This window comes from Centropristis striata, chromosome 1 (assembly GCF_030273125.1).
Source record: "Centropristis striata isolate RG_2023a ecotype Rhode Island chromosome 1, C.striata_1.0, whole genome shotgun sequence".
In the NCBI taxonomy this organism is placed as follows: Eukaryota; Metazoa; Chordata; class Actinopteri; order Perciformes; family Serranidae; genus Centropristis; species Centropristis striata.
Window position 1 is genome coordinate 27,898,796 of NC_081517.1, and position 70,688 is coordinate 27,969,483.

Here is a 70,688-nt window from a genome sequence, read left to right on the forward strand (position 1 = left end):
GAGCCACTATGGGTGTGGCATGGGAGAGAGGATCCACCCAAGATCCGTCCAATTTTACCGGTTAGCGGCTCAGGTAGCGGCTGAGAAAGTACCTGTCTCAGGTAGGTACTTTTCTGAGCTGCTACTAACTAGTCGATGCTGATTGGATATGGTTGAAGCGCCGTCTTCGTGCACGTGTGACTCATTTGCAAATTGGACACTGAGGGGTTGACATCTCCTGCTCTGCTGACTGCAGCTTGGAGAGACCGCTGTGGCGAGACTGGGCCACTTGTGACTGCTTTGGGATGGCACCTGGTACTCGTTAAGAAGTAACAACAAAAAAAAGTCGCTAGATTTGTTTCTTTTTTGAAAAAGAGTCGATAGAGGGGTCTGAACAGTTGCTGAATATATCGACAGTCGCTAAGTTGGCAACACTGCTTGCCATATCAGTCTGTTGTCACATTCGAACTCCATTGGTTAGACGCTACAAAAGTACCTGTATGGGAACAGAGGCCGAGGGGAAGTAACTAGTGGGCGTAGCCAAAACACTCAAGACTCAGAAAGTACTCAGTGGAAAACACATCTAATTACTACGTCCATCTAGCCTGGCTAACACCAGACTAATCACAAATGAGATTAGTCTGGAAACCAGCCGTTCATTTCTCCGTAGAGGAGGCGTGGTTTACGATCCTCCAGAGCCGTTTATTGGGCGCTTAGAATGTCTATCAAAAGCGTCTGTAGGTAGCTCTTAGCCAATCAGATCAGTTATACCAGATGACGTAGTAGAGCGACAGAAATTGATGTTTGTTGTGTGTGTGTGAGAGAGAGTGTTGCTGCTGCTTTGCTTCTCCAGTTCTCGCTTTCTGCAAGATTATTTATTTTCACGCTTTATTCCCCCTCATGTCATTCAGCCACACACATCCACTGATTTTATGGGCAAAAGACGAGCTGCTGCGGGTCTCTGGGGGCTCCGCTGTCCCCCGGCTCGTAGCAAGATCACCGGCGTTACGGTAGCGGGGCTAATAGCTAATAGCCCCGCTACCATGACACCGGTGATCTCGCTACGAGCCGGGGGACAGCGGAGCCGCCGAGAGACCTTTCGCCTTTCAACTTTCACTCTAAACTATTTAAAACACCATCTACAGCTAAAGAGAGTTTCGCGTTTGCTGCAGCCATGTTGGATCCGTAAGAAAACTACAAGCCTCCGTCTGCCAAGTAGTACGCGTCATCGTCTTGCCGTCCCTCCCCGCTCTGTGATTGGATCCCTAAAACAGGGCTAAGAAACCTCTCTGGTTGCCAGACTGGATGGAGGTTCGAAATTAAATTCGAGCGCGCAAAGCAGTATGGGTATACCCAGGCTAACGTCCATCCAGTAAAGGGCAACTTTCAATGGGCATATGCTGACCTACTGATCTACCTGCAGGTGGTGCAGGCCGCTACTCCCCCATATTTATAGGCTTATTAATCGTTGATAAATGTCCAATCAACAGTCTGACTACAGTCAAATCGGGTGATCATCTTGCCTTGTCACCACAAGCCCATCTCTTTCTGCTGTCTCTCTCTGTCCTGTCTTCCTTTCATCCTTGTTCATATCAGCTCAGGCAAATCCGCTAAAAATATACTAAAAATATCCATCTTCATGCTTCATCCAGTCATCCTCAGCTGCTGTTAACTTGCTGATATCTCTTTTATACACACCTCCTTTGCTCTGTAATGTGATGGCTCATTTTTATCCATCCAGCACTGCATCGTCCACATTATCTTCATCCCTCCTCCTTGCTTCCTTTCACTAAAACTAAAATCCTTCCTTAAATCATCATGCACCTCTCTATCCGTCTCTCTCAGTCCATATACCATTACAGTTTAGGCCAAAACACAACTCCCCTTGTTCCAGTCATGATGATAATTGCCTACATCTCTTCTGGCCATAACTCTCTTGTGTGTGACTGGCCTTGACTTTGACTATAACTTTCTAGGACAGAATTTTTTTTTCCCATTCCTGCTTCATCCACCAGAGCTAATTCAACGAAATATCTTCCTCAGGAAAAAAATAAATCAATTTAGAGAATTTGAAGACTTTTACAGTCCTGGCTGGACTTCAGCCACACCTCACAATTTCATCTGTCAATACAGGTAGTAGGCACTTATCTGGTGAGGCAGAAAGTAAGGATGTCACACAGGAGTTAGCATCGCGTCGTGGATCTTTAATTAATCCTCTAATGAAAGCTGACACCTAACTTTAACCATTTATTTAGTTATTGTCCATAACCTCAACCATTCCCTATGCCTTAGCATACATGTAGTTGCCGTGTGAAGATATTGCTGAAAGCGAGGATTGTAAATGCACACTGGAATATTTGCTTGGAAGAATTTACCTAACCTTTCTTAAATTACTCCAGTCATTCAGTGTAAATTATGCCATATCTGGAATGTATCCGTCCTCAACTTACCTTTTTTTCTTTTTTTAAAATCCATATTTCATTGCTTTATCTTGCAATCAGACAGCCTCCAATTCCCACAGAAGTTTCCTCTCTGTCTCTTTCAGCAATTCAGTCTCCCCTCTGCAAAAGTTCTTCTTCTGCATACTCTGGTTCATAAAGGTATCCTCTTATCTCCACAGTGAACGGTATTTCATCGTTCCTGTCATAATCCCTCATTTTCATTTTCTGATATTTGTTGTCTCCCCCATAAATCGCAGCCTGATCCAAACAGCTCATCCGTGGAGTACACCAGTGTGCGGCACTGTTGTGCTTATGCATAGGAAAACAGAATTCTATGTTTGAAAAAAAAGTGCCAAAGAAAAGGGCTGTCGGACAGCAAGGTAAAACAGTGCAAATATTCTAGATCTGGCACACACATCAACTGAAATTGATTTTTTTTTTTTTTTGGTGGGCCTTTCTTTTAGGTTGCTAAAAATGTTTTGCTTCCATCCACAGAAGTAAAAAGCTTAACTTCTGCACTCTTTGTGCTTCTCTTAACTAGGGACACTGTAGGTAATATACTGACAGGTATTTCATAATACCCACTTCAAATCTAAGTTATCTTTTTAACTGCTGGTCTTCTGTCCCATCTTTCTTCTTTTCTGTCATCCCTGTCTCCTACCTCAGTATTCTTTTCCCCTTACTTTCCTCATTCCTACCTGATTTCTTTCCCATGACCTTTCTTAATGTTTTCCTTCCTCTCTCCCCACTTTGGTTTTCATTGTTTCCCATTTCCTATACCCTGATTTATCCTTCCTTCCTCTCTTCACTCTGTCCTCTGCAGTCTCCTTCCTACTCTCTTACTTTCTTCATTTTTCTCAAACTATCACTCACACTTAACACTTTTCCATAATGTGTCACCATCCATCCCTGCCTTACCAATTCTCTAATTCCTTATGTTCCTTCTCCTTTTTTTCTCACTCACATCTTTAATTTTCCTACTTTTTTTCTTAACCACCTCTCTCTCTGTCTCTCTCTCTGCTAGAGCTGTATCAGTAATACAGTATGCATTCTGACTCTCCAGTCCATTCCTCACCATCCATACTAACCCTCCCTTCTGTATTTTTTAGTTGCATTCATTTCTTTCATTTTTTCTCAGCTGGGAATGCTGAAGATAATTCACTGAACAATGCACCCTCTCTACCCACACAAATACACGACTCTTACCTGGCTGTCTGTGCTTTGTCGAGGGCTCATCGTCTGCTGGGTCTATTCTTATTTACCTTTCCTTCTTTGCTGTATTACCAAGCCTCTCCCTCACTCTCCCAGGTATGCCACAGCTAAACCAAATATCTACTCTCCACCAATCCCTTCCATCCTCTTGTTAGTTCACATTCCCTGTTTGCTTGCACTCATACTTCACTCTTTGCTCCTGTCTTCTCACAATCTCTATACCTGGCTCAGCCTGTCTTTTCCTTGTCTCTCTGCTGGGCCTACAGTGTAACAGAAGACTGATGCCAACCTTTCTCAATTTTTTTTTATCCTCTCTTCCTGAAAAACCAACCCACCCTTGCCCCCGTCTTTGGCTTTTATCGACTCTCAGAGCATCATGTATCTCCTCTCCCTCCCTGTTTCTGCAATCCATTCGTTCCTCCCTGCTCTCCTCTCCATATCTCTCCCCTCCCGTAACCCCTTCTCACTATGTTGCCTCGACTGGGGATTAAATTGAAAAATAATCAAAATGCACAAGAGGTGAGGCATACCCACACATGCCTGGCACACACATGCATACACACACAAACACAAGCTCACGAACAGAAGCACAGGGTTGAAGACAGCTAGGGCAACTTAATGAACAGAGGACGAAGAGTTGGACAATGCTGCCATCTGCTGGAAATGTATTAAAACCTCACACCTTTACATAGGCCTTTAACACAGAAGACCTTTCCATGACATAAGCCCAGGTGTAAAAACTTAAGAGAAATGATTGCTGGATTATTTTCAGCTGCTTTAGTTTCAGGGTCCTTGGATTGCTATCCTTGAATAAATCTATAATCCTAATGTATTCTGTGGTTTAAATTAATTATTTGTAGATTAAAACATTGGCTCAGCATATGGCTGCTGTATTGTGTCTATAGGGAGTTCAATGGCAAAATAATAAATTAACATATCAAATGAGAATACTAAAATAGTTGGGTGTCACTGGAAAATATATCAACACATCAACACAATCATTTATGACAACCACCAAACTTGATACATTCTTTTTAGCTGACCAAAAAGAGAAATAGCCTCTATTTATTGTAAAACTGTCGTAAGTGTTGTTATTATGAGCAATATGTTCACACCTATACACACACACACACACACACAACCAGTGGGGGAGGTTTAATTTCAGGCCTGGTATGAACCGCTGGAAAACTGGGCCCTTTATGATGATGATTTGACACAGATCTCACACTGGCCAGCTCAGGTAAGTAAGTTTGATAAATTAACAAACAAAAATGTCAAGAGCTTTAACATATAATGTCATGCATTGCTTGTATATTGCTTCAGCGTTGACTGAAGTGTTATGTGTCTAAACAATACACCAGATTATTTAAGGGCTGAGTGAATTATAACTTGCAAATTGTAAAAATGTATAACACTGATAGTTATTAAAAAATGAAATCATCCTTAAATTCAATCCTTTATTTCTGAACCCTTAAAACAGAAACTTGTCAAAATGATTGCATTATTGCCTGTTTGTAAGTGTTGTTATAATGAGCAATATGTTCACACCTGCACACACACACACACACACACACACACAAACACGTACACCGCTGACCTATCTTTCCTTTCTGTGTATGAGTCAGCATGGGTGTTAAATGAACCACCAGAGACTGAAATAGTACGTCATGTCTCTCTCCAATGTTTGCAGTGGTGGAAGAAGTTTTCAGATCCAATACTTAAGTAAAAAAAAAAAAACATAGTACCACATTATAAAATTACTCTACAAGTAAAATTCCTGCAAGTATCAGCATCAACAAGTAAATGTACTCCTTATGGAGAATGGAGCCACTCAAATACTTATATTGTTTTACTGTTTAATCCAAATATATTGTATTATTATTTTTGATCCATTATGTATGTACATTTTACTGTTATCCAGGTAGGGCTTATTTTAATTACTAATATACTGGTATGTGGTTTCATTTATAAGACTTCACCTGAAAAATAACTAGTTGCCAGGTGTTCCAGCTAAATTGGGTATAAGAGCAACAATCTCCAAATAAAATGATAATTAAGTTGCTTGCACAGACAAAATAGAAGTAGCAAATGAAAACACAAAGATTGTCTTTCATTGATGCAAGGTGCAGGCTGGATGGCAAAACATTTCCAAAAAAAATAATTAATTTCCTCTGATTCCATGTTTTCGTCCCAGAATGCACCACAAGCTGGTTATTGTAAAATTAGGACATGAAAGGATGCAGCAAATGTACTGACATTTGCGCCAGTGAGTTTAAATTTGAGTTTATTTCTTCAACAAACAAACAGTTTGTTGTTTGGCACAGTGTGGGACAAGACTGTCAAATTATATCTACATTGGCCCCATTATCACACTGCGGTCAAGTGAGCCATCATTCGCTTCTCTATAGTCAAACCAGCTGCATCTATATAATGTAGTACACCCGTATACTGTGTTATATGGTAAATTCATTGAAACTGCTCAGAGCGAGCTGACACGAAGGATAAACACTTTACTGTCATTCTTTCTCACTTTTTTCAGTATAAAACTCTTACCTGCAGAGAGGAGATGACGTCTAAACTTTACATGAACACACCACGTAAAATAATCAAATATACACACACGCACACACATATATGTGTGTGTTCTTGTGCTTTAGAATCTCTACATCCCCCATTCCTGTGTGCCTTATGATCATTCCTGCAATCATACTGAACAAAGCAGATATTTTGGGGCTAACAAATATATTTTGTATATAGAATATTTTGCAGATACATTCAGTATGAACATTTTGTCTTTAGATAAAATCAATAAGAATTTTTACTCGTTAAATTGATTTTTTAAAAGCTGGGGTCATCACATACATCTATGCACAACCACATTTGCAATACTGTGCCAGTTCACTTGTTCACACGTAGGTTTTGCTGCATGTGGCCTCTAACAGGAAATTAAGGTTAACAAGACAAAAGACACACAGAGTGTGTTAGCTACAGGGTCTGTTTCTCAAACTCAGCTTTTAACAATTGCTATAGTATACACTTTTATTGTGGAGCCCATTATGGGGCTCAAAATTGCCCCACCATTTGACAATAACTTGATAAATATTTGCATAATAATCCATGACACAAAATGGCTGGTAGAACTACCATCATGGTCCTTTAAGTATTTTAAGAGAATTGTTTGCATATTAGTTCAGAATCTTTAAGATGTAAGAGTTTGCATCTTATATCACTAGAACAATAGTGACTGGTCAAATTTATGTGGACTATCATAAATATTCTTCCTATTTTCCATAGATGTCCAATAGTTTTACTTGTGCAGAAGAACTTTCTGATCCCTCTCCTGTGTTTCCATGTTTCATTTGTGTATTAAACAGAATAACTAAACATAGGATGACTTTAGAAGAAATTGGAAATTAAAAATAAATTAAAAGCCCTCACATTATAACAAATAACTCTAAAAAGTAAAGGTAATGGTTAGCTTCTGGTTTGATCACATTCTCGCAAAGTAAACCACATTTCCTTTAAGAGAACTCAGCATGCAAAAACCACTATCTTAAGCACATACACACAAGCTTGTGTGAACACCAATGTTACAGACATGAATAGGTGTGAGTGTGTGTGAATTTGGTATTTGGTGACTTCTGTGGGATCAGGCAAGCTATATATAAGAGGAAATTCACTGACGAGTCATTGTCTGGTCCAAACCCATGATCTGAGTTGTGCTCAACACATTCTCCTCTGAACAAACGGTCAGTCATTATTTTTTTTTAAATTTAAATTTCAAATTATTGTGCGCTTTTTCAAAATGATCATTATTGATGTCTTTTGTTTATGCATTATGTTTTGTACATTCAGAAGCTGTCTGTATACCTGCAGTGATGAAGGGTGACATCCTGATTTTTGCTCCTCTGTGTTTGCTCCTTTCCTGGATGCTGCCAGTAGACTCAAAGACGGTAAGTGGTACTCCCATGAAAATATTAATATCTGAAAGATATATTATTTAATGGCTTTCCCATCTATTAGTGTTGTTTTCACTGGTTTATTAGATACATTATTCACTTAAAAATGTGAAAAACTCATTGAACAAAGACTGACTAGGATTTCACCATTAATGCATGAAAGTGTTAATGCACAGTGATACAAACTGCTTCTTCCCTCCACTTTTAGGCCACTTTTATCATCAGTCTACCAAAAGCAAACCCGGGCATTCGAATGAGCATGGTTGCAGATGCTGTTGATGACATGTACTTTGGCTGCCATGACAAAATGAAGAAAATGGTCATGGACAAATACTTTAAAAGCGAGAGCAAGGCAGAATTTGGAGAAGCCTGGAAAGCGGCAGAAGCTTGTCGTAACAACCATAAAGACAAAAAGGATAAGGCTTTAACTAAGGATCACCTGCAAGCAATCTGTGTTTATACATCTGATGAACCTGAATTGTATCAGAAATTCAATCATGCAGTACGCACCAATAGAACAGACTATGGCACCTCTTTCTCTTTTCACTCCTTGCATTTCTGGCTGACATCTGCTTTACAGATCCTCAATAATAATAGGAAATGTCACATCACTTACCGTAGAACCAATATGGTGTTTACTGGCGATGTCAACCAAATCATACGGTTTGGTTTCTTTGCCTCCAGCTCTTACAAACCAAATCTGACCGAGTTTGGCACGACCACCTGCTTTATAATCAAGACCTGTTCAGGTGCTTACCTGAAAAAATATTCACATTTTAAGGATGAAGAGCAAGAGGTGCTCATCCCTCCCTATGAGAAGTTCAGGATAACTAAGAAAATGGAGAATAATTTTGTGGCAGGACTGAAGGACTGCAAATATGTTTTTTCCTTAGAGAGCGCAGGAGTTGACAGCAATCTAAACTGCAAAGCTGCAGGCTTATGAGAGCCCAGTGGTTCTTCTTCAACTGGTGGATCAAAGTGAAAAGTCAAGAATTCACTCATGTTCAATAAACTATTTCCACATAATCCTTATAAAACCCAGCTCATTACAATATATCTATGCATTCACTTCTTAGTTCATGCTTGGGGGCTCTTTAATTGCAGGCTTAAGTTCCCATACTTCCTTACAAATTGTACAACATGTGATAATTTCCAAAAGGCAATTGTAATGTGTTTTTGCATATTTTAGCATGTCTATGTGCAACAAAAAAAGGTATAACGTTTCTGAATGACAACAATAAATATTTGAAAAGCAACATTTGTTTTGTTTTCCTTGATGCACAGTAGTAGATTATCTCGCAACAAATTAACAGGGGGTCACTTATAGTGGACGATTCTGCAAAACAACAGATATGTGGATGACATTATTGATAGGGAACAGGCAATAATGCAATCATTTTGACAAGTTTCTGTTTTAAGTCTACAGAAATAAAGGATTGAACTTAAGAATTAAGGATGATTTTATTTTTAATAACTATCAGTGTTATAAAAAACATAAATAAAGCTCTTTCATTACAAAATAATTGGTAACGGTTTATATTAAGGTCCTTGTAATAACCATTAATTAACAAGTCCTTACAAGATGCTTATTAACATTATTGTGTGTTTATAAGCTTATATTAGTATTAATAATGGCATTGCAAACACCCATGACCCACCCATTATGTCTTTCCCATGCCTTTATTAATCTTATTTTGTTTGCTTATTGATATTAAAATATATTTTATTGCTCATCTATTATAAGTTAACTATAAGTTTACTATGCTTTTTGCAACTACCGGATCTAAAGCGAGAACAATGCCTTATTACTTGTTAATTAATGGTTATTAAGGACCTTATTATAAAGCGTTACCAAATAATTTATTGATATTTACAAATAAGCAACATTTTTACAATTTGCAAGTTATAATACACTCAGCCCTTAATTAATCTGGTGTATTGTTTAGACACATAACACTTCAGTCAACGATGAAGTAATATATACAAGCAACGCATGACATTATATGTTAAAGCTCTTGACATTTTTGTTTGTTAATTTATCAAACTTTCTTATCTGAGCTGGCCAGTGTGAGATTTGTGTCAAACCATCATCTTAAAGGTCCGGTTTTCCAGTGGTTCATACCAGGCCTGAAATGAAACCTCCCACATTGGTTGTGTGTATGTGTGTGTGTATGTGTGTGTGTGTGTGTGTGTGTGTGTGTGGTGTGTCTTACCACAAAACAGAGGATTCCTCACGTAGCTTCTCGCAGGAAATGTGGTTTTACTTTGCAAGACGGAGAAAATATGAGAGAATATGTTTCACTCACACATTCTCAGACTGATTTACCATTGATTGTATTAGTCCATGAAAGGCCTATTGCAAGGTATAAAATCATCATTATAAAAACTCTATCCCCATATCACTTATGCATGTATGTAATTGTAAACCAATTTATACATTTTCTTCATAACGTTATGGAGGAAATGTTTTATTGTCTGTAAAGGAAAACACAAAAAAAAAAAGCACCGGGTCACAATACAAGGTATAAGAAATAATGGAACATAATACTTAAGGTTCTCGGGCATTCTGTATTGCTCTTAAGTATATCTCCTGTGTTTACAATGTGCACCTGAATGCACCATGAAGTCTGTCAGTGTCCACTGGACACTGTGAAAACACTGGACGCCGCTGCAAAATGTATAAAGGTGAAATACTGACAGCTTGATCGGAATTACGTCTGACGGTAGCAAATGTGGTTATGGACTAAAAACGGTCAGTTGTTCTGTTATCACACAACTTACACTCTGAAGTACTCCAGAATGGACTACAGGACTAGGTTTCATTTGAACAACACTCTTAGCCAGTATCCTACTGTGAGCAAAGCTTTTCATTTTAAAAACTTCACTTACTCAGTGGATAACACTAACTTGATGTACGCCATACTAGACAGCTTTGCAGCTAACGTGCCGTTCTAAACTTCATGGTCAAAACGGCCCAAGCAGGCCAGCAGTCTGCGTTGTGTGTCAAAACGGCTCGCAATCCAAGCAAACACTCTGCTTAGTGTGTGATTGCAAAACACCCTGCCTTTATTGGTTTCCAATCCGTTAGTAGACTCCTGGTTTGCTTGGATTTCGCTTGAAACTAACAAAACACAATATTTTTAAACTTTTCAGCTGTTGCATGTCTACCACAACATACTTTTCTGTCAGTCTGAGATCTTCCTGGCTTACATACTGTGGAGCAGGCTTGGGTAAAAGGCGTCTTTAGCGACTACCTTCATGGTCAGCTGTTAGCATCTTTAGTAACTAGCTTTGTGGTTAGCATTAGCATCAGGGTCTTTAACGACTAGCTTCATGGTGGCGTGTTGTCTTGCAAGGTGCTTCTGAAGATGAGCATTGCTAACCTTTGATGTGGATAAAGTGTTTGCACCTTTATATAGACGACATCTCACCACTGTATTCTTGATCTTGAAGAGGGAAAATAATGTCCTCATAATGTTTGCATCTATTTCGGAAAGCAGCTCACATCGCTGTCAGCCATCATGTCGACCAATGTTAGTTGAATGCTGTTTAAACTCAAGTTATTGTAAAGATGTTACTGAATATCAGAAGGTTATCAACTACATGACTCATTACATCCAAAATGAATCACTTAGTAACACAGGTCTTACTTAGTAACTGCAGTTATTCCCACCACTGTTCATTTCTGACCTGAAACCTTTGTTGCATGTCATCTCCCCCTTTTCCTGTATGTCTCTGCTGCTAAATGAAGGCAAAAAAAACTTTATTTATGGGCACATCTAATAAACCATAGAAGTTAAAAATGTGCTACAGTTACATCCTGTAGTTTGACATGTGCTACAGTATCTCCATGTAAACTGTGCTACAGTTACTCCCTGTAGTTTAACCTGTGTTCTTGTGCTGTAGAGTCTCTACATCCCCCATTCCCGTGTGCCTTATGATCATTACTGCAATCATACTGAACAAAGCAGATATTTTGGGGCTAACAAATGCTGACACAGAATATTTTGCAGATACATTCAGTATGAACATTTTGTCTTTAGATAAAATCAATAAGAATTTTTACTTGTTAAATTGATTTTTTAAAAGCTGGGGTCATCACATACATCTATGCACAACCACATTTGCAATACTGTGCGAGTTCACTTGTTCACACGTAGGTTTTGCTGCATGTGGCCAAAGACACACAGAGTGTGTTAGCTACAGGGTCTGTTTCTCACACTCAGGTTTTAACAATTGTTATAGTATAAACTTTTATTGTTATATTATTCTGATCCCTCTCCTGTGTTTCTATGTTTCATTTGTGTATTACACAGAATAACTAAACATAGGATGTCTTTAGAAGAAATTGGACATTAAAAATAAATTAAAAGCCCTAAATATCCAAAAGAGCAAGAGGTGCTCATCCCTCCCTATGAGACGTTCAAGATAACTAAGAAAATGGAGAATAATTTTGAGCCAGGACTGGAGGACTGCGATGTTGTCTTTTCCTTAGAGAGCGCAGGAGTTGTCAGCAATCTAAACTGCAAAGCTGCAGGCTTATGAGAGCCCAGTGGTTCTTCTTCAACTGGTGGATCAAAGTGAAAAGTTACGAGTTCAGTCGTGTTCAACAAACTATGTCCACATAATCCTTCTAAAACCCAGTTTATTACAATATATCTATACATGCTCCTTCACTTCTCAGTTCATGCTTGGGGGCTCTTTAATTGCAGGCTTAAGTTTCCATACTTCCTTACAACATGTGATCATTTCCAAAAGGCATTTATTTCTGCATATTTTAGCATGTCTATATCTAACAAAAAATTGATCACATTTCTGAATGACAACAATAAATCTTTGAAAAGCAACATTTGTTTTGTTTTCCATGGTGCACAGCAGTAGATAGATAGACAAGCTAACAGGGGGTCACTAACAGTAGACGATTCTGCAAAACACTATTGAAGTTTTTGTTTTAAGTCGACAGAAATAAAGGATTTAAGGATTAAGGATGATTTTATTTTTAATAACTATCAGTGTTGTATAAAACATAAATACAGCTGTTTCATTACAAAATAATTCATTTATATATACAAATAAGAAAAATTTCAACAGAATCCTAAATTGTAATACACTCAAGCCCTTAAGTAATCCGGTGTATTGTCTAGACACTGACACTTCTTAGGCTACTGGGTCAGCTAAATCAACGATGAAGCAATATACAAGCAAAGCATGACATTATATGTTAAAGCTCTTGACATTTTTGTTTGTTAATTTATCAAACTTTCTTATCTGAGCTGGCCAGTGTGAGATTTGTGTCAAACCATCATCATAAAGGGCCCTGTTTTCCAGCTGTTCATACCAGGCCTGAAATGAAACCTCCCCCACTGGTTGTGAGCGCAGTGTTTTGTGTGTGCGTGCTTGCGTGCGTGCCTGCGTGCGTGTGTGTGTGTGTGTGTGTGCGTGTGTGTGTGTCTTACCACAAAACAGAGGATTCCTTGTATAGCTTCTCGCAGGAAATGTGGTTTTACTTTGCAAAACGGAGAAAATATGAGAGAATATATTTAACTGTCACATTCTCAGACTGATTTACCATTGATTGTATTAGTCCATGAATCACCATTATAAGTAAAAAACCTGCATCTCCATATCACTTATGTATGTACTATGTATGTAATTGTAAACCAATTTATACATTTCTTCATAACGTTATGGAGGAAATGTTTTGTTATCTGTTAAGGAAAACACAAAAAAACAAAGGTCACAATACAAGGTATAAGAAATAATGGAACATAATACAGTAAGGTTCTCGGGCATTCTGTATTGCTCTAAGAAAGTATATCTCCTGTGTTTACAAGGTACACCTGAATGCACCATGAAGTCTGTCAGTGCCCACTGACACTGAAAACAGTGGACGCTGATGCAAAATGTATAAAGGTGAAACACTGCAGTTTATTTGTTGTCATAATAAATTGCCTTATGAGCCATACAGAGAGGGCAGAAAAGAGTACTAGCAGAATGTGAGAAATTCCAGTGTGCAAGAAAGAAGTCAAAGTAAGCCAAAGAGTAAAATGTAGAAGTACAGGCCCACTTCAAGCATTTGATCTGCATGTGCTTACCACAAGGATTAGTGAGCGCCGACTGAAGCAGTAAGACAATGAAACACTGAAGGTGAGAAACGCATCACTCATCTGGTAAAACCAACCTCATTTCCATTAGCAGCCATAGAGCACCCTCCATTTTGGACACATGCATGCAAGCTTGACTATAACATGCAAACCTATATACACACACACAAACACACATTACACCTAAACAGATTCAATGCAATTCACTAATTAAATGTGAATGCATGTGCAAATTGTGGGTCTTAGTGGAGTGTTCACCAACTATATATACAGACAATCTGGGAGCTCTACATAACTGTGAGTCATGCAGTTTTCAAGTTGGTACCAAGTACATGGTTTGATGAAGTTAAGTTATTCTTGATATTTTCTTGATGTATGTAAATTCAGAAGCCGTGGAGCATGGCAATTCACAGCAAACTAAACTGCATTGCCACACACTTATGAGAGAGTTGAGTTGTACTGGTCAAGTTACTATGAAGAAGTTAATATAATTTTCTGTTTAAAAGCCTCCATGTACAATTCTGGATTAAATTAATATCACAATTTCTGAGAAAATGTGTGGGGTTAGAAAAATCCACCTGATAGTTTCACTGTTACACTAAATTAGCTCATGGACGAGACCATATTAGGTAGCAATTGCATGGCTATTACCTCTGCATGGTTCTTTTTTTTAGTCAAGATTTTTGCAAATAAATGTATGATATGTGCAGGTACTATCAGGGGTTATTTATATGCCACCTGCTGGCCATCCACCAGATAATCCATTTGGCCATTTTATGATGATTTACCACCATGTGAAGGAAAGAAATACTGCCTTGCTATTGTTGTAAAGGGTTGAAGGTTTTTCTATTTGCTAAACATTAGATAATAATAATAATAATAATAATAATAATAATAGGAATAATATTTCCTTGGTGGTTTCCAACTGTTATCAGCAATGATAACGGACCAAGTTTTATAAGTCAAGCCTTGTCAGAGGTTTCACACTATCTTGGTTTCCACATACGTCACCTTTGCCCACCCACAGACTGCTGGTGTTGTGAGCGTGAAAAAGCAACATCAAAGCAAGACTGCTGTGATGAAACTGGTCTCTCATGGGTAAAAGCCCTCCCATTAGTGCTTTGCCACATACACACGCGTGAAAGAAACAAACATGGTCTCAGTCCATTCGAAATTCTGTTTGGGAGACCTGCAAAGACTGGAATAGGTTCAGTCAGTCATTCAATCCTCACCACAACACCATGTGATGATGAGATGCTAACCTGTCTGCTGCTCTTTCAGCATTGCATTCACAAGTGAGTGCCTTACCATCCACAGCCACAGCTGCTGTCCATAACCTGAGGCCAGGAGACTGGGTTCTCATTAAGGACCACAGGAGATGCAACTGAAAGCAGATATGGTACCATGGGCCCTTCCAGGTGTTATTTATTATCCAACTAAACACAGGAAAAAGATATTTTTGTCCATGCCGTCCATTGCAAACTCATTCCAGAACCATGCAACGATGTGGTGACCTCCACTTGTCTCCTAAACCTGCTGGTATCAACGCATTGAGGACTGTTCAGGAGTGTAGGCAGGTCGCTGCTCCTAAGGGGACTAAAACAACACACTACTAATGGCATACATCTGAAGAAAACAACCTAAGATAATGAGATAAAGGTGAAACAGTGTCACTGTTTCTGTATGTGAGAATTTGTGGTCTCAGCAGGTCTTTGTCTTATTCCTCCTCACAGCTATCATAGTGTTACCTATTATCATTATGTAAAACTAAATAAAACAGCATGACAACTAACTGCATATATGTTTGCTGTAGTATGATTTTAAAATCATCTAGCATGTTAATCACAAGAAACATAAGAGAGTCAACATTACAGTTCTGGTTTGAGATGTGAAAGAGGGAGACAAATTATGATTAGAGTATTGTGGGCAAAAATGCTTTTAGATATATCCCTGTTTACTCTTTTACATACATCAGTCCTACACCTCTCAAATATTCTCTAATTGTTGCTAGACTGGTTATAAGGTAAACTGTGACCAGACAAGTGCTGTCCATTGCAGTGTAATTCTTAATTCTTAATTTGACCAGTAGATGGTGCCAATAGAAAGAAACTTCAAATCATAACCAGAGTGACCTCACTGGAAGTAAATTGTGATTTATATCAATTTTGGACCATTATACATAAAGATAAATGTAGATAGTTAAGTCTGTTTAGGGTGCATTATTTACATTAATCAAACAAATTTTCTGTCAAATGTGTCACATTTCTATGCATATGCATTTTCATGGAGAAAAACATTTCCCGTTATGAACATCAGTTTTACTAATAATGTGAAACCGGACTTTACGTCATTTCAACTCCTGGACTTTCCTTTAAAAATTCAATAGCCAACAATGCTATTCTTGCAGAAATATCCGAAATGTTAAACGTTTTTCACACTGAATCAAACTATTTTTTTTCTTTGGTTTTCCTCTCTTGGTGTCTTATTGTCATATTTATTTCAGCATTTTTTTTAATCAATTCTCAAGAGGTCAAAAATGGTAACATTTTGCACCAAATCTGTGTAAAAGAAAATAGTATCAACTCAGAAATTGCTGCAATAACTTATTCGATAGTTGAGCATGGTTATGGCCTCCCTAATGTTTTCATCCCTTATACACTCTAAACTGTCAACATTTGAATAGGCGCCTTACCATAACACTATTTCTGATTCATGACTAAAGACATAGCTGCATCTCAAATGAATCTTCAATTTCCCAGCTTCTAAGTGGCATCTACTGTTGACCTGCTTTCTCCTGCTAGAGATCCACTGTCCCCCACAAAAATGGGTCTATGAAAGTATCTATGGGTTTAAGTAGATGTGAGTATTGGAGACAGAAATGGTAAATTATTGTTATTCTGATATGTTCATGCCACCCTGTATAAATGCTGCCCAAAACTGACTGTGACTAAATAGATGAAAATAATGTAAATATTTAAAAGAGGAAAAAAGTACATGGAAACATTTTAAAATGTCTGGAACAAGGCAGAAAGTTTGCCAAAAAAATGAACTAAAAGAGAAAACAGATGGGGCTCTCTCAGCAAAGATCACAGTGTGCATTTATTGCATTTTCCATTGTTTCTGCACACAATTCTGTTTATTGTAATCTCAACTTACAACAGGAATGGAAAAACACTTTGTCAAATGGATTGCACATGTCTACAGGTTTTGCATGCCGGTGATTTATTATATGGACATTATTTGGTTAATGATCATCAAGTGAAAACAGGTGTTTTGGGGGATGATTTAATCAACGCTGCAGCTTCAACTGCACATTTGGACAACAAACTTCAACAAACTCAGAGCAAGAAAAGGTGAGTGCTTTCAAGTTTCAGGACTTACTTTTACCTTTTGATTTAATGCGTAAAACAATCTTTTTTTGGCTTACATTTTCTTACCAGAGTATTCACATAATGTGCATCTCTCTTATGATCTTTTTTCATCACTGCTTGTTCTTCATAGACGTTTATGATTTGATTTTATTAATTGTAGATTTTATTTTGAATAATTCTCTATACTTACAGAGCTTTAGTGCAGCTTTGTCGAGGCAGGCAAAGAGATAACTGGATAGTTTGTGAGTTTCTCAAGCTTTGTTAGAGTTTACAATGCAAATATACACAACAGATTTGGATATATAAGAAATTAAAAGAAAGTATCCTTCCTTATATTAATAAAAGTATATGTACAAGAAAGTGACATATCTTACATTTCCCCCCTTGATAAATAGATATAAAGGGCATAACTGACTTATAATACACTTTAAGAAAAGGGTTTATTTGAGTCAGAATGTTGGAAATATATTCATTATAGTTTGTTTGTTTTTTTATCTTTGTATTACTTTTCAGGAAGCATGCAAAACCTCACAGAAAAAGAGTGTGGTCTCTGTGTGCGCAATACCATCTTTCATCCCACAGTTCTGCCTTACGTCCTGGTCTCTCTGCCCGCTAACAGCTGGGTGATGTGGCTGATGATATCATCTCCTGTCTTCTGGACGGACAAGATGGAAGTATCTGAGTTCCACCTGGTCTTCACAGAGCTACTTTTTGATTTCTTCGGGACACCTTTAATGATCACAGGCCTTTTTTCAAGCTTTGAAGTGGCAGAAAAATTGTTTAAACTCACAAACACAATATTTATAGGCAGGATTCAGTTCCAGACCGCTATCTGTATTGAACGCTACCTTGCAGTCGTACACCCTGTGCTGTTCTTCAGGTATAAAGCCCTGCGGTACAGGATGAGCTTCTGTTGTGTTATCTGGCTGCTAACCCTCCTGATTGGTACAGTCCAAATGTTCTTTTGCAGTGAAGATGTGGAAACAGTGAGCATGATAGCATTCCATTTTCTGATGGTTTTCATCGTGAACTCTTTCTGCTGTGCATCAGTTCTCAGGGCTCTGAGACAGCCCTCACCGGGGGACCGAGAGAGGGAGGGGTCCAACTTGATCAAGACAAGGGCTTTTAATATTGTCCTGCTCTTTCAGGTGACTACATTTGTCAGCTATATGCCCCTGATCACTATGTACTCCCTCATTCATAAAGTAAAGTGGGACACAGTGTGTATCATTCTCCCGCTGACTTATGCTGTAATGATTTGGCTCGGGGTGATCTATCCTTTCCTCTACCTCCGCAGGAGTAGCGCAAAATTATTTATTTGTAAATGGTTTTAACTCGTATAGGCCTACAGCTGTCTCAACAAACCACAGATTGAATATATACATTGTAGAACCACAAATTTGTTGAATATGAACACCTCTAGACAGCTGCCAAAAACATGTGATGACTGCGACGCATTGTAAAAAAAGAACAATGTTAGACTTTAAAAACAACAATGCCAGACATAACTTGCAATACTAAAAAACTGGGTTGGTCATTGCTGTCTACATCGCCTCCCACCCACCTAATGGTTGAGCTACGTGGCTTTTAACATCACATCGATTCATTACCGGACAAAAAAAATCTACTACTGTTACAGATCTGTGGTTTCTTTCAATACATCTAAATTCTCTAGAAAGCAGCCAGCATTTGGGCTTTTTTGGGTCATGTTGTTGCAAGTGAATTCTCTCTTTTGCAGTCAAGACGTTGTTATGTTTCTACTGTTGTTGTTTTCCCTTATTTTAGGCCTTTGGTGTATTTGTGAATTTGTATGTTGTCGTTCACTGTGAATTTTCCTGTATGTAAACACTGCTGAAATAAAATTGCCACGTATGGGATTAATAAAGATTCTCAAATTGAATAGAATTGAACTGAGATAAATTGAATTGAATTGGTGGTGCAGTGGTTAGCACTTTCGCCTCACAGCAGGAGGCTTCCCTTCTGTGTGGAGTTTGCATATTCTCGCTGGTCAGTGTGGGTTTTCTCCATATGTGTGAGTGTGAATGATTATCTGTGTGTGTGTGTCTGCCCTGTTATAGACTGGCGACCTGTCCATGGTGTGCCCTGCCTCTTGCCTATTGTCAGTTGGGATTGTCTAGTTAGGAATTAATATTTATATTAATGAAAACAAGTTGACATTACTTGCATTTTTTAACATTATATTGTATGGCAGTTTGTATTGAAATGCCACAACTCTGCATTGGCTTCACATCTGTCACATTAAAGAACTGAGAATTATTTTTATTTATTTCTATGGAAATCTATGTGTGAAGGAAAAGCCTCGAAAAATAAAGGCACATGTACAATGTTACACAACATAACAGCTAAGCAATAAATACCACCAACATAAACGATCAATCTTAGCACTGGTGTAGATCACCTAAGGCTGTTTACTATAGGAGTAATGGGGGGGGGGGGGTCGGTCTTTCCATACTACATTAAACAGCCAAGCAGCTGTTTAGACAATCTTATCCTGAATCAGGGTTAGTCGACTAAAGCAGTAGTTCTCAACCTTTTTGAGTCGTGACCCCCAATTTAACATGCATGTTGTCCGTGAAAATTACAAAAAAAGGAAACAAAATGACCAAAAAAGACACAAATTGACCACAAAATGACCAAAAGAAAGACACAAAATGACCAGAAAAGACACAAAATGACTAAAAACAGACACAAAATGACTAAAAAAAACCCACGAAATGTCCAAAAAAACACAAAATGACCAAAAAAAGACATTAAGTGACCAAAAAGATTAAAACACATGAACACTTTAACACAGTGGAGACAGAGCTGACTTCCAAAATGATTTGGTGACCCCCAGAAATCATCTCGCGACCCCAATTGGGGTCCCGACCCCAAGGTTGAGAACAGCTGGACTAAAGGACCTTGTTTTTCCTGACAATATATGACTGTTAAGTTTCTGCAGATCTTCAAAAATCGCTATTCATTCTGAATGTAAGACTCCATTCTTTGAACAAAAATATAATGAAGAAATGCATTTGATAATATTTTTTATTAAAATTAAAAAACACAGTTCTGTTACATATCAGGCCCTTTTGTATTACAAGGTTATTACTATTTCCATCTGTTGATTTCATGTTTAGTTTGGAGAAACAAAAGATAAACAGATTTCATTAATTAGATGTTTTATACCAAACTGAATAAATCAATGTGAGGTCAAAGTGGGGTGAATCAAAGAGCCAGAGAAGGTGTTTAGGCCCTCAATGTTCCCACATAGCTGCCTGCCGCTCAGCAGCTCTACATAGACCTGGCCTCCCTGCTGCAGGGACAGCAGTACTGTCTGGGAGCTACTGTCTTCTGAGTCCTCTCTATTGTCTTCCCAAATGGATGTCACCACCTCTCCGTTTCTCATGAGTTGCACCTTGTAGTACATCCTTCCACCTGTCAGGCTCAGCTTTGAGTAGACAGAGAAGGAGAAGGAGTACAGTCCGGCACAAGGAGCTGTGAATAAACCTGGAACCAATAAAAACATTTTTTAATTGAATTTGCACTTATAACCTTATATATACGTATATGTATATATGTGTATATATATATATATATATATATATATATATATATATCTTTATTTGTGCATGTTTTTATTGTATTTTAATAACTGTACAACACTTTGGTCAACTGAGGTTGTTTTTAAATATGCTCTATAAATAAATTTAGACTTGGCTAAACAAATTTTAATTTCCAATTTCACTACACACCTACGGCAGAAGTTGTTAGTTACGGTTATCCTAGTTACACTTATACATACATACAGAACCTACCAAGGACTGGGTTATATGCATTTCCATGGTTTAGAGTGATGACATCATAAGGGATGGGCATGTTTCTGGTGAAAGGTCCCAGACAGTTTATTCTGGAGCTCATAGAGGCTGTGAATGCAACCCTCATCCCTCCTAGGACAGAGACAAGTCAACAGGGTTTAACAATGCTTCAAGTCATTCGTAAACATTATTTCTGCCTGATTCAAGTCAGGTAGTCAGACTACTCTCAGTCAGGTAGTCTGATTACTCCAGGCAGTTCAAACTGCCATGAACTGCCCACACTACTTCACAACGTCATCAACGAGACCCCTAATCGCAGAAATATTGCTATTTTGTTGATACTAGTATCCAGAATACCTAAAAGTTCAAGGAGGCTGTCACCCAGCTGGGACATGCTCACAGACAGGTCCATCATTCTTGTGTAGATTTGATCCTCTGCTTGTTGGAGCTCAGTGGTGGCACAGCAGCAACCTCGCTGGTGATTAAACGCACAGTCACAGTCCCACTTTCCGCACGGCAGCTCCCCCTCCCATGCTACTGCAAATAAACAAGGAAAGAAAAGAGTGTTAACGATCTGGAAACCAGCTGCTGTTTTGTATGCCATTCTCACATTGTCACACGAACACAAATACATTTTTTTATCAAGTATAGGTTTAAGACAAATTGTAATTAACAGATATCATAATAATCATTTTTTTCTCGTATTTGATCCCCAGAAGGAAACTCCTAACCACTGCAATTTGTCACCATCAATTTTTTTTCATCAATACTTAGTCAAAAGGACAATAGTGACATAACAGTTTGCTTTACCTGCTGCCTCTCGTAGGCTGCTGATAGTGTTTTCAGCTCTCACACTGTCCCACAGCAGGCCAAAGACAAGCAGAGTGAATGCTACAGCTCTCATCTCACAACTTCTCCGACTGGATGAAAAACACCTGATTCAAGTCAGTAGAAAGTGTTGTTTTATCAAATGGTCATTTTATTCTGTTTTATTATTTGTTTATTTGAATACAATTTGGTGTTCAAAAATTATTTCAATTATAGTCCCATTGTCAAGAAACCAGCAGATATATTTCTTTTCACCCAGAAATTTAGAATGACAAAATTGACAAGTTCTATGCTAATAATGTAAATAAACTGAAAAAAGAGAGATACGAGTAATATTTTTCAGGTTTCATGTTACAAGAATAACCGGTATGGAGCTTCCATAACAATAGCTTTTAAGAAAAAGCGTCTTTTTATCTCATTATAGTAAAAAAAAAAAAAAAAACTTCATGACTTACTGCAGTCCAGCACAGAATCTCTTCAATTTGTATTCACGTAAAATCGTATATTCCAGCTTTTAAATCTACAGCTCTCCTGATGAATAAATAAAGGATAAAAATACACAGAAAAAGGACTTAAGGATGCTGAAGGAATGTGCCGCTTGCTCCTTTTTCACATCACTTTTATTTGGGTGGGTGGAGAGATCTCTGCGTCCAGTCAACTGGCAACCCACTGATCTTTTCCCTGCTATTAATCCCCTCCCACTGACACTTTCAACCTGTGCTTCACAGTGTGACCTGTGAGGGCAGGTTTCAGCAGGGACCATCCTGATAAGCTCCCCAGTGTATATCAAAATCTCTTAGAGATTGTATCTTACACAGCCTGTGTGTATAAGTTGGTCAGAGGTGTCAGGTTGGCTGATAGGATTGCTCAGTTTGTTGTCTATGATAAACCTTCTGCATTATCCCTCAGCACCTATTGGAAACTTATGACCCTGGATCAAAGAAGACCCTGGTTTAGTTTAGGCAGGTGTCTGTGTGTATGTTTATCTTCCTGCATTCAATCGTGGTCGAAAAATACTTTGTAGGTCATAGGAGCTGAATGATCTATTGTGTACCTACAATTAAGATATTACGCTTCTGTAACACTGCACTATTATACCTGTGGAGCTGCTCACCACCATTACCTTACACTATGTAGTTTAGAGAATTTGAATTGTGATTTTTCCAGAAGAATCCAAATGTGTTAGTTCTCAAAGTATTCCAATTATAACTGATTTCTCATATTAGGACTTTATTGTTACACAATCTGCTTGTTTTCTGAAAAGCAGGTGGCTATGCATAACAGACTGGTAGGCTAATATGAGACTGGACTCCCCTCAAAAACAGCAATATAGGGCGTTTGTACAGGCAGCAAAATATGACTCATATTTACATTTTAGACTGTTCTCCATCACCATTTTGCTGACGAAGTAGTAGTGATTGATGGCACACTCGGGGACTTTCCACCCAGGAGAACGGGTTGTGTCCCATATGAAAACAAAAGTAAACAACTTTCTACATAACTTACCTTTTTTTTTACATAACTTAAACAGCTCACAGTTTGTGAATCATGTTTTGTTACATTACTTCCATTTTTTTACGTAACTTCCATGGCTCACCTTTGTCTCTACTTCACTGCCGGCCTTTATGTGCATTTATTTACTTTTTAAACTGTCCTTTATAACGCCTAACCAGGAAGTTTGTTGCCCTAAACCTCGGTCAGTGGTTTTGTGGCCTAAATTCACCAAAACTGCAGCCTTCTTTACAACCATGAACTGTAATGACATGTGTGCTATCTTTAGAAGGCGCCACTGTACCATTAGCCGAGAAATACTCTTAAAGGTCACTTTAACAAAGGTTCAAAATGACAAACGGTGTATTCTGTCGTTTACCTACGAGATCTTGTTGGTTAACCATGTTAAATCATTCAATCAATCTGCAGAAAGAAGTCTGGTAAATTTAACAATGTCAGCACTACAAAAACACAATGGAAGTAGGAGCAAAGGCTCTTTTGAATCTCTCCGTCCTGCAACGGAGAGAGAGGAGCCGTCCACTGCTGTTTTTTTGGTCCATAAAGGTTTTGTGTAGCGGATGATGGCCTGAAACATCTTGACAGGTCATCTCTCCACCACCTCCTCCAGTGTGTCCAACCTGGCTCCAACCACAGAACCAGCTCTTTTGACCGGTCTGTCCAAGCGCCTTCATCTCTGTCTGATGCTGTCTCCCCAGCAGACTGCAGCATAAAACAACACACTACCACCACAGACTGATAAACATCTGCAGCATCTTACCACAGATGTCAAAAGATCTGAGCTTCCTTAAGAAAAAGAGGCAGCTCTGTCCCTTTTTGTAGAGAGCGTCTGTGTTTAGGGACCAGTCCAACTTATTATCCAGGCATACAACTAGATACTTATAATTTTGGCACCACCACAGGTATTCACTGGCTGAAGGGGGGGCTTGAACCTGTGGAAAACTATGATAATTTCCTTTTTTTTATCAGATCCCTGTCCATTCCTGATACACACCACAATAGCAGTATCATCCGAGAGTTCTGGATGTGGCAGGACTCTTGAAGTCTGCTGTGTACAGTGTGAATAAGAATGGAGCCAGAACAGTGCCTTGTGGAGCCCCTGTGCTACTCATTAATGTCCCAGAAACACAGTTCCACAACCTGACATACTGTGGCCTTCCTGTCAGGTAATCAGTGATCCAGGAGATAAAGGAAAGATCCACTCCCATCTCTGTGAGCTTGTTTTTGAGTATATTGGGTTGGATGGTGTTGAATTCGCTTGAAAAATCAAAGAACATGAACATCTTGAACAGACTTGCAGTGTCTTTTATTAAACTATAAGTTGATGTTTTTGTTTTTTAACAGAAATGATTACTCCACAAAAGAGTCTACTATTTGGCATTCATTTATTGGATTATTTCTTCATTATTGGGATCTTGGAGTGATTACAGTGACTCATGAGTCAAGGGTGGCAATACAAGGAATACACACTATTATGAAATTCAATGGCACTATCCACACAAAACCCCAGTGATGCTTATCAGCTCAGGACTATAGTGTGAGATCTGGAGAAGGTAAGCTATCTTTAAACATGTATACTATATGATGAGCATTGTTAAAGTGGTTCCTATGAATCACCCATAAATGCCATCAGTATCACATTACTAGGAGGGTCAAGGTAGAAGGATGAGTGTATGCTGAATGTTTATTGTTCCACAAGGGCCTTTTATGTGGTGAAATTGTATCCAAGCTATTTCTGGAAAATATCAGGTCTCAGGTGAAGGTTATTATCTTTAGTCTTCATTGCTTTTACAGTTATTCACTGACAACTGACAACATATACTTTAGAAAATGTTGTCTTTTTTATATTCTGATATTGCAAATAAACTCTTTTTGTTGTTGTTGTTGTTGTTGTTGTTGTTGTTGTTGTTGTTGTTGTTGTTAAATGTTTTCCTGTCATCTATTATAAACAGCAAGTCTAATCAATAATGTTTTTTTTTAAATGCTTCTCCATCATGTCTACAAGGTTATAGGTAGCATGGCTGCAAAAAACAAGTATGCGCAAGATACATATATATATCCTGTATAACAACCTGATAAAACAATTTACAATTGCTTGGAATTGACAAAAGTTAAAGCTAATGGCAGGGTCTAAAATTAAATAATGTATACCCCTATAAATGTTTTTATATTGCATATTCAAATTATGAACAAAATATTTTTTTCTGAAATGTAAAATCGTGTAATTTAATATAACCAGTCATGTTGATGCATTTTCATTTAAGTATGTACATTTTTACCTCAAAAATGATCTTGTTTTTGTCTTAGACAATTTGGGAATGAAGCAAAATTCTTAATTGATTTGACCTTGAAACAAAATAAAACAGCATGAACACCTGCATTATATGAACATTAAGAATCACAATATAATGCCAATAATACAATATAAATTTGAAATTAATTAAATGCATGAAAAAAGTCCATTATCAGAATAATAATGGGCACTGATTGCTCATGTAGCAAAAGGCACTGAATTATAAAGTGATAAGCTTAGCAAGTGAAGGAGTGACTATTGACACAGAGTCATTTCTTGAAACCAGCTAAAGTATCATTCATTGCATCATGTTAAGCGAGAAAAGCAGCACGACTGTATCTCAGAGCATTTATGCTAGTGGCTACATCAATACTAAGGCACAGTGTTAAGCTATAGTACAAAGCAGAGTTAGTTTCTATTAAGCATGCTCGGATAAAATACAGTTACATCTTTTGGTCCCTGCAGAATCATTGAAAAATATGCAGAAAACTATCAGCTGTTCATGCTACATCACATTGAACATTTCTATAGTGATGTCCAAATGAAGCTTCATGATTTATTTTTTTCTTGCCAACTCGATGGCACTCTCTGGTTGAACACAAACTGAATTTTCTTTACTTTAAACCAAGAGCCAACAAACTACTTATGGTTCGTGAAGCTTCATTTGGACATCACTACATCATATTTTTTCTACATTCTTAATGCAATTTAGTATTTTCATTATCTTTGGATTATTTTCAAGATATTGTTTCTTTATGTTATTCATCCTGGTTGTCACTGAAACTCCAATCATATACAGTATATTTGTTTTGTCTTGAAAAATAGAGTAGCCAATACATGTAATCTTTTCTTTTAACAATTCTAATTAAACTTTTTGAGACAAAGCTTTCATAATCCTTCAGCAGAATTATGCATCTTTCACTTTTTCATCATAAGTGCCTTTGCCTTTGTACGATGCCACATAACCACTGCTGTCTGGGACGTCCTCGCGCCCGGCCTTTCCTTTTCCTTTGCCTGAGTCGTCAAATCGCTCCTTGTGTGCTCCAGTGTACTTTGTGGTATCAGTGAGTCTGTCCACTGCTGCTGCCTTGGTCACTTTCTAAAAACAATTAGAAGATTAAAAAAAAAAAAAAAAGGATATGTCACTACTTTATTAATTTGGGTGACAACCATGACACAAAGACCACATTTACCCCCAAAACACCTAAACTATAGGTGAACACAATGTTATGAAATTGCACTCAAACAGAGGTTATGTCCCTTAAGCAACTTCAATCAAAAGACATTGATGTTAGGTTTATCATATGTATTTCTTTGCTGCTTCGAGCACCACAGAGTGCCATCTAATTATATTATGCAAGAGAAGGCAGACATCTATATGGTTAAAACAATACCAAAACAATCAAAACAGGTAAGAAGAAAGTAACATGAAAAGCTGCATTTTGGATGTTATTTGCCTGATGGTGGTTGAAGTTGAATATGTTGAGGTTAGAACTGATAAAATACTCACAGTAATTCCAACGTTGGCAGGCTCCTTACCAACAATGAGACCATAGGCCTGCTGGAGCGATTCCTCTTTGCTTTTGCCTTTGAAACGTTTGGGAGCCAGCTCTGTCAGGGCCTGGTTAAACTGCTCGAATGTGATTACACGAGCTGACTTTGCCCTACAGAAACACACAGTGTTGACATATGTTTTCACAATTATCCACATTAGTTTAATTAGTTCCATGCTTTGGTTTATGTCAAAAAACACAAAACTAATGGATTTCCCACCAGCCTCAGCTGCACTTTACTATGAACTACATTTGGAGCTAATTAGCATATTTACGTATGCTAAGATTACCCTAGACAGGGTAGACAGGGTTCACCCCAAAATGAAAAATATATATATTTTCTCCTCCTACCTGTAGTGCTATTTATCGGTCTCTATTGTTTTTTATTGAGTTGCTAAGTCTTGAAGATATAGAAATGTCTGGTTTCACATTTGTATGTATATGGTTCTATGGTTATATTTGAGATAAGCAGACATCTCTACAATTGATACCTCCAACACATGGCAACTCATTCCAAAACAATCTAGATTAATAAATAGAATTGCATGTACAAAGAAAAATGTGTATTTTTGCTTTTGGGGTGAACTGCCCTGTGAAGTTGAGCCTGAATTAAATCTTACTTGACTTTGCTGAAAACTATGTCAGCATCGGTAGTAGTGACGTTCTTGCCGTCGATGATGTTGCAGTCCTTGCAGAGCTTCACAAAGTTCTTGCCGTTCATCTCCTTCCCTGTGGCCTTAGAGTCTCCATGGACTGCAAACTTCTGGAAGGAGGTCTCCACCTCTGCTTGAGACACTGAGCCTGCGGCCATCCTGACAGATACACATACAGTACATTCATTATCCAGCTGATTCTGTCGTTATCATACTATTGAATGGATTTTCATTACTGGTTTTCATTCCCATAAGTGTGGGTGGGAGGCGCCAGCTCTGCCTTCTATTAGGTACAGTAGGTTGTTATCAGCTCATTGAATGGGCTCCTGTTTTATGTTTTTTTATTGTGCTGTGCCCTCTAGTGGCCTTAGTACTCATGAAGGATTCCAGGAGTGTGAAAGCCAAAAGGAAAGCAAGGGAACATAGTATAAAAGTTTCTGACTTACAAGTGGATGGTTCAAACAAACCAATGATTCACCAAGGATACAGACTTTCAGTTAAACTAACAATATTATTTGAAGTAATGTCACTTAACTTCAGTGTAACTGCTTTTACTTTTGGCATTACTTTTCTGCATTTATTTTACTTTTAAAACTATCTTTTATAACACAGAACCATGATGTTTTTTTGCCCTAAGCTATTAGAAGTAGTTTTGTAGCCTACACCTTACAAAACTGCAGCCTTTTAAAGTTCCTAAACTGAACTGAAAGCTGAACTGTAGGCCTACCTAAACTAAACTGAAAGTGAAATGTAAGAAAACAGCAGCCAACAGCTATATAATTGGTTGCTGATAACAACCTACTGGACCTACTACACTCTAAATGCAAACAATGAACTTACTATAATTATGAAGTGATTTCAACTTAATTTATATTAGTCTTTCAATTTTACTTTCTAAAACTTAGTTGCCTTTACTTTTTGTCCCCATACTTGATTCATTCAGTAGCCTAATTTACTTGGTATTTGTGAGTAGGGCATATCTCCTGCATATCTAATCAAGCACTTTCTACACCAGTAGTCGACCAACCACCAGGTCGCTGATGTGACGCCACAATAACGCCATTTGTAAAAACCGGCAAAGTAGTGTTGCCAACTTAGCGACTTTGTTGCTAAATGTAGCTACTTTTTCAGACCCTCATAGCGACTGTTATTGGAGACTCCTTATTACTCTTCTTAAAGAGCTGCGGCCGGCCCGCAGCTCTTTAAGAGTAAGAAGGAGTCTAAGTGGCACAGTCCTCCTGCAGCAGTATTTCCTAGCTGCAGAGCCAGAGGTTAACACCTTAGCATCCAGTCTGCAAATTGCTAATAGGCTAACAGTTAGCTCTGTAGTAGTACAGTGTGTATGTGCTGCTGCTGCAGGAGGTGTTCACTTAGCGATCTCTGTTTGTTTAAAGCACCGGACACTCTGTGCACACACTAAAAACTGTTCCTGTTGTTTGTTTAAATTTAGTGCAATAAAAATACAGATGTTTTCCCTAACATAGGCAGAATATATTAAGTTAATGTGACTAATAATTTTTGAGTTGTAACAGCTAGATAGAAGTTGGCTTTACTTAAGTGCATTAAGTGCTCCCAACTTTGAAAAAAGTACTGCATACTTAAATAACATATGTTAATTTTAAAAAACATAATCAATCCATGCAACTTGAAACAATTGAAAAGTTTGCTTACTTACTTTTCCTAGGGTAATTGTTTTTCTAAATTTGTTTTTTTTAATTTTTAAAAATATTTTTAAGTAAACTCAACTTGTTAAAATGTACATTGTAGAAGGTGGAGTAGGCCCCTACCTGCCCAAACTTATGCAATGGTAAGTGCTGATAAATGCCTATTAATTAGTGTAATAACGTCCAGATCTGGTTGCTTTGTCCTAACTCTTAAAAAAGCCCTACAAAAGTGATGACACAACGTCCTTACTTTGGTTGATGTTCATTCACTTTTCATGTGAGGAATTACAGAACACAAATTCATAATGACCCTATTAGCTGATTGACGGTCAGCCTGCCAAGAAATGGCTGCCATCATAGTCAGCCTAAGTGAACATTTTCTCTCTCTCTCTCTCTCTCTCTCTCTCTTTCACACACACACACACACACACACACACACACACACACACACACACACACACACATATACACACTTCACATCCATCATTATGTTGGTGCTACTCAAGCTTCTCTCGGGCCAATTTAATTCAATCAGTTCAATTTCCAAATGGCTGCTCTGCTGTTCAATATACACTGAATGAACAAGCATGCTTCTTCTTTTTTTCCCCTCCTCTTCTAATCACACACGAACACACACTGGTCCATAACTTGTTCCTGCTGTTTGCTGAAAAAGATTAAGGAAGGTTGTGCCATATAAAAATGTGATGTAGAGGTAGAAATGTAAAAATAAAACAAAGTTTTTTTCATTAAAGAAAGACAGTTATTGCACAATTGTTTTTATTTTCCTTCTATTACTTAAAAAGTGCATCTAAATGCACTCTCCAACCAAATGTATGCTTAAAGTAGCAATCTTATATTTCTTGTTTGCATATTTTATTAGTGGGTAGGTGGATATTTGTAATTGCTGCAGGCACTGAAACATAAAAACATAAAGCACATAAAGAAAAATCTATGTAAATGTCTCTAGAGATCCAGAGCTGTATTTCTGCACGGCTCCATGTACATTTTAGAATGACAACAAATCTTTTTAAGAGAATCTAATATTATGATATATTATTGTATCCAAAAATATACATAGTATAAATCCTGTGTTATTGCTGGGGCATGAAATGAGACATCTATTTATGGCAACAATTAAATCCCTAGTTCTGAGATGTGTTTTCTGCTGTTGTTTCCATTGTCCCTGTTCGATGAGGTGCGAGCACATGAAACAGTGATGCTGAAAAAGAGAGTAAAGTGTACCTGCTGCTGCCGTAAATGGAAGGATGCTGGGAAAATTTTCAATCTGCTCGACCTCTTCGTCTTCCTCCTCCCTTTTCTTCTTCTTCGTCTTTCTCCTCTGCCTCTCCGGTCTTCCTGCCACTCCCAGGCTTTCTCACAATGACGACAGAGATGGAGAGATGCAGAGAGGCAGGAGGAGAGAGGGAAGCGGGAGGGAGGGGGGAGAGAGTACCGACCAGCACAGTCAATGACATCATGGGCACTCAGCCTCTCTTGTGTCTATTCACTCTCATTAGCTCCTCTCCTCTGTGCACAGAGCTGCCTCTGTGGAAAGATGTAATTATGTTGTGTTTATTTCATTTCATTACTCTTTTTTGTGACACATACTTCTTATGTTATCCAAGTTTTGGGGCAGGTACTATATTAATACACATTTTCTCCATTCTCTCCACTGTAACACTGAACTCAACTGACAGCTCTCTGTCATGCATGCTCTCCCACCCTCTTGCTTTCTCTCTTTTTTCTCTCTTACTGTCATTGTCACAAGAGCCCTCTTGTCTGGACAAAGATGAGAGCGGCCTTTCAAAGGACAAAGAGCACAGACAACATAAAGCTGACACATTACAAGAAACATTACCACTTCTCACAGCTTCATATCAATCAAACTGAATATTAGATGTCAGATCAGGAAAACAGCAGGCCTCTGATTCAATCCTTCCCAATAATATCAGATTTATACTTACAGTGGTGGAAAGAAGCGTCAAGCAATTCTTAAAGTGAATTTTAAAAAGATGAAACAGTACTTTTGGCCACATTTTTCTGACGGTGAGAATCAGTTTGCAGAAGGATTTTTAACTGAAATTTGAAAAAAAAAGGAAGCCTTGCACTGGATCTTGAGTTCCCCCGGACAACATATTTTCAGTATTTGTGCATATTATGTCTTTGTATCAGTCTGTTGTTTTTCAGCCACCAGTAATAAAACTGTCATTGTTCCTTCATGCAGTTCTATGAACATGGATGGCTGTTTAAGTATATATAGCAGTCACTGAAGGACACAGTCCAAAGATTATTCACAGTCATAACTGAAGAGAATAACAGACTATTTGCTGAATTTGATTTGTTGTATGTATTTACATAAATAATTAAATAAGAGTTGAATACAGGTGCATCTCAATATATTAGAATATCTTGGAAGTCCATTTCCAGTAGTTCAAGTCAAATAGCCCCAACCAAGTATTGAGTGCGTATAGATGGACATATTTTTCAGAGGCCAACATTTCCATATTAAACACGTTTTTTTGTAATATTACTTTTTTTTTTGAGACACTGAATTTTTGGTCTTCATTAAATGTAAGCCATACTCATTATAATTAGAAGAAATTAAATAAAGACATGAAATGGTTCCTTCTTTGTGTAATGGATCTATATAATGTGTTATTTTCACTTTTTGAATTTAATTACTGACATCAATAAAGTTTTCAATGATATTAAAATTTTATTGAGATCCACCTGTAGAGTTTTAAGTAGAAAAAAATGTATTTTTTATTCATTAGTCTCGAAAAATTAGACTTAGTACACATTTGAAAATAATAGATTATGACTTTAAATGAATCTAAATTAAAGGATTTTTTTTAATTTTTTTTTTACCTTGCATTGTTTTTAAAGTTTTCAGTGTACTCCTATGTGCCCACATGCTGATAATGAGGCTCTGTGTTTTGTTCACAGGACAAACAGAACAAGTTGTTTTGGCATCAGGCACCATCATGAAACTATCTGCTCAGTCGGTCACGGAGAATTAAAGGGTGTTAAGTTAGTGCAATAGCTCATTTGCCCATTGGACATACTAACTAATATAGTCAATCAATTCCTTGTTTTTGGTTGTTGTTTGACAGGTAAACAACATATAAGGTCAAACAAAAGCAGTCAGTAAAGCTTATGCCTTGGCATATAACTGACTGGTTTCTGAGACGTGTGTAATGCAGTTGGCAAACCCTGTCTGACATTAGACGGTATGAAGAATCTTGTTTTGTAAATAAAAAAATGTTAATGCTAAAACAGACCGCAGTGTCAAGGTACAATATGTTTCCAGTTATACATCAATACCAATACCAATTATTTTAATGTTCTGGGTAGCCTTGATGTTTGTAGATTTTTTTTGCTGACAACATGACCTTACTATGTGAATTCACATTAAATTCTGCTTGTTCAGCAGATTCCATCATGGTTTCAGGTCTCAGTATTTTCACTCAGATGCTGGGAAAGGGGTTCTATGGGAAGACGATCACCTTGTGTTTACAGTAGAAACAAAGCCAAGCCTTTAAATATCACCAGAGAAAAGCATTGCCTCTGGTTTGGAAAGGAGTTGAAGGATCACAGGACCCTGGGGTTGGACTCTCTCAGGACCAGAACTTGACTTACCATCATTTGGCAGACTTAGGCCCACTTGTATTAACAGACTGGGTTTTCCCTCAGGACTCAAATTCTGATCCAGAGTCAGTCCCATATTTTTTTCGTCAAACATCATCATGGCTGAGTCAAGTTTCCCTTTACCACCAGATGATTACTGTCTTCTGTGTGTGGACGCACTAAGAGACCCGGTCACCATCCCGTGTGGTGACACCTACTGCCTGGAGTGCATCAAGATCTACTGGGACCAGTTTGACCACATGGGCGTGTACAACTGCCCACAGTGCCGTGCGACCTTCACACCCCGACCCGTGCTGAGGCGTAATCTGCCGGACGTGAGCATTGAGCCACGGCGCCAGCTTCCGGAGCTCACCCCTTTCCCCTACATGCACCGGGAATCCTTCTGCGATTTCTGCGTCGGCCGTCGCAACAAGGCCGTTAAGTCTTGCCTCATGTGCCTCGCCTACTACTGCGAAACGCACGTAAAGCCACATTATGAGTCATCAACCTTCAAGAGACACAAGCTGGTGGATGAGACGGGACACCTGGACAGGAAGATCTGCCCCCAGCATGAGAAAGGCCTGGAGCTGTTCTGTCGATCGGACCAGATGTGCATCTGTGTGCTGTGTACTGTCAGAGAGCACCGCGGCCACAACATCGCCTCAGCAGAAGAAGAGCGCATCGAAAAGCAGGTGAGTCTGAATTGATTGTAAGTCAGTATGTTTAACTCTGTCTGACATATTGCCCATGTATGGACTGCATACGTTTCATAACAGCAAACTGAAACTCACAGATTTGTTTCAAAAAAATAAATTCAATGTGGATGGATTAAATATCAAATATGAAAGCTACCAAACTCACAGTAAAGTCAAAACCATATCCCAGTCTGAAATATGTTTTTTTATTTTTTATTTTATGTTATTTGAGTTTTTTCTCCACAATCATTTGTTGAACCACAATGAGAACCACTGAATTAAACGGATGTCTTTTTCTTGACTGTGACAGATAAAAACTTGTCTTCTTACTGTCCTGTTCTTCCGATAGAAAGTCCTGGTGGTCACCCAGTCTGAAGTCCAGCATATCATTCAGGAGAGGATGAAGGAGCTGCAGGAGCTCAAACATAATGTGGATGTTCTCAAAGTAAGATCAGACATTGCTTGATCAAACATAAATACGTTTTTCTGTACATTGTTGCAGAGTGACAATGTGTTTGGAGAAGATATGTGACCTTAGATATTACAAAAATGGTAATCTGAAAATGATAGTTCTGAGTTTTTGAAATGGGGTTGTACAATGTCCTTATCCATAGTCAATGTATTAAATACAGGAGATCACAGTTGGAAAAATAGTTGGTGAAAGGTAGGCAAAAGGGTGGTCAAGCAGTACTGCTGTCGACAGGGTCAGCAGCGAAACATATTTTAGCCACCTAAACTCCCAAAATGAATATCAGTTTAAGTATATGCTATATTTAGAATTGTTTAAGCCCTTTACCTTGCCATCATACAACACTATTTAAGTTTGAATGGGAGAACCTGAAGCCATTATCTAAGTGCTAGTCAAAACCACCAGACTTCATTGACAAAAGTAGTAATTTTACCTTGCATAACACGGGGGTTGCTGGTGTACTGCTGCCCCCATTGTTTAGTTTGTTTGTGTTATTGCTTGACATTGGTGTTTTAAAGGGTGGGTTTGGAATTAAAAAGTCACACAATAACAAACACTCTAAATAATTGAGTCAGTGGTAGATCAGCAGCCCAATGTGTTAAAATGACTCTTTTTGTCAATGGAGTCTGGTGGCCCAAGACCCAAGGTGATGGTTTTAGCTCCCCTGGGTAAACTTAAATAGGGCTGTCTGACGGCAAGGTGAAGAAGGGAAAATATTATACATACAGTGTACACTAAAACTGATGGTGTAGACGGCTAAAATTAGTGTTGCCGTTGTGCCTGTCAACAGCAGTACATGACTTGGTTTTTGTGCCACTACTCCTACCTGCTTCTCCAAACTTGGAACATGCGGACTGCAGTTCTCTGAAGCTATACACTGATTATGGATAAGTACCTCAATCAACCCCACTTCAAGAAATACAAACTATCCCTTTAATGCACTGTGTATTGAATTTAAACAATAAATGGTACCGTCTGATGGTGGTATCAATATCACACCCTACCCTGTCCTTAAACTTATCAACAAACTGGTTTCCCCTTCTAGAGTGGCGCCCAGCGAGCACAGACAGAGAGTGATAAGACTTTCCACGAAATGCTGCAGGCTGTGGAGCGCTGGAAGGCTGAAATCCATCAGATGATAACGGCCAACATGCAGTCGGCAATGTCGCAGGCTGAGGGCTACGTGGACCGACTGGAGCAGGAGATACTGGAGCTGCAGCGCAGAGATGCAGAGCTACGGCAGATCCTAGAAACAGAGGACAACATTCACTTTCTGCAGGTGCTGAAAGATCATACGGCGCTGCAAGAAATATTACCATTTATATCTTAATACTTGTCATGTAATACAACAATCAAGTCTGTGAGCTGCTGTGAGAGAACTTTGCATAAAAAAGTGTGTTTCTGACTTGTGCTTTATAGAATTTCTATTTCTGTTTCAATAGAATTTTCCGACCCTGTGCGTTCCTCCTGAGCCCATGGTGCCCAAAGTGCTCATCAACCCTCAGTTCTCCTTTAGCGAGATGAGTAAGACGGCCTCAGAGATGAAGGAAAATCTGGACGACATCTGTAAGAAGGAACTGAGCAAAATCTCCAAGACAGGTTTGTGTCTCGTAGATGGTTTTGACAGAACTGTCAAAGAAATAAAATGGTTCACTAACTAATGCTGTATCCTCTTCACAGTGAGTGAAACTCCCGTGTACATACTCCTGCCAAGAAATGGAGAAAAACGGCTTAAAGGTAAGTGACTGATAACTGAGTTTGTACAATAGATAATATAGATTTTAAATTGAACAACAAAATGAAGAAAACAAAGGTGGTCTAATATTTTTTTCCATGACTGTATATGAAATATATTTTTGTCAAAAATAAATGTGTCCATGTTTTTTTTCCAGTTCCTTCCAGAGCTGATTTTCAGGAGCCAAAAACCAGGAAAGACTTCTTAAGATGTAAGTGTTCATTTTTTGAATTAGTTTGAATTTTCTGAATTAGTTCATTCAGTGCTGATCACTGGTGTCAGAAACAAACTTTGACATATTTGTCTTTCTATGACAAAAGCAATACATTTAGATATTTTAATATAATATTCTCAGATATTCACATAGGCTCTGTTAATGCAAGACTGGAAGATGTTTGAAAAACAGTGGTGGCTTCTAATCACATATCACAGAGATAAAAATGAATGAATGTTGTCGGTGAAAAACAGCCAGTGAGGCTGAGGCAGAGTGAATGTATGAAAAAATGACACTTTTTTTATTGATAAAAGAGATGCTCTACATCTAAACAAAGAAACTTAAGAACTGTGTGTTGTGTATTGCTGTTTTTGCTCAGACTCCTGCAAGTTGTCCTTCGATCCGCACACAGTCTACAAAGAGCTGGTCCTGTCCGACGGGAACCAGAGGGTCACACGGAAGAAAGCAGTCCAGTTTTACCCAGATCATCCAGACCGCTTCGACGGCTTCTCCCAGGTGCTCTGCAAGGAGCCTCTGACTGGTTTCAGATTTTACTGGGAGGCGGAGTGGGGCGGAGAATTTTCCATCGGGGTGGCCTACAAGAGCATCAGTCGCAAAGGGAAGAACTCGCACAGCTTACTGGGCTACAACGAGAAGTCTTGGAGTCTCCTCTGCTCTGACTCAGGCTACTCTGCCTGGCACAACAAAGTGGACAGAGACCTTCCTGAAGCTCCCCGGGCCACACGGATCGGTGTGTATCTGGATTATGCAGGCAACACTGTGGCCTTTTACTCAATATCACAGACTATGGAGCTTATCCACAGATTTAAAACTCAGTTCAGTGAGCCTTTGTATGCTGGTTTTGGTGTGGGCTCCTCTGTTACCCTCTGCCAGCTGAAGCAGAACGACACGTCTTACTAAGATTTAGTGTGATAGGGATAGATATAGATAGATATATACTTACCAAGGAGTACTAGAAAATTATTGTCTGAAAAAAAAAATATTTTAAACCACTCCTTTGCACAGATTTTCATGTTATTTTAAACCACTCCTTTGCACAGATTTTCATGTCATTGTGACCACCAACTTCCTGTAATATAAGTTTATAATGTCCCACTGAATGCCATTTCAAGACCATTATTTTTATATATGTTTATTTCATGCAAATTCATTCAGACAAATATATGTTGGTTAAATACAGATAATGCAAGTAGCAATACAATCCTCTAATGCTAATAACAGGATGTCTATAGTCAACTATGTTGTTTTTTCTGAACATTAACAGTCTGCAGATAGAAGAAAATAGTATACATGCTGTGCAAAAGTCTTAGGCAGGTGTTAAAAATGCTGTAAAATAAGAATGCTTTCAAAAATAGAAATGTTAATCATTTATTTTTTATCAATAAACAAAATGCAAAGTAAGTTAAAATAAGAAAAATCTAAATCTAATAAATATTTGCCTTCGAATCAACATCAATTCTCAAGACTTTTGCAGTACTGTACATGCTGTGTAAATTTGATTGTGCGTAAAAACAAAAATATGTGCATTGACTTAGCAAGAGCAACTTTCACAATTAATGGCATACAACACTAAAGACACCTTTACTGTAAAGCAATATAAGTACATATATACGTGTTATATATATCATATTGATTAATATTTAGACAAACATCAAAATTATTACATTTGATTTGATTTTAAGTACTGAATGTGTAAATAACTGTGTTTAGTGATTCATGTTTTAGAGTTTGTTAATGTCTGGTCATAGCCTCTTGGATGAATGCCTTAAAGACATCTTGTAGACATATTACTGATGTACAAATATCTGCCTACAGACAATTACATGTACTGGCCAGTTTCCCCACCCTATAGAGATACATGACAGGTGGGACAAAACCTGTTAAGACATATGTACAGGTAATTATAAAAAAAAAGGGTTTTGGTATCATATCCATAAAGGCTGTAACAATTGCCATTGGGAGCTGGGCCATAACAGTAGACGACAAAGTAATAAAAATGATCTTAAAAGCCTTGTTCTTCATGCTGTTACCCCTTTGTTGGTTCCTCTGCCCCTCTCCTGGTGCAGGGTGTTTCAGAACTCGGAGAACTGAGAGGCAGCAGAAAACCATCAACAGCAAGAAAAAGAAATACAAAGCTGCCAGCGTAAATACAAAGCTTCTATGATAACGGAAAGCCAAACAAACACTGGACAAAGAAATCGCTGTCAGCCAAGAAACACAACAACCTGCAATCTTGTATCTCAGATGTTTACACCTGAGGAATATCACAGGGTGGACAGTTGCAAGGTATTGTTCCAGGCAGATGTAGCTCTGCACCAGGGGACGCATGAAAACAAACAACACAGAAAAGAATGAAGATGTGTTTAAGATGGCTCTGACTGGCAGGATGCAATCCAGGAGATACAAACTACCTGTGAGACAAAATAAGATCTCAACCACAATCTGGTTGAGAGGGATGAAATCAGAAACTATCTTCTCTTGTCGTCCTCTGACGATAAGCCACATGACGTAGCAGTTGATGGGGAGACCAAAGAAAAGGTTTACTGCGTATGCAACTGATTTCAGAGTATTCCTGACGTAATCTTCAGGTAAGCCCCACAGTGGAGTTATGACTGTGTGGTTGATGGTGTCGTTCATTTTTATCCTGATAATAAACACAGTAATCAACACAAGGCACTGAACATATTGTTGAGAATCTATTTAAGAATAAAATACACTGTCAATCTCATTCTGTAAATGTTTAAGACATCTGTCAATAAAAAACAAACAGACATACTGTAAAATGCACAAAAAATATTATACTAATATACACAAAAATGGTTCATAGCCTTATTTACTTATCTTAAATTGCATTATTAGACTTTAATTTGTAAGAGAGTATTTTCTTATTTTAAAAATCTGAAATAAAAAATAAAAAAATACTCCAGGCTTTGTTGTTGTTGTTTTTTTTTTCAAATCCTGAACCGGCCATGACATCATTTGTACAGTGAGTTAAAAGTAATGTTCAATTGGATTTTTCTACTAATTTAAAGTATGTATAGTTTTACGTTCTAACAGCTGGAATAATATGTTCCTACCTGGAAGCTGTGAGTCCTCAGCCACTTCTGTAAGTCTACAGTTTCAGCACCAGAATGGATGCATATTATTTACATATTCATATGGCTAACATAAACAAACATGTACTCTGTTGCACCATAACACCCTTCAACCAGCTGCACCAACAATGAAAACTACAACACAAAAAGGAAAGTCGCAATAGATAAAGTTCAAATCCATGAAATGTCAGTGCTTGTAAAAAAAAACAAAAAAAAAAACCAACTCTCTTCATATTAAGAAATCACTTTTTCATATTTCTTTTTTGTAATTCATTTTATTTAGAACACAAGTACGTTGACATTTCCATTTTTTCTTCTTCTTTTGAACCCCTCCCACTTAAATACACACCTAGAAGGGGAGAAAATCAAAAACAAAACAAACGTAAACAAACTACATTTATGTATGCAGACCTAAAGTGAAAACAGTATACATATGAATGTACAAAATATCAAAATAAACCTAAGAGATATGCTATGATATGAGATACTTCAGATCAATGTACAGTCATGCAAAAAAATTATTAGACCATTGTTTTCTTACATGTCTTGTTCATTTTAATGCCTGGTATAACTAAAGATACATGTGTTTGGACAAATATAATGATGACAACAAAAATAGCTCATAACAGTTTAATTTAAGAGCTGATATCTAGACATTTTCCATGGTTTTCTTGATAATAACCAAAATCATTGTCAAGAAAACCATGGATAATGGCTAGATATCAGCTTTTTAAAATAATCATTTACGAGATTTTTGTTGTTATCATTATATTTGTCCAAACAAATGTACCTTTAGTTGTACAAGGCATTAACATGAACAAGAAAGCAAGGAGAAAACAAGGGTGGTCTAATAATTTATCCATGACTGTATTATAGTGTTGGCCTGTAAGAAATTAGAATTGGATATGAGCAGACAGATTCACAGAAAACAATTGTTTTTATATATTTAGAGTCTAAATAAATAAAAACAAATGCTATGGCTATGACCCACTTGAGTTACTTGGGCAGCTTTTCACTTTTTCATATTTCTAAGGCTGTGTCACTGTACTACAAATACATACCAACCAACAAATGGACACTTGACTTCAAGCTTAACTTTAATGACCATTTGCTTAAATAAAGCAATTTAAAAAATGAATGAATGCATGAATTTATTAATTTCGTTTTTTTAAATAACACATTCCACAACTCATATGAGGAAATGTCAGAGTCCAACTGATGTGTGTCTAACATGTCTTGCTAGTGGAACATATCACATTACACTACATGCTAAAGAACCTGAGGGCCACATAATATTATCTTTCATATCACATTTTAAATGTAATTGTTGCTTAATATAGTGACTGCTGTGCTATCAATAGTGATTGCTATTTTTAATCCATCTGGAACTCTCACAGTGACCAGAAAAAGGAAAATGTGTTTAGATTTTTACATCTTCTCTATTTTCACTTACTTGATTTGCAAAAGAAATGATCCAAAGGCACAACGCTGCTTTACATGTTCATAACAGATGAGACGCTTGGCCAGGGCCTTTATGCAAACTTACAGGTGGTGGAGGAAGTCAAACAGAAAGCTACTATGGAAATGTTGTCAATACATCGAATGCAGAAAGATTAGAGTAAATCACAACATTGTTATCAAAAAAATAAACGCAATGAAAAAATATCAGCATTTATTTATTGAAAGTACCCTAATTAATTTCTTGGAAACAAAAGCCTTTTTTCATTCAATGTAACCAACAAAAAGCTTTTGTGCCTATTGACCTCTAAAACTTGTGTTGAAGTTGAATTAATGTTTCCTCATAAAACAGTTGCAAAGCTTTTTTTTTGTATTGTATTGTATTTTTAATCATATATAAGGCAATATGGTAGTGTAGCAGTTAGCACATCCCCCTCACAAGAGGGTCGTAGGTTCGAATCCGGCTTTCAGCTCTTCTGTGTGGAGTTTGACCGTTCTCCCGTGTCAGCGTGACTTCACTCCGTGTCCTACGGCTTCCTCCCACAGTCCAAAGACATGCACTTAGGTTTAATTGGTGACTCTAACTTACCCGTATGAGAGCATGAATGATTGTCTGTCTCTATGTGTCAGCCCTAGTGATAGTCTGGCGACCTGTTCAGGGTGTACCCTTTCTCTCGCTCAATGTCAGCTGGGATCGGCTCAAAATCCCCGAGACCTGAGTTCAGATAAGCAGTTAAGGATAATGAAAGAAAAAATAATTCCTGTATTAGCATTCATATTTACTATAGACTGTGTAAAAGAAATGGACGTAGTCATCATGATGTCACCCATTTGTTTCACCTAAAGCATTCTTGTGCCATTAGCAAAGCAAATGCTACATAAACAGCTAACGCTAGAGCTGCCTAGCTAGCCCTGTTAGCAAGGTGCATCTGTAAATGATGTTTACTGTGATATTTATGGAATGCTTTTGTTTAGTGAAAATAGGGCTTAAAACAAAATGTAACAAAAATGCCACCCCTCCTCTTTTAGCTGAATGCTGACCAAAATATTTTTAAGCTTTTGGGAAAATGTTTACTGAGGAACTAAATCAAGTAAGAAGTAGGGTCATTTTCTCTTCGAATCACAACCACCAGCCAATTTCCATTCTTCAGCTGGTTTACTGATTGTTGTTTTTGTAGTATATTTGATTATGCCAACAGTCGACTAGGTAATAAGAGCCTGCAAGGCTATCTGTGTATCACTTCAAATCTTCACTTCACTGCTCGACCAGAACTCCAGACACTGCTCATCACCAGGTTTGTATTGATGACTGCGTAGCTTTAGATTAAAGGGTGAATTTTTTGTATTATACAGTGTGTTATTACTGTGCTTTTCAATTTTTTTGTGAAGGCCTGCTGTCACTGTGCTTTCTTTACATGCAACAAATATATATATATATATAAAAAAAAGATATTTCCATTAGAACTTAATTATCTTTCTTCTTCTCTACAGACCCAAAATGAACAGCACCCACTCTTTTCCATCTATTTTTGAATATCACAATGTGAAATTAACCATGTCTTCACTTTCACTCAACGTCATCCTGGGTTTTCCTTTGAATGTTTATGTCATGTGGCTGATATTGGCAGGAGGCAGAGAGACTTTGGCCTCAGATTTCTTTTCTCTCAACCTGGCTATGTCTGAGAGCTTTTTCAGTTTAAGCTGCATTTGGTATTATGTTGCTGTACGGCTGGAATCCTACTTGTATTTTCGTGCCTTATCATTCTCGCAAGGCCTCATCTTTACAGGCCGCATCCTCTTTTTATGTTGCATCTGTGTTGAGTACTATGTTGGGGTCGTTCATCCTGTGTTATTCCTTCGGTTTAAACCGCTGAGGTACAGGGTGGCCTGTTGTTGTGTCGCCTGGCTGATGATCTTGGTTTCGTGCCTCTTCTATCTGTACACCCATGAAAAAAAACTATATCTGTATCTGTATTTCATCCAGAATATTCTCGTCTTCTCTGTCATGCTTTTCTGCTGCTGCTCAGCTCTCTTGGCTCTGAAACGCCCATGGCCAGGGGCAAAAGACACAGAGAAGAAGAAGAAGTGCAACACAACAAAGAGAAGGGCCTTTAAAATACTTTTGCAGATCGCAATTTCCTTGGGCTTCAATTTCCTTTTGTATACGGTTTGGATTCCACTGCAATGTTGCTTGTCGGCTATCGAGTTTACCACTGTGGCTACGATTTGTACATACATAGCTTTAGTAACTGGGTTCATACAGCCTCTGCTCTACCTGCACAGGACCGGAAAACTCTGCTTCAAGAAACCCTAATTATCACTGTCACTATGCCTATATATGTAAGTGTACTGTTTTTATAGTATAACATTTTTTTGTGGTGATTTTGCAATAATTTACTATGATGCTGTTATTAAAACTGCTGCAATGCCAGTCAATGCTTGTGACTAAAAAACAATGGGATCAATATGTAAACTGTCATCTACTTGTATGTTACTTGACTGTCATGCTGGCATCCTTTTTCAATTTTTTTTTTTTTCGATATTCATTGGTTGTGACAGAAAAACGATAAATCTTGTAAGTTACAGTACAGGCCAAAAGTTTGGACACACCTTCTCATTCAATGCGTTTTTCTTTATTTTCATGACTATTCACTGAAGGCATCAAAACTATTAATGAACACATATGGAATTATGTACTTAACAAAAAAAGTGTGAAATAACTGAAAACATGTCTTGTATTTTAGATTCCTCAAAGTAACCACCCTTTGCTTACTAGAATATAAGACATGTTTTCAGTTATTTCACACTTTTTTGTTAAGTACATAATTCCACATGTGTTCATTAATAGTTTTGATGAATTTACAATGTCAATAGTCATGAAAATAAAGGAAACGCATTGAATGAGAAGGTGTGTCCAAACTTTTGGCCTGTACTGTACATTAATACGATTGTAGTGCCTCATTTATTTTCATGTTTGGCAAATTATGTGATGACGATGAAAAATACTTCACTTGTTTCAACTCACTGCATTTTATTCAGGTTTAATGAGTGTGAGGTATTATTTAATGAGTTAACAAGTCTCTGTGGGATCTGACATTTGGCAACACAATTAAAAGTCCTTACAGTGGGTTGAAGAAATATCTCCAACAGATGATTTTTTCTTTTTTCTTTTTTTTTCTTCTTACATACAGTGTTGGTATTTAATTATTTCAATCTCCCTTTCTTCTTAAGCCTACATTAGGGGGAAATAGTGTTTAATAGGAGAATGTTAATTGCAAGTAGATCAGTACTTTGCAACTTTTTAGATTCAAGTTTCAAAGGATTTATGTAAAGGTGCAATCTTGGGTTTATCTCTCAGAGACAAACTTTGTGTAAAAGATAAACACATACACATATAAACATAAAAATAAAATTATATAAAATACATATTGCCAAAGGTAAAAATAGCCTTGGAGGACAATTGATGTTGTAAAACTTACAGTGAAATACAATGAACAATAGTGAACAATGTGGATGTAATTTCTCATAATAATTTCATAATTTCTCGTAATAAAAGCAGATGATGGGCCTCATGGAGGGATATGGGTGGTGCATAATGGAAATGGGGGAGGTTTTAATAGAAATAGAAATAATTTAATAGAAAGCCCCTCTGGACTAATGAATACTTTTCATGCCCTGTAAGTTCATGTTCTGAGCCATTATTGTATATACATGAATCTGGTATTCAATAAAAAGATGCTAAAAGGTGAAGCAGGTTACAAAACAGCTTAAAACCACTGACTAAACAGCATTCAGAACGCTTTAATTCTTCTGTCATGTTTGGCAATCTGATGAGAGGGTTGGGTAGTAATAGCGACATGGAAATTGCTTTATTATTATATGATGGGGTCATAAAAAAGTAACTATAATCACCTGGATTCAGTTTGAAAAAATGTGTAATTACATTAAAGATTATGTGATTACTTTTTCGTTATGTATTTAATACATGACATTTTTAAAATGGTGCCAATTCTGTTAATAATGACTCGCTAATATTTGAATTTGTTTTTAAAAATGAAGATTTATGGATAATTGAGTTTACCTTATTTTTCTGTACACTGAAAATGGAATTTAATTACATTTCTATTTAGTTTAAAGTGAAAAAAAAGGGTTGTGAAGCTCAAATTCTTGTTGTGACGTCCATCTGAATTATTTTTTAATAAAATTTGTAATATTTTCAGTGTTTGATTTTGATGTAATCTTGAGTTTTTAGACAGGCCTACTTTTTGCATTTTTTGCACATACAAAACCTGCCATGTATTATGTATTCAGAAATACATGTCATACACTACATGTCAGTCCCAGTCTTGTCCGTATGTATGAGTGACAGGCTACATGCATTTGATTATAATTTCCATATTTTGTGAGAACTTTAACTGAGGTTGAAGCAGCTGCTGCATTACAAACATGAGGACTTTGCGTCTGATGTGATCATTTGTGTATCTGCATTGCCCAAACAGGAAAAAACGGTTTGTATTTTTTTTTGTGACTTTATAGAATATAATACATTAATAAAATCATAAATACAGTGATATTATATTTTGTTCATAGTTGATATTAGCTCAGTTCCTCTGTTTGGTTTCAGTGAGATTTGATAAAAACGAATTCACTGATCTCCTTTTTTTTTCAGTCGGATTCAGATTTGAAGACTTGACCCTGAAGTTTTTTAATGACATTACAAGGAAAATGAACTCATCTAATTCAATGTTGGATTCTGACTTGAAAATGTTCACATTTTCCACTGTCACCATCAATCTCATCCTGAGTCTGCCGACCAACAGTTACGTTGCGTGGCTGATGGCGACCGGAGCACGAGGCACGCTGGCGGCAGAGTTCCTCCCGCTCAACCTGGCCGTGTTTGAGATTCTCTTCTGCTTGCTCTCTGTCAGCAGGTATCTCAGAATTGTATTCCCTTCACTGAAATTAATGGCACATTTTTCAAAATGTTTTCTGTGCGGTGGCCGTCCTATTCTGCAGTGCTGTATCTGTATCGAGCAGTTTCTGGCTGTGGTTCACCCTGTGCTGTTCCTCAGGTATAAATCACTGAGGTACAAGGTGGCCGTTGCTGGAGTGGCTTGGATAGGAGTCATTGGATTTTCTGTCCTTTACATGTGCTTTTATACGGAACCTCTTATTTTTGTGTGTGAATGTTTGATCTTAATGTCAGTGATGCTCTTCTGCTCCTTTTCCGTCTTGTTGGCTCTAAAAAGACCTCGGCCAGGGGAGGGGAAAAACGACAGGGCAAACAACATGAAGAGAAGAGCTTTTTTTACTATCTTAGTGATCATTGTGACATTTCTAGGAACATATGTCTTGTGGTGTGTTGTGATTCTCTCCACTCTGGGCACTTGGGATTCAGATGGGAGGAGAATGTTAACAACAAGTTGCAATTTTATTACTTTTATCTCTGGGTTTATCCAGCCGGTCAATTACCTGCAAAGAACTGGGAAATGTTCCTGCAGTAAGGCTGTCTGAGGTTGTTGTATGTTCATGGATGTCCATCACTAATTGCTGGAAACAGTACATGTATATGAAGTGAGTCTAAGCTCAAAAGTCTTTATTCTTCACCCGTAGTAAGCCTAACTGCAGTAACTACGTAAAGGGTTAAACTAAGAAAAGCTGCTTTAAAGATTTGCAACGCTTTTTAACTGGCCAGCCAAATAGGTTATAGGTAAGTGATATGACACTTATTTCTACATGTATTGATGATGTAATTTTTATGCTCAAAAATCATGATGATTTATTTGACCTTTGACACTAAAAATGTAGTTACTGCACTCTGGTTTTGCATTGCTGTAAAAGGATCTAATAGTAATGCAAACCAGAGTGCAGTAACTACAATGTTGTTGTCTTCTTTCAGCTTTTATATTTTGTATTCAGTGAATAAACATGTTCAAACTGATTTTGTATTTAAAAGTATTTAACAACTCTATTCAAAGATGTATTTTAGACTATAAAGTAATGTTATATTTTAGTCTTAATATAATGTTATCTCACTTTTTTACTTAATTACTATCTACATAATAATTTCCCTATCAAATAAACTTATAATTTATGTTATTCTTGTCTTCACTATTCAACACAATGAAGAAATACAAGGCCACACTATCGCAGCTTTGGTTTCATGTTTACATTTGTAATATATATATCCAAATCAGACTGTGGTAAGTGCAATTACTGCAGTCTGCTTTGGTTTTGAGTTGGATTTTGCAAATTTTAAATCTAAAACTAACTTTTTCACGTGATAAAACAGACATCAGGGAGTTCATTTTTAGATATAACTCAATTTCCACAAAAAATGTAGTTACTGCAGTTAGGCTTTGTAGGGCAGTATAATATACTAGTATACTGAAGATGTCAGTCACCAATTGAAAAAAATGTGCCTGTCTGTTTTTATTAACTTTATTATCTTTTTACTTTACTGAATCTTTTCAGAATTATATTTTGGATTTTAATTATTTTTAGGGACAGTTTTTGCACTTTTCTGTTTTAGTGGTTAATGGAGTCATATAAAAATATCCTGTGTGTGTGTGTGTGTGTGTGTGTGTGTGTAAATGTTAATTTGTAGAAAAGATGTTCATTTTAAAATAAAATTATTGTACACTGCTGTTTGTTTGTATAACTGATGATAGTCTTGTCATTTTCTTTGTTTTCAGGATGAGAAGGTGACATGTTACAAATTACAGTTTACATGGTCGCCCATAAAGGTGGAATACAATATTTTTTTTCACCTCTTTCCATGGAATAATTGTGACAATGTGATTTATTCTTGACAGATAAAGTGTATATCTTCTCAAAATTCTATTAATCATTCTCTTCTAAACATATCACAATGAAAATTAAACTACAATTAATAGAGGATTGTGTCTGAAAACAAAATTATTCCAACTTTATGGGCAACCGTATCCATGGCCAGTTTTATACAGTGGATTTGACTTGACTAAAACTGCTTATACTGAAAGAAAAAAAGTTTTCAACATTTTTTAATTTTTAGAGTCAATATTTTAATAATTCAGGTTAATAAATCATATTATCTATATCATGATTATTGTTTGATTTATTCAGATGGGAGGCTATCTGTCTTGTCTGAGACAAATGTATAAAAAGACACAAACCAAACTCTGTCAACTTTCTTCATACTAGGTATCAGGATTTTTGGAGAACTTTCACCTAAATACAATGCATGGTGGGATGTATATGGAAATAATATATAGCAAAGTTCCAATAACCGCTTGGAACACTACACTTGTGGTTATAAGTTCTGATAGTGATAATTACAAAACATTTCAAATTAAATTACACTCATATAAATAAATGTTACAGATGATTTATAACAAAAAATAAAGTTGGTTTTTCTGCAGTGTAGAGGGGCAAAAACCCAAAAGTGAAATATTTTTAGTCATATGCAAAGTGTCCACAATCTGAACAATGCTGAAAAAACAACACGACACAACTGAGCATGTTGGCTTAGCGGATTATTCCAAAAATATGAAGTTGCTGTTGTGAAATGTTATGATTGAATCAATGATTAATCGTTCAAAAAGCGATAAGAGAGGCTAAACGTGTGGCGCTGGTGTGTGAGCTTATGTCTGGGACAGTTTGCAATTCAGCTTCAGTTTGTGTTATTTCCCACCAGAGGGCACCGTTTATTCTTTTTGTTGGCTTGTTAGTTAATTTAAACAGGAGGCCTCACTTACATCTGCATCTCTCTATTAAAGTAAGACAAACATTGGCTCGGTTTAAACAGTGTTGTTCTGAATTACAGTCCATGGTGTATGCCATTTCTATGTCATATAGTCTAAGCATTAACTCAATAGATATAAATGTCTTTTGTTTAAAAAAAAATAAAAATTCCTCAAACACAAAATAAACATATAGTGTGCTATCCTGCAGAGCTGGGTGTGTATTTTAATGTATATATATTTTATTATTTTTTTTTTATTTTATTTTAATTCAACTATAAATTAAATGAGCTGGCTGCCGGTCAGTTAGTTTACATGATGACCTGCAGCAGGTCAAAGTTCATCATGTGATGTGACCTCCGTTTTTATTATTATTATCACATTGTATTTAAGGTCTTAGCATTATATAACACAATATTGGTTCTTCTTCTGATAAAAAGCTCACAGTGACCCTCACCTGTACAAAGAGGAATTTGTAGTGCCTCAAAACATACCATAGAAATGAGCCACCACTCAAACAACTGATCTATGCTAGTGGTAAAACTATTATTGATTGATTTTATCATACTAGTAGTATTGAGTCCTTTGGTGTAAGAGGTGTACCAGCGAATTTTATATGTAAAGCCAATGCAGTGTTGCATTTAAATACAAACTGCAGACACATATATAACTTTATTTAACTTAGAATGCATATACAGTATCTTATCTGTTGCTAGAGTGAATTATTACATATGAATACATATAATTCTTTATTTACTTTGTCTAAACTACAATACTCACTGTGTTTGGATGGTTGTTTGCCCCCTTAGACAACAAAGTATGACAGTGCACAGTGTTTAGGCTAGACTAAGTGTAACATTACCATTTCAAGGGTTGTTACTAATGATGGGAATTTCGGCTCTTCTTAGTGATCCGGATCATTTGGCTCAGCTCACCAAGAAGATTTTTACCAATTATACCTTTTATAATTCAGCCAAATTTAGGGCTGTTTTGACTTGTGATTTGTATTTGAACACATATATCACTTAAATGTTAATACATTGCTGCAGCCAATTGCATTTACAGTTGTAAAATCAATTGTAACTCTCTAACTTGCTTGAAGAACCACACTGCTACACAAAGCAGATAGAAAATGCCTATAAAAACCTAAGCATAGAAATTTAAAAATGACAGCTATTGATATTTTAATTTTTTTTTTATTCAAACACACACACACCTAACAAAACAAGTAAAGTACTGAAAAAATAGAAATTAAATACAGCAATCAAGTAAATGTGCTTTGTTAATGCCAACTACTGAAATCTGGACAAAAGAAACAGAATATTTTTGGGATAGAGAAAAAATAATAATAAATAAAGAACATAATAAAAAGAAATATAATACAAGGTGCAAAACAGCAGCATCCAACAGTTTTAGGTGTCTCAGCGCTGCAATGATTGGTTCACACAGCATGCACGTGACACCCGTAGTCAGCGTTGGCAGCACCCACAGGTACTTTTTGTAACAAGAAAAGTAAAATAATTTTATTTTTTTTAAATGAACGGCTCGCTGATGGACGTTCACTTAAAAGAGCCGTCTCTTTGAACCAGCTCGTTCGCGACTGACACATCACTAGTTGTTACCTCTAAAACAATTTACACATACATTTCTGGAGTTTCGCAGCCCTGCGGAGGTAGAGGAGAGAATGGATCAGCCCAAGCCAAACCATTACACCGTAAGCCAGTGGATGCAAGATACACAGTATGTGCCTCTCCATGTCATCAAGCAGGAAGTACATAGTGATCAGGGGCGCATAGCTGACAAATGTATTCACTTGGAAGATCAGGACGAGATTAAAAGCCCTTCTCTTGATCAAGTTGGACCCCTCCCTCTCTCCGTCCCCTGGTGAGGGCTGTCTCAGAGCCCTGAGAACTGATAAACTGCAGAAAGAGGTCACGATTAAGGTAATAAAAAAAGTGTTTGCATTAAAGCTAATATATACCAGACTTTGACTGGAAAAGAACATTTGGACTGTACCAATCAGGAGGGTTAGCAGCCAGATAACACAACAGAAGCTCATCCTGTACCGCAGGGCTTTATACCTGAAGTACAGCACAGGGTGTACGACTGCAAGGTAGCGTTCTATACAGATAGCGGTCTGGAACTGAATCCTGGTCATAAAAATTGTGTTCATGAGTTTTTGTATAATTTCTCCCACTTCGTCGCTTAAAAAATGGCCTGTGATCATTAAAGGTGGCCCGAAGAAATCAAAAAGTAGCTCTGTGAAGACCAGGTGGAACTCAGATACTTCCATTCTGTCCGTCCAGAAGACAGGAGATGATATCATCAGCCACATCACCCAGCTGTTAGCGGGCAGAGAGACCAGGACGTAAGGCAGAACTGTTGAATGAACGAGGAGAGAGTCCGTACAGAAACCATGCTTTTCTTCGGCTGTGAAGTTTTGCATTTTTCCTGGAAAGCAGTTCAAACATTCTGAATTAATGAGTAAAATAGTTTGGTGGAGTCCTTTTTAAATTTTGTTATCAAGGGGGAAGGTTTGAGATGAAGACACTGACTTGCACATGCACATTTTTTGAGTGAAGAAAGTCACTTTATTTAAATATGTGGGCAAATATGCCAGAGAACAACTTGAGAAGAACAAAAATGCAATACAAATCTAGAAAATTCTCCCCCGAAGCGTCAATAGTGGCTACAGTATAATTAAAATCTACAATTTAAAAAATTAAAACAAGCAGTGACGAAGGGGCAAGAGGAGAGATGTGTATAATTTATTACTCTAATATAAAGTAACCAACTGCGTCATCTCATTCACTTATTTCAAATGTTAATGCAAAAAATAAATGGTCAAGATATTTGAAAGCACTTACCTTTTCTTGCTCTGAGTTTGTCAACGTTTATTCCCAAATGTGCAGTTGGAGCTGCAGGTTTAATCACATCATTCACAAAACATCTGTTTCCCCTGATGATCACTAACCAAATAATTTCCATGAGTAATTTACTTGCAGTACATGCAAAACCTGTAGATGTGTGCAATCCATTTGACTAAAGAGGGTTTAGTGTTTATTAGCTTCTGTGGTAAGCGGAGATTACGATAAACAGAACTTTGTGCAGGAAAGACAGATCATAATTTTTTTTCAAGTTATTCTGCCAAATGAACCACTGTTCTCCCATAAGCATGCAGCTTAAAATAGAAATAATAATAGAAAACAGAATGCCTCAAATGTATAACAATACCTTGTCTTTGTAATTTTTTCAACTGAATGCAGGCCGCACAGGATTTGCAAATTATTGCATTTTGTTTTTGTTACATTTTTCATAGTTTCACAACTTTTATTGAATCAGGCTTGTTAGTGTAAAATTAACAAACGTACAAATTCTATCTTAAATGAAATCATTAACATTAGGGTTAAAAGACAGGTGTCGATTATTTCATTTTTGCCTGCCCTTGCCTGTTGGCTTTTTCACCTCTGTTTAAAGTCACTTTAAAGCCTTTATATGGCCCCTAGTTTACTCCTAGGGTGATTGTAATCAATTGGTAATTGTGTTTTCTTTGTTAACTGTTATGCTGCAAAATGCCATGTTCTGAGGCATTTAAATGAAGTCCTAGTCATTATTTAGTGACTGTGTGGGCACAGTACACTTCTATAGTTGTAGCAGTTGTTATGATGAAGGGAAGTCACACATGTGGTGTGAGATTAGACAGCATAACAGAGTCAGACAACAAGGAAGACATGTTAACATGATCATAAAAGGACAAGGCAAGTGACCACACAACGCTGACTGAGCTTAAAGACACACCCACTGCAAATCACACATTTGGTGACTCTGACTCTGCCCATTCAAGTGCTCACAGCATAAGATGTGTTTCAGAAATGGGCTGTGTTCTGTGAAGTCAGAGACTCTTCAACTCTTCAACATGAGAAATGTTATTTTAGTTGAGGGGACTTTCTTTGGAGAAATGTCTGCAGCATAGTTGCCTCAGATGCAAACCCCATGAGAAAATCAGTCCATTAAACACTTTTTATTTCAGTAAATGAATAAAACCAGTGGTGGGCCGTCAGGGCCAGCAAGGCCTTCTCTGCTGGCCTAACATAACCAGAAATCATGATCATAATTATGATAAAGGTTAATTTAATTTTTGATTTTCTTTCCCTAAATATCTAAAAGTATTCATATTCTCTTCATGTCATATTATGCTCCTTCCAGTGCTGTTGTTTTTAGGTTAGAGTTTTTATCCAATCAGAATTCAGCTATCTTATGTTGCCAGGCTGTATGAAATCTGCCCGGGCCTTCAGAATCAACAATGCGGGCGTCTGTGCACTGTAAGTGAACGGGCAAATACAGTTGATAGATAGTTGCGATAGCCAATCAGATCACGAGTTGTGTCAGTAAGGCCCTCTAGCTGGCCTCACGTTGAACGTGACATTTACGCGTCCTGTGATTGGATATGGATACTTAGTAGTTTGAGCCACGGCAGTGCTATGCAGATCAACAGCATAGATATATGTCTATGATCAACAGAGTCACACCCGGCCGGGACTGTTAACGGTATGTAAATAATCTGGCGCATTGGCGCAGCTGTGTGGTTGGACCCAAAGCAACAGGTCACAGAAAGTCGTGATACGTCACGTTTTGACATGAAAAAGTTTTTTTTTACAAAGAGACTTGTTTATTGTGTCGCTGTCGCCAAAGTATGGCCGTCTTGTTAGTGTCTTTCTGATATTAAACTGCGATTTTGCAATGTATTGTACAATCTTGTTAAAGCTTGCATATTCTTTGTGGACTCATTTAATAAAACTTTTTGGAAAGATAATTTTAATGACCCTTTTATTTTTAAGTTTTGACAGTAGCATATCAGATATGTTTTAATTTCTGATGCCATATTGTTGATTTTTAAAATGCACCGGATAATAGCCCATTTTGTAAACAACTGAGGTGATGCAATGCCTAGTAGTGCTTAAGTGTGTTTCTAACTACTCTCCAGTCCTGGTGTTATAAATGCTGGCAAAATGAAAGGTATTTATTGACTAAGTTGGACATCACTGAAGGCCTAAGTGTGAAATGCACCGCCCGCCACCGAATAAAACATTTGACAAACATGCAGTTTGTGAAACAAAAGCTTGTTTAATTGTTTGGACACAGCTGTGATACAAAAGCATTGTAGGAAGGATTATGTTCAGTTTAAATGTGGCTGACATGGGCGATAAAACTCAATGCATTACTGTGATTCTATACAGTGACAAACATTCATTTCACATTTCCATCACATTTTGTGCAGGTAAAAGAGTGACCAACATGTTTTGCAGTTCATCAGTGTTTTTAAAGCCCTTTAAAGCCATTTACCTACAGTGCATGTTATTTGGAAAAACCCACAGTTATTATTCTTGAAATCACAGGTTGTCATACTTTTTTTCAACTAAGGACCGTTTACAGAATAAAGAACATACTCTATATATACTCTACCTCATGTACGTCGAATCATTTGACATAGCCTATTTTTCACACGTCTATAGTTTCAGTAATGTTAAAGATCAACGCAACAGAAATGTATTAGAAGGATATTAGACTATCCCTAAAAATGCAATTAACATCAATTCAATTAGCTGCGAGCAACACCTAAACAAAATATCAAAGGCAGATAATAAGAAAAAAGACACACACACACACACATACACACATACACACACACACACACAAACACACAAACGCTAAATAGAACATGGTTGTAACCTTTTGAAATAATATGTTATGATCATTTAAAGTAATGAGTCTGAAAACTTTTCAGACCCCACTTGAGAATCATGGAATATTATGTAATATCATAAACAATACAGATTCATTATAACAATTAGTTATATTTTTAAGTTATATACTTTCATTTTTTTAGTAGGTTCTTTCTTTAACTTCTGTTGCTATGAGCAACCTCTACACCTTCATTTTATATTTAATTTGTCATTGTGTAGTTATCCAAATATAAATGGTGGTGTTTCCCATGTCTATAACAAAGAAATCTGTGTTAATTTGAGTTATGGATAATTTGCAATACTGTTTGTTCAGCAAAGCACAGAGTTAAGGTTTAATAGACCACATCACATTGAGGAGGGTTGAGAATACATTTTTTATGACTTTAGATATGACTACTTGGCTTTATTTATTTATCTATTTTTGCTTTTAGGCTTTCAAATGTTAAAATACTGGTATTTTCTACATGTCTATTAAGAGACTATCTCATCATTGCTTTATTTAAATCATATCCAAATTCATAAATATCACATTTGTTAAACTATTCATTTCAGAAAAGAGCACAGTTCAGGTCGGAACGAGGTGTGCGTGTACTGTTCAGTTTATAGACCACCTCACATGGAAGACTCCTCTGATCACATCTATTCTCAATACCTGTGACTTTGAAGACCTCATAAGGAGGAATCAGGGCTTCTCTTTCCGACTCTCCGAGCTTTGAGTACAGGGAGATGTCTGCTCCAAAACATGTGAATATCTCAAAGCATGACTTGTCTCCAAATTTTTCAGCGCTGGGGTACCAACCCACTGAGCTGGAGGTAAAGGAGCCAAAGCGAACCACCTTGTTGAGAACGTCTTGGCTGAAGTAGCTGTTGACTCTGCGGTAGCCGGTGAGACATCTTTCTGCTTCAGGTTTGCGAGCATTGAGAGTCTGGAGGGCGACAGTCAGGAAGAAGTGAAGGGCGTGGTAGCTGAATGTGGTCTTGTACTCAGATTTCTGGGTTCGAACTGCTCTGTTGAAATCAGAATAGATGTTTGGCCTGTCGAGGGTATAAGCGTAAATAGCCACTGCCTGTTCTTTCTCCAGGTAGGTGGAAGGTCGCCTTCCCTTTTTACGCTTCCATTTTTGCGTGTCGTGTTTCTCTGCTTCGCCCCAGGCCTGTTTGAAGTTGCTGTCTCTGTTTCTCTCATTCTGCAGGTATTCACTTAGTACCTTTGCCTTCATTCCGTCTTTGCAGGTGCTGTACATGTCGTCAACAGAGTTCGGAGCCTCGTCCAGTGGAAGGCAATCATTTGGTCCAGGGGCAGCCAAGTGCTGTAAAAAGAAATGACAGATATCTCATTTAATTTTACTTACAGATGTCATTGCACAGCAGTTTCACTTAAGCAAGCCATCATCCATATATATACACACTACTATTGCAAATCCTGTAGAGGCTCCATAAGTGATTAGCACGGCTGCCCAAACTGCCCCCATTGCCATCTTCCACCAAATCTGGAGGCACTGATGTTAAATGAAATAACCTCAGGCAATGTGTGCAGTCTATCTCTGCAGCCTTCACTGACTGAAAGGGTACCGTACATTTTTATAGTAAGAAGTTAAGGAAGTTCAAAACTGGGCGTAAAATACATTGAGACAGCTCATTAGTCGTGTAAGTAAGAGACAGTTTTGCAAGATAAACATAACCATAAAAGGGAACATAAGGGCTTATCTTCACAGCTCTGCAGGCTTAGAGTACAGCTATTTGCTAGTTTAAATCATGTGATACGTCAGTGGTAGATTATCAATACATTAAGCTGAAGGTAGGAAATAAACTACTGAGAACAGCTTGACTGAAGCTTCCTGATAGATGTTTGCAAGTTTTAATTTCTTACAACACACATTGCAGTTTTGTCTACTAATGCTCTTTTTTCTTGCAGTAATGAAAGACAGAAAATTGACCTTGATGAAAAAGTGAAGCTTATAATCACAGAATTTGTTCCTGTATAATTTGGGGTCCATAAAAGTCAGAGAAAATCTAACAAGAACCATAAAATGTAAAGTTTATTGATGCTGACTTTCAGACATATTGTTACATATGGAGAGTTATAAAGTATGGTTAAATGGGCACACAGTTTTTTATACAAAGTTACTTTATAAATGAATAAGATTACAATTTTGAATAAATCATTAGAATTTCAGTGGACATGTTCCACTGTTGACTTTCTCTGACACTGCATAGTGTCAGAGATGGAGGAAGGAATTTATCAGGTTTCTGTGAGTCAGAACATTGTCTTCTCCCCATCTAAAACAGGAAGCAGGTTTGCTACCTCCCACACTATCTTTGATTCACTTACATTTCATGCACTTATACTAATAACTTGTGTGATACGTTATTTGCATGAGCTCATGTTACCTCCAGGGTGCCTATCAAATCCTGGAACTCTCCACATTCAAGTAATTTTAATTTGTCATTAACTATAAAGAGTTTGTGAATTATTATGCAAGCAAAAGCCTGTAAAAGCATTGAACATACAAGCACAATCTGTGAAATACAAAGCTATTTTATTACATTTGACAGGATTTTATTGTATTCCTTTATTGCATCCAATGCATTTCATTCCAAATGACAGGGATAATATATCAGAAAAGCTGCGTTATGAAAGTTACAGACATCCAAATACATTTATGACTTTAGATATGACTTCTTGGCTTTATTGAATTTGCTTTTTTTTGCTTTTAGCTTTCATATGTTGAATTACTGGCATTTTGTACATGTATATTAAGAGACTAGCTCATCATGCCTTCATTCAAATAGTATCTAAATGCATTGTGAGAATAATGTGAAATCACTAATCCTGTGCAACCCAATAAAAATGCTTGTTTACTTGTTTTCTTAATATCATATATGTTAAACATTTGAAACTGCGTAATTCAGAAAAGAGCACAGTTCAGGTTGGAAAGAGGTATGCGTGTACTCTTCAGTTTATAGACCACCTCACATGGAAGACTCCTCTGATCACATCTCCTCTCAATCTTTCTGACTTTAAAGACCTCATAAGGGGGAATTAGGGCTTCTCTTTCTGACTCCCCGAGCTTAGAGAACAGAGAGACGTCTGCTCCAGAGCATGTGATTATCTCAAAGCATGACTTGTCTCCAAATCTTTCAGCGCTGGGGTACCAACCCATTGAGCTGGAGGTGAAGGAGCCAAAGCGAACCACCTTGTTAAGAACATCTTGGCTAAAGTAGCTGTTGACTCTGCGGTAGCCGGTGAGACATCTTTCTGCTTCAGGTTTGCGAACGTTGAGAGTCTGGAGGGCGTCAGTCAGGAAGAAGTGAAGGGCGTGGTACCTGAATGTGGACTTGTACTTAGATTTCTGGGTTCGAACTGCATTGTTGAACTCCAGATAGATTTTTGGCTTATCGAGGGTATAAGCATAAATAGCCATGATCTGCTCTTTGCCCAGGGAGGTGGGAGGTCGCTTTCCCTTTTTACGCCACCACTTTTTGTTGTAGTATTTTTCTGCTTCGCCCCAGGCCAGGGTGAAATTTTTGTCTCTGTTCTTCTCATTCTCCAGGTACTCCTTCTTTACTCTGTACTCCATTTTGTCTTTGCAACCAGTGTACATATCATCAACAGAGTTTGGAGCCAAATCCAAGGGGAGTTGACCTTTTGACCCAGGTTCTGAAGAACTCTGAAAATCATGAGATAAAAATCTTACTTAAAGTACACAGCAGTCACACTTGAGCAACCTGCCACCAAGCATATACACTACCTTTGATATTCCTATGGAGACTCCATATGTTATTAATACAGCTGCCCAAATTGCCATCATTGCCATCTTCCACCAGCAAAGAAACCTGCACCCAAAAATACTTATTTAAGTAAACATGTCCGTTTCATTTTCCATTTCCTTATTTCAGTGTGTTGGCTTCCTCTTATCTTCTTGAGTATTGTTATTGCTTGAATGTAAATAATAATGATATAAAACTTTGGTCAGATTGAAATGGGCCTCATTAATATTTGTTTGGAATACAGATAAAAAAAACTGGGGATATCAAGAGTAGAAATTAAGATGTTTTTTCACTTACCGCAGTTCAGTTCTCACATAGTGTAGCACCTCTCTGGTGACTTGTGTTATCAGTGAAGCTGAGCTCCTGCTGCTCTCCAGCTGCAGGCAATGTCAATCAGGGGTGGGACCTTCATGAAGACTACACTCATTCCTCTGTGGTTGTAATCAACATAGATATCTATGGTAATCAAAGCAATAATATTGGTCTGTTTATCTGAGTAGTACGAAGTTGTGCCCACAGAGAAGAATACTGTAGTATTTATTTTTTTAATGGTAAGTGAAGAACTTTTATTTTGAAGAGGTGACTTTTATTTCAGTGACTCTCCTGTCTCCTTATGGTTAGAGGAGTCCTGTTTTGTTATCCTCAAGAGCAACAATCCTCATCCTTCTTTATTCTTGAGGCATTGCCAGTGAGTATGATTATTTGGATTTGTTTAGGAGGCTTTAATATGTTGCAAGTTATATTTGTTATATTTGACTTAGGCACATGGTTAATATTGTCTGTATTATTTGTTTATTTTCAGTTTTACCTTTTCTTCATTAAAATCCTGCCAAGTACGCTACTTCACACGGCCTGATCATTGGAGGAGATTTTGGAGAGATGAGTTTAGCTGACTGTTTCATAACTCAGATGAGAACAGTACAGTAAGTTTCAGCTTATCAATGTTGTGACAGAAGTATTTAGAAGTGTCCCTAAACATACGCCCCCTCTGAACTCTACCGTCGTCCATTTCATTCTGAGCTACCAGAGCAGCCTTTACGCAATGTGTGTTTCAATAGTTTTTTCGCATCAGTTTATAAGGCACACTTTATCTTGTTGTCCCAATAAATCATCACCTAAATTAAAGTAGGATCAGAAATATCCAATACCTTTGAGATTAAAAACGGGGTACAAGATGTGTTATTAACCCAATATTATTTAATATCATGATTAATTATATTTTTGAGAGCAGGTACAGGTATACAGTCATCATTATATGCAGATGATGGAGCAATTTGGAAAAGGGGGGAAATGTAGTGTTGTGACTTGATTTCGACATTAACAAAACCTAAGCCACAATGAGGGGCTGGTGCCGGGATACGTAATTGACGCGTCGTCAACATTTCATTCACTTGTGATGTAGACAAGAGGAGGTGAGGATTAAACCACCAACAGTAAAAGTTATCTGATATTGCTGCTAGATATGTATTTATCAAATGTGGAAGAAGCACCGAAATATTTTCTTGACCAGAAATGCCTTAATCTAAAAATACTAAATTACAAATTACATTACTGGATTCAAAATGTTACTTAAAAAAAGTAGATAAGTATTATCAGCAAGATGTACTTAAAATATGAGAAGTAAAAGTACTCATTATACAGATCAGTTTCTTCCACATTTTATATCCACATATTGTTATAGAACATTATATTATTCTGTTTTGATCACTAAAAATACATCTTAGAGCATTTTAATGTGTTTTGTGTGACCTACTACTATAATTATTATATACTATAATTAGTAGTAGAGCTCTACATCATATCATATAGTATACAGTACAAACATATTGTTTGTTTTTTATCTAAAGTGTAAGCAATACTTGTAAATGTACTTAGTTACATTCCACCACTGGTTAAATGAGTCATCCTCAAATATAGTTCCTACTGTCAGAACCATTTCAGAGCTTAAAATGAGTCAAGCTCATATAATCAAGCCATGCTAATTACAATGACGTAATACGTTTTTTGAGAAATATTGGTCGGCTCTTAGCATACTTCCCAGCATGAACTATAAACATGTCTCTAGTTTTACTACTGTAAGTAGCAAAGCAGGAGGATTAATCAGTTGTTGTTTGACCTCAGTGTCAGTTTATTGAGGGTTACTGTCTTCAAGTTCATGGTTCATTTAAATTGCAGAGTTTATTCAATACTTGTTCAGTTTTAAAGCAGCAGGGAAAGGTATGTTTAAGGCATTTCTAACTATGTTTTTTTTCACTGTGAATTACAACACGCTTGTCTTTTTTCTGTCCATCATGTCTCTGTGAGGGAGTTTGATGTTTATTCACCATGTCCTGATGGTCCTGGAAGAACATCTTGAGCTAAGAAGGAGACAGAAGGAAACTGTAAGTTTTCTGTTGCTCTGCCCATTTGTCATGTCTCTGCTCTGTCAGGGTGCACACTACCTGGTCCAGCTGTTTCTCTGTGTCGTTTATATCCACAGCTTCCTCGTCTTTTACCTTGTCATCTATCATTTCAAAGAGGTTGAGAGTGGCTATCTTGATCTGTCCCAGTCGGAGTGTCTTCTTTGCTGCCGTTTCCTGAATGTGGTTCCACTTTCTCTCCTGTGTGAAGACCGGGACGATTAAGTTTAGCACAGAAGATTTTGATAGTATTTGTCTCTGATGACGGACTCTTTTGTGTCTGATACCCATGTGTGAGCTTCGGAGCGTGTCTCCTCCAGCTCGGTCTGGAGCTTGGACAGCTGGTTGTTCTTGTGCAGCCGCAGGAAGTGATGCTTGTCTTCCAGTGTCAGCAGTGCTTTTCTCTCCTGGTCGACCTGCTCCAGCGCCTCACTCTCCCTCCGATACAGTTGGTCTCGAAAGTGGAGAAGATTCTCACAATGAGCCGTGAGTGCCTCTATATCATCAAACTGTAACACACACATGAAAGGTGCAGCTACGATATTAACCTTCATTATCTTCTCAAAACATGACCACTGCTGCAAACATCATACAAATTAATGCACTTTTGTGAAATAAAACATGAACCAGTTGGAAGAAAAAGTTTGAAGTGTTATTTCACTGTTTATGCCATCATTAAAAGAGACACGATGAGTCAAGATTTAGGAAGGCTTACCACCACGACTAAACAATTTCCAGGGGTCAAAAATTAACTTTTGCTTTATACTGGAGAGGCTATGTGATGAAAAACCTGGTGAGATGTTTATGCCTTTTGAGCAGCAGAACAATGAGTTATCTATAATAGTTTGGGAACTATTGGAGATGGCAGGTTAGGTGGCCATTGACAGACTGTTTAGTAAATATCCTACTAGATTTACAGCACCAGTTAAAAGTTATCTTCATTTTTATTATTTTCAAAATTGTAGATAAATACGGAAGAAATCAAAACTATGATGAAACACATTTGGGGAGCTTTGCACACTTTCGGAATTGTTTTCAGTTACGTCTTGTCAAGAGTTAAATCATGGAATGTATTGCCTTTTGAATGTGTTTGAGACTTTCAATGCAAAAGTTGTCTACGTTAAAGAATCTAAAATATAAAACTTATTTTTTATTACATAATTCCAGATTTCATATTTTTGATGTATTCAGTATTAATCTACAAAGGTAAAATAGAACCTGCCAACTCCAATAGTTTCTAAATAGGTTGTATGTGCTCCTTCATAATTTTGATGTATTTAATATTAATCTACAATGTAGAAAATGTAAGAAAAAAATAAAGAAAAACCATTGATTGAGAAGGTGTGTCCAAACTTTTGACTGCTACTGTAGTTTCTCTGCCATGTGTAAAAAATCCTTGCAGTACCTTTGTCATTTTGACCACTTGTTCCAGGAATTTCTTAGACCAAGCGAGTCTGTCCACCTGACTCTTCAGCTCCTCATTTGTCTCCCTCAATGTGGCACACTCCACCTTTAACCTCTCCAGATCCTCCTGCACCCGAATCTCCTCTTTCCTCTCCCTCTCTGCTCTATCAGCAGCTTCATCTGCAGCCTGAGTCTACAGGGAGGGACACAGAGGGGTTTAGTTTGTCTGTTGTCGTTCAGTTCCAGTCATGAAATTGAAAATTTGACATTAAGTGGCTATATATAGAGATACAATTTCTTATTTTGAAGTGTTGAGTATCAGGGGATAGGCCTAGATAAGTATTTTATACTTCAGCCTACTCCCTTTTTTTTCGAACCAAAATGATATAGGGAAATGTATATTGAATATTAAGTTAACTGGTTCTTATATCTATCTTATTACTTAGACGGGGCAGATGCATGTATATGTATAGGGTTATATATACTGTATGTGTGTAAATGTTTATATGTTTATGTACATCTGTTTAATGGTGCCTATGTGAGTATGTGTATTAATATGTATATGCATCTAGCCTACGCTGTTGTAGTTTATGTTTTTTTTTTTTTTTTTTTTTTCGGTTCGAAAAGAAGAATTAATAAAAAAATAAATATATATATATATATATATATATATATATATAACACATCCAGTGTGATACAGAAGCAATGTGAGTGAAGTGGTCCTTTGCTGTACTGTACCTTCAGCAACGTATCACGACTGAACTCCTTTACTTTCTTTATCTCTTCCTCCAACTCATCTGCACACTGCTGTAAGTTCTCCAATTTCTACATAAAAACACACACAGCAGGAAAAAATGACTCAGAGCAGAGCGACCTCCAGGAGTAGATAATAAAGTTCTATATGATATTAATATGCCCATAATCCTACTATGCTATTCCCTAAAGATATTCAATATGAGTAAATCTTCTCCAGTCTGCCTTATATTAATTCAGAGTACTGAAGACCACATTTACTGCAATACTGGGTTGATTGCAACTACAGCAAACCAGATTATTATGGGGTGGATTCAAATGTTACAGATTTGTCAGCTAAATATTCATTCTGCACACTCTGCTTAAAAGAAAAACAGGTTTCAATATATTAAGGAAATTTGGATTTACCTAAAGAAAATTATTATTTCTCCATAAAATGGCATACTCCTAATCCAGTTGTTCATAATATGGGGTTTAAATAGCAAAGTCATTTTGCTATAACATATGTGTCCATAACATTTTTTTGAATGTAAACATTTGTTCAGCTAACTGATAAAATAATTTTTCCTGCAATCACTTGTTATAATGCTTAAGCATTTCCTGTTATTTATTAAATTATGGCTTCTCCTCTAGAATCCATTAAAGCCTTTGTCCCATCTTCATGTTTTATGCAAATAAATTACTGTCACACAGTAGCATAACCTTTTGCATGATTTATTTAGAAACAAATGAAGGCTATATTGTTGTGTGAATGTTTGATCAGATATCTCGTCTATTTTTAAAAGAACTATAACAGATTTTTAAAGGAAAAGAAATATTTAGCAATAATTTCGTTATTGACTTTTTTCATTAAATAAAATATATTGTTGAGAAAGGGACTAAATACCTTTCTAAAAGTGTGCATTTTATTATCATACAATGATAATGTTGTCGACAGGGTGGACATATTTTAAAGTTTGTCTGCCTTAAGTTAATACTTTAATAATATTACTAATTGTTGAGACCTTAATATTTCTTGTTAATATTATTTGGTTGTATTTATTGTTATTTTATTGCTACTTCTTTCTATTTTTGCTGTTATACTGAAAATGTTTGGTCATTTTGGTACTTATAAAGGAATATTTCATTTAATCTAATCTAATCTGATCTAATCTAATCTAATTTGGGCAGGAGTTTGACCAACATGCATTTCTAACAGCCTGATTTAAGGCAGTGAATATGGAGTTAAATTTAGCGTCTGTGATTTAATAGACATTTACTTTTCATTTGTTTACATATCATATTCTTTATACTTGTAGCATCCCTGCAAAATGTATATGTTTTATAGTGGAAAACTAATCATTGTAAACTTAGAATAAACAATAAGGTAAATAAGTAAATAAAACAATAATAATAAAGCAGGAAAAAGAAGAAAGAAAAGAGAAAGAGAGGGAGTGAGAGAGACAGAGAGAGAGAGAGAGAGAGAGAGAGAGAGAGAGAGAGAGAGAGATCTGCAGTGATTTTGACGCACCTGTTTGCGCTCCTTGAGCTTTTCGTACAGCAAATCTGCTTCTCTGCGTTTCTGCTGCAGATCCAAGAGGGCAAAGCTCGTGTCATGTCCTGTCTGCAGCGGGCTGGTCCCCGCAGGCGGCCTCCTGCTCACACACAGGACAAAGTTATTGACATTGACCGCTCGGATTGATTCTGGCTGCGCTTCGCACGTTGCAGCGGGAGAAACACCGTTCATGAACTCACTGTGAGTCCCGATTCATCTCTGCCTGTTGTTTCTGAAGGCTCTCACTAATCAAATCTTCGAGTTTCCGTCTCCTATCCTGCTGATATCTTCCAAGTTTCACTCTTCCTCCCGCAGTCGGCTTTTTTCTCCACCTCTATGGTTTCTATGGCAACACAAAACTCAAAACGTCTAAAGGAACGGAACAAGAGAAAAACAACTTTTGAAACAATTTTTATTTTTACTTGTTTTACATTTGAATCAAACTTTTGTAACTGATAGAGAAGGTGATTAATAAGTGAATTGATCAAAAAAATTAATTAATTGTGTTTTAATTAACCTATAGGCTATATATATCAGCCAAGTAACCGGTGGCGGGCGGTGCATTTCACACTTAGGCCTTCAGTGATGTCCAACTTAGTCAATAAATACCTTTCATTTTGCCAGCATTTATAACACCAGGACTGGAGAGTAGTTAGAAACACACTTAAGCACTACTAGGCATTGCATCACCTCAGTTGTTTACAAAATGGGCTATTATCCGGTGCATTTTAAAAATCAACAATACCGCATCAGCAATTAAAGCATATCTGATATGCTACTGTCAAAACTTAAAAATAAAAGGGTCTTTAAAATTATCTTTCCAAAAAGTTTTATTAAATGAGTCCACAAAGAATATGCACGCTTTAACAAGATTGTACAATACATTGCAAAATCGCAGTTTAATATCAGAAAGACACTAACAAGACGGCCATAGGCTACTTTGGCGACAGCGACACAATAAACAAGTCTCTTTGTAAAAAAAAACTTTTTCATGTCAAAACGTGACGTATCACGACTTTCTGTGACCTGTTGCTTTGAGTACAACCACACAGCTGCGCCAATGCGCCAGATTATTGACATACCGTTAACAGTCCCGGCCGGGTGTGACTGTTGATCATAGACATATATCTATGCTGTTGATCTGCATAGCACTGCCGTGGCTCAAACTACTAAGTATCCATATCCAATCACAGGACGCGTAAATGTCACGTTCAACGTGAGGCCAGCTAGAGGGCCTTACTGACACAACTCGTGATCTGATTGGCTATCGCAACTATCTATCAACTGTATTTGCCCGTTCACTTACAGTGCACAGACGCCCGCATTGTTGATTCTGAAGGCCCGGGCAGATTTCATACAGCCTGGCAACATAAGATAGCTGAATTCTGATTGGATAAAAACTCTAACCTAAAAACAACAGCACTGAAAGGAGCATAATATGACATGAAGAGAATATGAATACTTTTAGATATTTAGGGAAAGAAAATCAAAAATTAAATTAACCTTTATCATAATTATGATCATGATTTCTGGTTATGTTAGGCCAGCAGAGAAGGCCTTGCTGGCCCTGACGGCCCACCACTGGTCACCAGTTCCCTACTCCCACTCATATACAGTGGCTTGCAAAAGTATTCATCCCCCTTGGATGTTTCAACCTTTTGTTGCTTTAACACATGAAATCATGGTCAATATAATTTGGCCCTCTTAAAAAGAATTTGCAAAAAAAACCTCCTTGATATCAAAGTGAAAACAGATTTTTACAAAATAATGTCAATTAATTAAAAATATATAAGTTAAAATAAATGATTGCATAAGTATTCATCCCCTTTAAAGTAACTGACCTAATTCAACAGAGTTCCAGAACTCGAGATCACCTGAGTGCAGCTGATGTGTGTCAAGTGATCGTAGTATAAAAACATCTGTGTGTGGGAGGTCCAGTCTCTGGTTCATCACTATTCCTGCTACAATTGCAACAGGAAGACAAAAGAACACTTCAAGCAACTCAGAGAAAAGATCATTGAAAAGTATAAGTCAGGAGATGGCTACAAAGAAATGTCCAGCTCACTGGACATCCCACAGAGTTCAGTTAAACCATCATTAAAAAATGGAAGCAGTATGGCACTTGTTTAAATCTGCCTAGAGCTGGCCATCCTCTCAATCTTAGTGACCGGACAACAAGAAGACTGGTCCTGCAGCCTTCCAGGGCCTGCTGCTGAGAAACATTCCCAGAGCATGATGCTGCCACCACCATACTTCAGGCTGGAGATGGTGCGTTTGTGGTGATGTTCAGTGTTTGGTGTTCGCCATAGCGTCTAGTCTGATGGCCAAAAAGGTGAGTTTTTGTCTCATCAGACCATAGAACCTTCTTCCAATTGACCCTGGAGTCTCCCACATGCATTTGGGTGAATCCCAGGCCAGATTTCATGAGCTTTTTTTCTCTCATACAGCTCCGACTGGTGAAGAACAGTTGGCAACAGTTGTTGTATGTGCAGTCTCTCCTATCTGAGCCACCGAAGCTTATAGCTCCTGCAGAGTGGTCCTAGGTGTCTTGGTGACCAACCTCTCCAGTCTTCTTCTTGTCCGGTCACTCAGATTGTGAGGACGGCCAGCTCTATCTAGGCAGGTTTTAAAAAGTGCCATACTGCTTCCATTTCTTAATGATGGTTTAACTGAACTCTGTGAGGTCTAGTTAGCTGGACATTTCTTTGTAGCCATCTCTTGACTTATACTTTTCAAGAATCTTTTCTCTGAGTTGCTAGGAGTGTTCTTTTGTCTTCATGTTGCAATTGTAGCAGGAATAGTGATGAACCAGAGACTGGACCTCCCAGACACAGATGTTTTTATACTATGATCACTTGACACATCAGCTGGACTCAGGTGATCTCCTTCTCACTAAGTGACACTGCTGCATCAACTAGCTGGAACTCTGTTCAATTAGTTCAGTTACTTTAAAGGGTATGGATACTTATGCAATCATTTATTTTAACTTAGATATTTTTAATTAATTAATAATTTACATTATTTAGCAAAAATCTGTTTTCACCTTGATATTAAAGAGGGTTTTTTTTTTGCAAATTCTTTTTAAAAAGGCCAAATTATATTGACCATGATTTCATGTGTAAAAGCAACAAAAGGTTGAAACATCCAAGAGGGATGAATACTTTTGCAAGCCACTGTAATGTTGCTTTCTTGGAAATAATTGAAGAAGATGCCTTTACTATAAAAAGATAATCTCCTAAAGGAAATCAGTGCAATTTGTTATTCTACAAGAACTCATTTGGCTTCTGTTTCCCCTTTATCCATTTCATTATTTCAATAATGTGTGCATGACATTATGCTGCAAATGCAGAACACCTAACCCTTTCTTCTTTTCCCCCTGCGGTGAGGCTTTTCATTCTCTGTCTTCTATTATTCAAAATAATTTTATTTCATACAAAATACGGTCCTGGTATTGTTTTTTTAATACTTGGGATAAAACGTTTTTTCACTGTTTACACTGCTTATGCTTTTCTTCACTTTGGTCTCCATGCCTTTAAATCCTTTAAGTCTTTTTTTTTTTTTTAACTTTCCAAACATATTGCACTGTAATTATTCTCATAGAGCTCACCTTGTTACTGATATTTCATTTTTGTATGTCCCCTTTCAACTTATAACCCTGTCTTTCTGCCTTAGTATTTAATTATTCACATTATTTCTTATTCACTATGGATACTACAATGACTACCTATAGTGTAAAAATGGCTTCATTAATCGATGCACTGATTCTTCTGGTGATGTAAAATACACAGTTATATCTTCTGTGTAAAGTGCTACATTTTGTCTTACTGCTAGGCTAACGCTTCAATGTATATATAAAATAAAATAGGGCAGAGGGGTTCTCTCTTCTTTGTATTGTGAATCTGTTTGGCAGGATACCATTTATTTATACTCTGGAAATTGGATGACGGTAAATACCCCGCCACTCATACGATGCCCGCTAGGATTGGCTCTGAATACATTCATTTATATATACATTTTGAATAAATGTAATATCCTGGAGTGTTTGTGGTATTTAAGGTACACAACCTCCTCTTCAGTCGTTATTGTTTCTGTTTTGAATGTTACAATATGGAATTTCTAAATTGTTTTTTTAGTTATTGTCCAACATTTTCACTTCTTAATATGAACCATTATGTCTTATTGGCTGTCATTTACAAGAGAGGAAGAAAGCATGAGAACAACAGAGAATAGGCATGTGTTGTGTAAAAGATAATTTTGGAAAATGCTTGAAACAATAATTTGTATATGAACAGACTGCATCAGATATTTTGATTACTTGAGAAACCAAGAAGTCACAAAAAACGTACATATAGACTGAAATGACTTCATAAGAAGACTTTTTGCAGTGAATTATTGCATCATAATTAAGTTAAGCTAACCAATAGCTTAAACCTCCCCCTTGTGTAAATACATAGAAAAAATATTGTGCACAGGTTGTCATATATTTTCCAAAAAGAACTTTGCTATAATAAATAAATAAAATAAATATTAAAGCAGCTTTAGTTTAAATCAGGGATTCCCAAAGTGTGGTGCACGGACCCCCAGGGGTGCACAGGCTGCTGCTAGGGGGTGCGCGAGATGAAAAATATAATGGCGGTCTGATAATTACACAATTATATTTTTTTCCCCACAACAAAGACAATTTCACAGTGTGGTATTACTACTTATACTGAAGTACATAGTAGGCCTATGTATATATATCTATGTATATATATATATATGTATGTGTGTGTGTGTGTGTGTGTGTGTATACATGTGTATATGTATATATACATATGTGTATATATATGTATATATGTATATGTCTGTATATATATGTATGTGTGTGTATATATATATATGAATATATATGTGTATATATATATTATGTATATGTCTGTATATATATATGTAAATATATATGTATATATGTATCTGTGTGTGTGTGTGTGTGTGTGTGTATATATATATGTATACATATGTGTGTGTGTGTATATATATATATATGTATATATGTATATGTGTGTATATATATATATGTGTGTGTGTGTGTGTGTGTGTGTGTGTGTGCATATATATATGTGAATATATATGTGCATATATATGTGTATCTATATATTATGTATATGTATGTATATATATATATGTAAATATATAATATGTATATCTATATGTATATGTATATATGTATGTATGTATATATATATGTACCACAACTGACTTATTCTGAAGGGATTTCCCACACACGTTTTTTCTCCAGGGAGAGAGCTCTGTGCGTCATGGATCGCTGTGCATCTGCAGCATTAACATCTCCATGTTAAACCAAAGGGGAAACAGTCGGCGATCGGGACTTTGACACAGTGGTTATTTAAAAATTTGTTTCACTCGGTCTATATTGCGCTCCATATTAATCAGAATCAGAAATACTTTTTTGAACACTGAAGGGAAATTCGGTATAGGCCTATATATAAAAATAGTGGAAATAGCTTAATATAGGCCTATGGAATTAAGAACATTTACAATCTTAAAAAATGTGCAGACGTCAACATTCTATTATTGCACAAGTAAGCAGCAGTACGCAGGTGAAATATAAAATATTATAATAAATGATAATAGTCTATCCCCCTCATACCGAGATCCCTCAGATCTCAAAATCAGATACTGTTAAGCGTCCCACGGTCTAGGCTCAAGACAAAGGGAGATCACGCCTTTACTGTCTTACAGTCTGTGTATCATTTTAAAAAACTTTTAAAAACCCACTTGTACAGACTGGCATTTGTGCAATGATTTCTAACGTCTTACACATATTTTAATTTTGTATCCTATTATTTTTGCTTGTTCACTGTTTTTGATGTTCTGTTATTTTTGTTTTAACTGTTGTATTGCCTCCGTGATAATGTACTTTGTAAAGCACCTTGTAACCCTGGTTTTGAAAGGTGCTATAGAAATATAGTAATAAATAAATATTTAGAATGGGTTATTGAGGGTGGAAACAGTATTTTCCTCCATTGTCAGCTATAAACTGTAAACACAATGCCAGGTGGTGTAGTTTTAGTTTAGATATGAAACACAATTTAAATAGAGCATACAAGACAGTAGTTTCACTTTTCATACATGTGGCGTGTGTGGGAAAAACAGCTTACGAAATGCTTTTGTACGCATATAGCGTTAATACATGAGACCCCTGGTGAGGGGACAACAGTTTATCATTATGTTACATTACAGAGGCAAGACACAATAAATAATCAAGTTTACCGTACAAATGTAGAGAGTCCATTGTGCCTTTAAATCCTGCTGTTGTTCATTAATTAAATTTATTTTTTAAAAAGCATGAATAACACATACATTTTTGCCAATAGATACATTATTATATTCAATACAATAACAACCACATTTCTTTTACCTGTTCGTGGATACTTTTGAAAGTGAGGTAAAAATACTTTGAGTCCCTGTGACGCTGGGCCCAGGTTCAAATCCAGCTCAGGGCATTTTACTACATGTCTTCCACTTTGTCTCTTTCTATGACCATCACACAAATAAAGCATTAAATGCCTTCCAAAAAAAACCCAACAACTTTGTTTTCCAACTTAAAATGACCCTATAAAACATATAGTTTAACTTTGAATTAGTCTAGCTGCAAATGTTA

The 70,688-nt window shown here is 37.1% G+C and overlaps 8 protein-coding genes across 10 annotated transcripts in view; 2 read left to right on the forward strand and 6 right to left on the reverse strand.

Annotated features, from left to right (window-relative positions):
- Positions 1-7,510: 7,510 nt before the first annotated feature.
- LOC131970124 (erythroblast NAD(P)(+)--arginine ADP-ribosyltransferase-like) lies at positions 7,511-12,136 on the forward strand. Its single transcript, XM_059331451.1, has 3 exons — positions 7,511-7,585; positions 7,800-8,526; positions 11,982-12,136. Exons 1-3 carry the CDS (start codon positions 7,511-7,513, stop codon positions 12,134-12,136), a joined length of 957 nt encoding a protein of 318 aa, XP_059187434.1.
- An 8,091-nt stretch (positions 12,137-20,227) lies between these two features.
- On the reverse strand, positions 20,228-22,253 carry LOC131979778 (complement C1q-like protein 2). The gene is made up of 4 exons (XM_059343797.1): positions 21,695-22,253; positions 21,242-21,421; positions 20,885-21,016; positions 20,228-20,576 (listed from the first exon to the last, which is right to left on the reverse strand). Exons 1-4 carry the CDS (start codon positions 21,786-21,788, stop codon positions 20,269-20,271), a joined length of 714 nt encoding a protein of 237 aa, XP_059199780.1. The 5' UTR covers positions 21,789-22,253; the 3' UTR covers positions 20,228-20,268.
- Positions 22,254-24,587: 2,334 nt separating this feature from the next.
- tppp2 (tubulin polymerization-promoting protein family member 2) lies at positions 24,588-30,731 on the reverse strand. Its single transcript, XM_059343810.1, has 4 exons — positions 30,627-30,731; positions 27,688-27,879; positions 27,025-27,178; positions 24,588-26,613 (listed from the first exon to the last, which is right to left on the reverse strand). The coding sequence occupies exons 2-4, from the start codon at positions 27,876-27,878 to the stop codon at positions 26,422-26,424; spliced, it is 537 nt and encodes a 178-aa protein (XP_059199793.1). The 5' UTR covers position 27,879; positions 30,627-30,731; the 3' UTR covers positions 24,588-26,421.
- Positions 30,732-33,130: 2,399 nt separating this feature from the next.
- Positions 33,131-37,045, forward strand: ftr84 (finTRIM family, member 84). The gene is made up of 7 exons (XM_059333652.1): positions 33,131-33,703; positions 34,056-34,151; positions 35,221-35,454; positions 35,618-35,774; positions 35,856-35,912; positions 36,068-36,121; positions 36,504-37,045. Exons 1-7 carry the CDS (start codon positions 33,131-33,133, stop codon positions 37,043-37,045), a joined length of 1,713 nt encoding a protein of 570 aa, XP_059189635.1.
- Positions 37,046-53,527: 16,482 nt separating this feature from the next.
- On the reverse strand, positions 53,528-56,542 carry LOC131974724 (ecto-ADP-ribosyltransferase 5-like). Its single transcript, XM_059337161.1, has 2 exons — positions 55,576-56,542; positions 53,528-55,473 (listed from the first exon to the last, which is right to left on the reverse strand). Exons 1-2 carry the CDS (start codon positions 55,639-55,641, stop codon positions 54,712-54,714), a joined length of 828 nt encoding a protein of 275 aa, XP_059193144.1. The 5' UTR covers positions 55,642-56,542; the 3' UTR covers positions 53,528-54,711.
- A 140-nt stretch (positions 56,543-56,682) lies between these two features.
- LOC131974714 (erythroblast NAD(P)(+)--arginine ADP-ribosyltransferase-like) lies at positions 56,683-58,359 on the reverse strand. The gene is made up of 3 exons (XM_059337150.1): positions 58,232-58,359; positions 57,916-58,000; positions 56,683-57,834 (listed from the first exon to the last, which is right to left on the reverse strand). The coding sequence occupies exons 2-3, from the start codon at positions 57,979-57,981 to the stop codon at positions 57,073-57,075; spliced, it is 828 nt and encodes a 275-aa protein (XP_059193133.1). The 5' UTR covers positions 57,982-58,000; positions 58,232-58,359; the 3' UTR covers positions 56,683-57,072.
- Positions 58,360-60,093: 1,734 nt separating this feature from the next.
- LOC131974702 (coiled-coil domain-containing protein 42-like) lies at positions 60,094-65,440 on the reverse strand. 2 transcript variants are annotated; one of them, XM_059337131.1, is made up of 8 exons: positions 65,107-65,440; positions 64,225-64,393; positions 64,001-64,124; positions 62,476-62,562; positions 61,739-61,930; positions 60,621-60,842; positions 60,376-60,534; positions 60,094-60,291 (listed from the first exon to the last, which is right to left on the reverse strand). In XM_059337131.1, the coding sequence occupies exons 2-8, from the start codon at positions 64,239-64,241 to the stop codon at positions 60,169-60,171; spliced, it is 924 nt and encodes a 307-aa protein (XP_059193114.1). In that variant the 5' UTR covers positions 64,242-64,393; positions 65,107-65,440; the 3' UTR covers positions 60,094-60,168. The 2 variants fall into 2 exon arrangements, with proteins under 2 accessions (XP_059193114.1, XP_059193121.1); XM_059337138.1 differs by having other exon boundaries at positions 64,225-64,367; positions 65,107-65,206.
- Positions 65,441-70,337: 4,897 nt separating this feature from the next.
- The window catches only part of LOC131974746 (ecto-ADP-ribosyltransferase 4-like), a 2,754-nt gene continuing 2,403 nt past the window's right edge, over positions 70,338-70,688 (reverse strand). For both annotated transcript variants that reach the window (XM_059337193.1, XM_059337201.1), the window contains exon 3: positions 70,338-70,688. This exon is cut by the window's right edge and continues 1,897 nt beyond it. The gene's annotated coding sequence lies outside the window, so the exon portion shown is untranslated.

What these genes read in the sequence shown, in the direction of transcription:
- LOC131970124 (XM_059331451.1), top strand. Translation starts at nt 7,511, where the DNA reads ATGAAGGGTGACATCCTGATTTTTGCTCCTCTGTGTTTGCTCCTTTCC. An exon ending in TGCCAGTAGACTCAAAGACG is followed by an intron (nt 7,586 to 7,799) that starts GTAAGTGGTACT and finishes CTCCACTTTTAG; the next exon opens with GCCACTTTTATCATCAGTCT. An exon ending in TCTAAACTGCAAAGCTGCAG is followed by an intron (nt 8,527 to 11,981) that starts GCTTATGAGAGC and finishes AATATCCAAAAG; the next exon opens with AGCAAGAGGTGCTCATCCCT.
- LOC131979778 (XM_059343797.1), bottom strand. Translation starts at nt 21,788, where the DNA reads ATGAGAGCTGTAGCATTCACTCTGCTTGTCTTTGGCCTGCTGTGGGAC. An exon ending in CAGCCTACGAGAGGCAGCAG is followed by an intron (nt 21,422 to 21,694) that starts GTAAAGCAAACT and finishes GTTTATTTGCAG; the next exon opens with TAGCATGGGAGGGGGAGCTG. An exon ending in TGCATATAACCCAGTCCTTG is followed by an intron (nt 20,577 to 20,884) that starts GTAGGTTCTGTA and finishes TATTGGTTCCAG; the next exon opens with GTTTATTCACAGCTCCTTGT.
- tppp2 (XM_059343810.1), bottom strand. Translation starts at nt 27,878, where the DNA reads ATGGCCGCAGGCTCAGTGTCTCAAGCAGAGGTGGAGACCTCCTTCCAG. An exon ending in ATAGTTTTCAGCAAAGTCAA is followed by an intron (nt 27,179 to 27,687) that starts GTAAGATTTAAT and finishes GTGTTTCTGTAG; the next exon opens with GGCAAAGTCAGCTCGTGTAA. An exon ending in CTGCCAACGTTGGAATTACT is followed by an intron (nt 26,614 to 27,024) that starts GTGAGTATTTTA and finishes AATTGTTTTTAG; the next exon opens with AAAGTGACCAAGGCAGCAGC.
- ftr84 (XM_059333652.1), top strand. Translation starts at nt 33,131, where the DNA reads ATGGCTGAGTCAAGTTTCCCTTTACCACCAGATGATTACTGTCTTCTG. An exon ending in ATAATGTGGATGTTCTCAAA is followed by an intron (nt 34,152 to 35,220) that starts GTAAGATCAGAC and finishes TTCCCCTTCTAG; the next exon opens with AGTGGCGCCCAGCGAGCACA. An exon ending in ACAACATTCACTTTCTGCAG is followed by an intron (nt 35,455 to 35,617) that starts GTGCTGAAAGAT and finishes CTGTTTCAATAG; the next exon opens with AATTTTCCGACCCTGTGCGT.
- LOC131974724 (XM_059337161.1), bottom strand. Translation starts at nt 55,641, where the DNA reads ATGGCAATGGGGGCAGTTTGGGCAGCCGTGCTAATCACTTATGGAGCC. An exon ending in CCTCTACAGGATTTGCAATA is followed by an intron (nt 55,474 to 55,575) that starts GTAGTGTGTATA and finishes TTCTTTTTACAG; the next exon opens with CACTTGGCTGCCCCTGGACC.
- LOC131974714 (XM_059337150.1), bottom strand. Translation starts at nt 57,981, where the DNA reads ATGGCAATGATGGCAATTTGGGCAGCTGTATTAATAACATATGGAGTC. An exon ending in TCTCCATAGGAATATCAAAG is followed by an intron (nt 57,835 to 57,915) that starts GTAGTGTATATG and finishes CATGATTTTCAG; the next exon opens with AGTTCTTCAGAACCTGGGTC.
- LOC131974702 (XM_059337131.1), bottom strand. An exon ending in AAGTGGTCAAAATGACAAAG is followed by an intron (nt 60,843 to 61,738) that starts GTACTGCAAGGA and finishes TGTGTGTTACAG; the next exon opens with TTTGATGATATAGAGGCACT. An exon ending in GCTCCGAAGCTCACACATGG is followed by an intron (nt 60,535 to 60,620) that starts GTATCAGACACA and finishes GTCTTCACACAG; the next exon opens with GAGAGAAAGTGGAACCACAT.